The sequence below is a fragment of the Sinohyriopsis cumingii genome, chromosome 9 (assembly GCF_028554795.1).
Source record: "Sinohyriopsis cumingii isolate HCF-2022 chromosome 9, ASM2855479v2, whole genome shotgun sequence".
Taxonomy (NCBI): Eukaryota; Metazoa; Mollusca; class Bivalvia; order Unionida; family Unionidae; genus Sinohyriopsis; species Sinohyriopsis cumingii.
Window position 1 is genome coordinate 85,066,665 of NC_142969.1, and position 72,089 is coordinate 85,138,753.

At 34.7% G+C, this 72,089-nt stretch overlaps 1 protein-coding gene across 2 annotated transcripts; it reads left to right on the forward strand.

Annotated features, from left to right (window-relative positions):
* The first annotated feature begins 6,441 nt into the window (after nucleotides 1–6,441).
* LOC149792160 (dual oxidase-like) lies at nucleotides 6,442–45,320 on the forward strand. Of its 2 annotated transcripts, XM_089969357.1 has the most exons (31): nucleotides 6,442–6,472; nucleotides 7,011–7,198; nucleotides 9,481–9,688; nucleotides 12,657–12,823; nucleotides 13,659–13,719; nucleotides 15,045–15,141; nucleotides 15,790–15,865; nucleotides 16,594–16,596; nucleotides 19,271–19,370; nucleotides 20,443–20,615; nucleotides 22,393–22,568; nucleotides 26,222–26,337; nucleotides 26,368–26,379; nucleotides 28,392–28,529; nucleotides 28,849–28,959; nucleotides 29,714–29,937; nucleotides 30,698–30,883; nucleotides 31,575–31,664; nucleotides 32,936–33,071; nucleotides 33,548–33,641; nucleotides 34,213–34,465; nucleotides 35,138–35,405; nucleotides 36,936–37,166; nucleotides 37,922–38,012; nucleotides 39,349–39,398; nucleotides 39,817–40,098; nucleotides 40,642–40,871; nucleotides 41,443–41,607; nucleotides 42,027–42,182; nucleotides 43,268–43,399; nucleotides 44,446–45,320. In XM_089969357.1, the coding sequence occupies exons 1-31, from the start codon at nucleotides 6,457–6,459 to the stop codon at nucleotides 44,566–44,568; spliced, it is 4,353 nt and encodes a 1,450-aa protein (XP_089825483.1). In that variant the 5' UTR covers nucleotides 6,442–6,456; the 3' UTR covers nucleotides 44,569–45,320. The 2 variants fall into 2 exon arrangements, with proteins under 2 accessions (XP_089825483.1, XP_089825482.1); XM_089969356.1 differs by lacking the exons at nucleotides 16,594–16,596; nucleotides 26,368–26,379 and having other exon boundaries at nucleotides 34,213–34,443; nucleotides 35,131–35,405.
* Nucleotides 45,321–72,089: the final 26,769 nt, after the last annotated feature.

The window sequence follows — 72,089 nt, forward strand, 5'->3', positions numbered from 1 at the left end:
TAGTTTGGTCGGGCAGAATACCTGCTTGACAATCTCAATGGCGCCTCAAACACAATCACTTTACGCATGCGTACCTCATAACTTCAAGCGGGAAAAATCCTTTACTGAAGAATACTTCCGTGTACTTGCATTACAGAAAGAAATCATGTCACCAAGATGGGAAATTTTTTCCGTAAGTTTATTTTGTATCCGCAGTGCGATATAAAAAAGCAGGCATTTATAACTTTAAATGTATTTTAATAATGCCGGGATTTACTTAAAATGAATTTGCAGATGGTTTTATTTCTTACAGCGATCCAAACGTAATAGTGTCAATGATGAGAATTCCACATGTCGTAATATTCAAGACATTTTTAGAAATACAATTTTCAGTTTAAAATAAATAAAGCTTTCTAACCACGTTGTTTTGACAAAATAATGGCTAATTAGTTTTTATTTTACACATTTATTCACAAATAACGTTGACAGTTCATAAAGGCAACGTGAAGTACCATTGTCAGTCTGGTATATTAAAACCCTAAACCTAAAAAATAAAAATGATATACTTTAATACATGAATTATTAGTTTTGTTTCTTTTATATATTTAGTCATAAATTTGACAACAAACAAATCTATTTACAGTCGTAAACACTAATGTGTCATATTTAAAGTTGATGATCAAGATTGTGCCCAATTATGTACATAGTTGCATATCAGAAATAACAATTAACTCCACTAGCTGACAATATAAAGTTGGCCGATTTGGCATGTAAATTAAGCTCAGTCGACACAGGTACTTGTGAAGTCATTAAATGTGCATGCTAATAGTTAATCCATATGTTCACCTGGACAGCAAGCCTATATACACAGAACTGCAGCTTTACGGCCAATACTGTTCATAAAATTCGCATGGGTGAGGGTAGGGCGGAGACGTGTTGGTGTATTTTATGTGTGCCTACGTGTTAATGACACTTATTCTATCATATGTACTTACTCCGAAATTCGATTTGTGGAAAATTCTGTGTAATTCAAACTTATGACTAAACTATGGTTAGACTTAAACAACACTCTGTCTGTATGCATGTGGGAACGTAGATATACGTACGTACGTACGTACATATGTATGTATGTATGTATGTATGTATAAATGGGCGTGGGAGGATGTTTGTATGATTCTGTCCATGGCTTCTTGTTAATCATAAGGTACAAAGTCGATCTAAATGGATTGGGAGTGTTGCGACGCTGGACATACGTACGTTCTCGTGATTAAACGCACATGTTGTTTCAGAAGTTCGATATTCTTTCATAAGTAAGCTACGGTCACCAAATCTGAAATTCAAAGCCGACACAATAACTGAACACCTTAAAAGATAATTTCACTCAAGACCTGTTTCAAGTCATCGTTTGTCCCCGTTGATAAAATCCCCATCTGTTTTTCAAAACTAAACTTGAAACATAGTTCCAAGGAGGTACTAATAACTTTAGTAAGTGTCCCAATTATTAAGCTATATTCATAAAATAAGATGTCATTCTTTTCAGTGGTAGTGTAGCATACGGAGAGCTTGACTCGAATATATGTCATTTACACCAGTCCGCTGGTTTGGACGTGGAAAATCAAGTTAACACAACCAAAAGTAATTCAAAGCAACATCTAAGCGAGATTTACATAGTATGAAAATATTTATGTAGAAATAATTAAAGTATGAACGAATCTGAAATCTCCCGTGATTGCGTATTGACCGTAACATCTTCAAATAACACTATTTATTACAAACAGGCAAAAATGGGAAGATAAAGGTACATTAATCTACATTTCATGCATTCAATCAGGATACCATTCAAGCCTGTGTTTTTGTAGAGATGGAGGGGACATTTAAAAATAAATCCCCATACTCAGTTACAATAGCTATGCAAGCGGATACGGCCATTACCTTTGCAAAATGCGAGAGATATGGCTTTGCTTTGCATGGTATAGACAAAGAGCCAATCCCCTGTCTTAATTTCGGTTGTACTATGACCGATCTAACGTAGGTCAAATATTGGCATTGTTTTATACTGGTTTGATAAATTTAGGAGGTTGAGTTGTTTATGTCAACTGTTTTGAATAAAATAAACCCGATTAATATTTATCTTGGTTTGATTTCAGGTACCCCATTCATCGTAACGGCTTAGAATGATCTAACATGTATGTAACGTGGATAATCACTATCTTTCTCTTCATTCAAACATTTGTGTGTACAGGTAAGTTATCATTAAAAAACTAGTATACTTTTATTGTATCAAGTAAGCAAGACACAATATATATAAATTATTTGATAAAATTAATATTCCTTTTTACACATAACACCATTGTATATGTCAGTTCTCTTTATTTTTGTTGTTGTCATCGCATCACCATTGTTATTGTTATACTATTTTATTATTATTGTTGTTGTTGTTGCTGTTGTTGTTATTGTTGTTGCTTAATTATTTATAGCTTTGAATTTGTTATTCCCTTTGTTATTAATAATGATACACAAGCAGCTGATTTAAGACTGGAAAAACAAGAATATATTGTCATCATTCATTGCGTCTGACTAATCGTCATCACTATTAACATCATCATCATCATCTTCGTTATTATTATTATTATTATTATTATTATTATTAATTTTAGGTACTGTTGCCGGATATGGATCACAGAGGTATGATGGCTATTACAATAACTTACACAAACCGATACTGGGAAGTTCAAGTACGTATGTTTGTTTGTCTCTCATTATCTCTCTTCATCTTGCGTGTGTGTCTTTCTGTGCGCCACCATTTTTTTTATTGTCTGACCCTTCTTAATATTTTCTTTTCTACGCTCTTTTGCATGTCTCAACCTTACAATCAATCACAAAACTTAACGTCCAGTGCAAAATTATAGAAAAAAGCATTTCATAGTTACACATAACAATTTTTAAGTATGGCATGGCTTGTCTTTTCTGCAACCACCAGGCCCATTCCCTTGGCCCCTCCCACAACACACAGCTTTGAAACCTGTCATACCCATCTCCTTGATGAATGTTTCAAACTCCAAGACTAATGCAGTATTGTAGCAAGAACACGCCCCCCACCCCCCATCTCAAAGCTTTTTTATGTTGTTCCCCCCAATTATATTGTTTGATGGGAAGTTTTGGCAGCCATTGGGCCTGTCCCCTCCCCCACAGTTGCAATGGTCGCTTGACTGAGCGATTACTGGGCTATTGAAGTTATCTAGCTTCTGGAACTATCGATCTGAAACACCGATTACAAATACTTATCGATCTTGGTTTTAGAACTATCGATTCGGTACGCCGATAATACCTATTAATTAACTGAATTATATGAAGTAGCGGTTACCTACTATACTACCACTGGTGTCGACATCGCCGTCGACAGAGACAAAAGTATAATCATATATACACTCACAGAATGGCAACCATTTTTTTATATCTCTGTCATAGAGAAGTTTCGAATAAGTTTCATAGTACCCAACCCTTAAAAGAGGGCTCTGATGGGGTTAACATTGTACATAGCTGTATATTCTTGGTCACGTATTGAGTTTTGGTATCATTTTTACGTCTGATAAAAACTGGCGTAATAAAATTTGGCGAGTAGACGCATCATGGTTCGTACGTCACACTCATCATAGAATGGGTCACTGTGTCCTACATATCACGGTTAACTAATTATGTTCATTTCCGTGGCATTTTTCATGCCAAAATTATGAAATTGATGATGATATATGCATCTATGTTACTATCACACTCGTACAACAAAACAGGCTTATTGTGACCTATATTTCATTTTTTGAAACTCTTTTTGGTTAAGCTTTTGACCTTAGTGTATGACATGAATTTTGGCATGTTTTGTCTATGATAGCCTACCTAGAGTCATGACCTTTTCTGAAAATCCTTTCTGACCTCTGTAGTTGGGAGTAGGAATACATGTTAATTAAATAGAACACTTGATATAATAATGTATGTGCATTATATAGTGTGTTATGTTGCCATCAGCAGGTGAAATATGTATTGCACATGCGTACAAGTGTATGAATTGTATGAACAAACTGCATCCTGAATACCTTTGGTGTAGCGGTTTAGGGCTATCGGTAATTCGAACAGGCTTCATTGAATGGGTAGGTGTGGCATAGCCAAGTATCATATGTAGAATAAGTGGAAAATTCTATTAATATTAAAGAAAATTCTGAAACGTGTGTGAAACACGAACAGTTCCAATGTTTACACTTCAATCACTTTTCCTTCCTCGATTTACCACATAGTTTGTATTCCCTCGATTTACCACATAGTTTGTATTCCCTCGATTTACCACAGAGTTTGTAAATATTAATCCGTCGAGTATGAAAACTTCCGATATTATCAGTTCTTATTGTTTAGTACCAGTGTAAACACAATGAAAATATATTGAAATGTCTGTGAATTTTAAGTACTCATTATATTTCTTCGTAAGTGGTACATCTGTTGATTTTGCTTGCAACTGTTAGAAGTATTGTAGGATGCGTTTCCGCTAGTGTGTGAGAAGGCACATGCCACATTGTATGTTACGATCGTGTCTAATCGAGAGTTGTAAACTAAGTGTAGCGTAACATAGCCAGCGACGATGGATTAGACAATTATACATAGATATGTCTTCGTGTTCTTCAACAGTGGAATATACGGTGTGTCAAATAGGTCAAATGTAGGGAAAGAGTTTAAACTTCTATTTACTTATGTACATACAGATGGTGTTTTATTGACGTTTCATGCATTTGTGTTAAATATTGATATATGTTTGTTTTGTGCGTGACATTTGAAGATTGGATCCGTCGGTTTGTATTGAACTAGACTCTAGTCGTTAAGGCGGCTATTTAATGCCGCTGATGATCAACATAATCGCAAGTAAATGTAATTCAAAACGAACTGTGTGTATCAAGAGATGAGAAAGCGTAACTGTATCGTATTGCCAAAACTAGGTTTTCACCATCGTTTTGCCAAGACTAGGTTTTCAGGATCGTATTACCAAAACTAGGTTTTTACCATCGATTTGCCAAGACTAGGTTTTCCCCATCATGTTGCCAAGACTAGGTTTTCAGGATCGTATTGCCAAAACTAGGTTTTCACCATCGTTTTGCCAAGACTAGGTTTTCACCATCGTTTTGGCAAGGCTAGGTTTTCACCATCGTTTTGCCAAGACTAGGTTTTCAGGATCGTGTTGCCAAAACTAGGTTTTCACCATCGTTTTGCCAAGACTAGGTTTTCACCATCGTGTTGCCAAGACTAGGTTTTCACCATCATGTTGCCAAGACTAGGCGTTCACCATTACAGCTGATGAATACAACGCTCATATAGAGAGGAAATGATACAACTGAAGGAAACCTTCCCTCAGCTAGGAATTATTATAGAGAGATGATGATAAAACCTATTGAGACAAGTCTTTAAGTGAGACCAAGATATTGATTAGAGAGGAAATTATAAAACCGAATGAGACTTGTGTTCAGTAAGGAATTATTAAAGAGAGCAGATGATTCAACCGTGTGTGTGTGTGTGTGTGTGTGTGTGCGCGCGCGCGCGCGTGTGTGAGTGTGGTTTTGATTTTTAACGTAGCTTTAACAATTTTTTTCAGTCATATCACTATAATGTCTTCAGTGTGACATTTTATTCTGATGTTTTGCACTGGGACATCATGCCGCAGACTTGTAGCATGATGTCCCACCCAGCCACAGTATCCTTTTACCAGACCGACCAGTCCTAACACTACCTCTTAATGCTGAGCGCCAAGTGAGGCAGCTGTTAATACCATTCTTAGAAGTCTTTGGTATGACTCAGCCGTGGTTCGAACCCGCGACCTCCCTCATTTGAGACGGACTCTCTAACCACTAGGCCACCGGAGAGTTTACGATACAACCGAATGAGACTGGTTTTCAGTAAGGAATTATTAGAGGGAAAACTGATATTTGGTGCCGCTTTTTAAGTCTTAACTCCACGACTTTTCTGAATGAGTCTTAAAATTTCTCATTTGGTTTCCATATAATACACAATATGTGGGAATGAATCATCAGAACGAAACGAATCTTTTTAACAGCAACAATTAAAATGTAGAAAAAGTCATTATATTTGATTTACAGAAAGAACAAACTAAGACAAACAAGCCCTACTGGTGTTCGAACTGTTTTTTGAATGGGTCGGTGGATAGGAGATGGTATTAAGAGGTGTGGTGTTGGCGTGTTATTCTGATGTGGTAAAGGACTAATAAATGAGATAATCTTGTGATTAAGTTTGTTATCGATCTGACGGTGAACTCCTATTTTTTTTCCATATTCAGGACGACCGCTTGAGCAGAATTGCAGTACATACTATGAGGATTATACTTACCAGCCGGCAGGAAGTGATCGACCCAGTGCTAGACTCATCAGTGAAGAATTATTTTATCAACCTCCTTCCAGCAGTGTTCCTTCATCTCGAAACTTTACTGCTATGTTTGCATTTTTCAGTAAGATCGCCTTTAACGCCATGTTTTAGATACTGCTATGTTTGCATTTTTCAGTAAGATTGCCTGTAGCACCAGGTTTTTAATACAGAATATGTATGATACATTTTTGAAATGTGTTTTTAAAAAATATTGATTTTATGTGAAGAGAGAATATAACAGGCATTAAAAAACATTTCGATTTGATTTCAGAAAACAATATTTACTTTTTAATACACTAGATGCCAGTATAATCCAGTGTCATCTCAGTCAGATACCAAAAACAGAGAACAGACGAGTAATTTTCCGAACCAGGAAAGTTGTCATATTTCTTTGATTCGGTTTAGACATGCTAGCTGAAGATGCTTGTATATAATAAGTAAATATTAAATGCTGTGAGTTTTCGTGTGTAAATGAGATACTGAATGAATCGTTCCTTTCTGATAAATTTGTCAAAAATAAGGTTTGTCAATATATTTTATTTAAATTTATAACGTTTGAAGCCTACATTACTCAAACTCTATTGGTTCTATTTGCAAACATTTTGTCTTTTTATTTTTAGGTCAACTAGTTGCCTTGGAAATGATCGACACTGACGACACCACGTGTCCGGTGGAACTAATAAAAATAGTGGTTCCAAAGTGTGATAAAGAATTTGATCCGGAATGCAGCGGTGGCAAATATCTTCCGTATGAGAGAGTGGTGTACGATAAGCACACTGGGCAGTCTCCTAATATACCAAGAAGACAGGTCGGGATATATGAAAAAAATCTGTGTGTGTGTGTGTGTTGCAACAGGTCAAAATTACCCAAGTCAAAACGCACCCAGACCGAAACGTACCCAAGTAAATAACGTCCCCAAATTAAAACGACCCACACTCGCTTTAAATGACATAATGTTAGTGTATTGTCTTTCATATTGCAATGAGCGGCCTGATGAACAATTGAAATCGGCAGATGCTATGGAACTATCTTATGTTCTATCTCCAACACACATTAAGCTTAGTTCCAACACACATTACGTGAGCTCCAACACACATTATGTTCTGGCTCCAACACCCATTATGTTTTAGCTCCAACACAAATAACGTTCTAGCTCTAACACACATTACGTTCTAGCTCTAACACACATTAAGCTTTAGCTCCAACACACATTACGTTCTAGCTCCAACACACATTATGCTTTAGCTCCAACACACATTACGTTCTAGCTGCAACACACATTATGTTCTTAGCTCCAACACACATTATGTTCTAGCTCCAACACACATTAAGCTTTAGCTCCAACACGCATTAAGCTTTAGTTCCAACACACATTATGTTCTAGCACCAACACACATTATGTTCTTAGCTCCAACACACATTATGTTCCAGCTCCAACACACATTAAGCTTTAGCTCCAACACACATTAAGCTTTAGCTCCAACACACATTAAGCTTTAGCTCCAACACACATTAAGTTCTAGCTCCAACACACATTACGTTCTAGCTCCAACACACATTATGTTCTAGCTCCAACACATTATGTTCTAGCTCCAACATACATTAAGCTTTAGCTCCAACACACATTAAGCTTTACCTCCAACACACATTAAGCTTTAGCTCCAACACACATTACATTCTAGCTCCAACACACATTCAGAAATACACATTTGACTTAAGAAGTATCGGTTCAATATATTTATGCTGTGTTCTTAAGTGGAGAAAATTCTAACAACTGATCCGAACCATGATCGATAATTGCTTCAATAGCGTCTTTATTTGTGTTGCGTTCCATTTTGTATTTTATTTTATTTCCACTGCGTTTTTTTATCCATTCCTTATTTTATTCATACCAGCTTAACTCATCAGCAACACTTTTCTTATTTTGTTAATAACTAATAATTATAAAGAGTATTATAAAATATTTAGCTGCATTAAAATCGGTGTCTTCCTATACACTGGTAGATTAATCAAATCAGCTGAACTTGAATGCTATCCACCCAAATCCAACGTAACGTTCGACAGAGGTGCTAATTAGCATAGAAAAGTTCACTGGCCAACAATTTTCTTGCATCACGTTTTGAATTTGGGTACGTTTCGCTTTTGGTACGTTGTGACTAAACCGTGAGTTTGTGCATGTGCGTGTGTGTGTGTGTGTGTGTGTGTGTGTGTGTGTGTGTGAGAGAGAGAGAGATAGAGAGAAAAATAAAAACTTTGTATCGTTCGGTTTCCCTCAATATATCTGTTTTAGATATTCCTTTAATGTCGTGTATCTCGGCCATGTTTTTAGGCTGAAGTCATAACTAAACCATGAATTCCATTTACTTCATTATTTAACACGTCTTGTACTTCATACTATTTTGCACACATGTTATGATGGCATGGACAGAAGTAGTATTTCCTCATCTGATAAATGAAATGTAGCTCTATTCAAATCCTCTTCCGTATATCGCTGAGAGAGAGAGAGAGAGAGATTTAAACTCACTTGACAAACATGCACCTATTTTGTGTTCCAACATGTATAGCATGCATTCTTCTTACTTCTGTAATTACTCTTAAGTCGAGATAACTTTCGTGACCACGCCGGTGTCCAAAGAAGTTAGGGCGTACCTCGGATGCGGGAGGTCGCGGGTTCGAAGCAAGGCCGAGTCATACCAAAAACTTATGAAAATGGTACTAGCAGCTGCCTCGCTTCTTGCTCAGCATTAAGCAGTTAGTGTTAGGACTAGTCGTCCTTGTGTCAGGATAATGTGACTGGGTGCGGCATGATGCCCCAGTGTTAGTTATCACTATAAACTGCCATACTGCAGACATTCCAGTCAATATGACTGAACAATTGCTAGAGCTAGGTTACAATAATAAAGAACACACACACACACACACACACACACACACACATGCAATGTTTACAATTCATACAACAGCAAAATAAAGCAGATAGCATGTTTAATGTAACATCATTTTACACTTCATCTAGTTGTCTTTGCGAATCATATATTTTCATCACTATACGGTACATTTATGTAAGTACCTTTTAATTACATGTTATAGCTCAACTCTGCTACGAGTTATATAGACGCAAGCTTTGTGTATGGTGCCAGCATGGTACGAGCCACGTATCTTCAGGCAGGTAGCTCTCCATTCCTTGCCTCTGGAGATGTCTGGAACAAATATCCAGCAAAGAACGACATACTTCTTCCCTTTGTTGCCAACCCTAACCCCGTAGAGCACGTGATGCAAGACCACACTAGCCTTTGGAGTAAGTAAATTGAACCATGTTAGAAACAAATCATTGGAGTAAGTAAAATTGAACCTTGTTAGAAACAAATCACTGGAGTAAGTAAATTGAACCACGTGAGAAACAAATTATTGGAGTAAGTAAATTGCACCATGTTAGAAACAAATCACTGGAGTAAGTAAATTGAACCACGTGAGAAACAAATTATTGGAGTAAGTAAATTGCACCATGTTAGAAACAAATCATTGGAGTAAGTAAATCGAACCACGTGAGAAACAAATTATTGGAGTAAGTAAATTGAACCATGTTAGAAACAAATCATTGGAGTAAGTAAATTACACCATATTAGAAACAAATTATTGGAGTAAATAAATTGAACCATGTCAGAAACAAATCATTGGAGTAAGTACATTGCACCATGTTAGAAACAAATCATTGGAATAAGTAAATTGAACCATGTTAGAAACAAATCAGGGTCAGTACAAGGTTAAGACCAAATTAATAAACTCTACGTTAATCAAATACCTATATTCGTACATGGTTTAAAAATAGTTTTATTAGCTGATCTTTATTAAGTAGATATAAGCTATTGTGTTACTGCCAGTCGTTGGCGTCAGAGTCCGTACAGATGAAGTATAGACATATGTCACACTCATTGAATTTCAAACGTTCAGTTCTCTTATCTCGAACGTATGTCAATGCGGCTATGATGTTACGCTCCAGTGCCTTGGTTTTAGTTCATTTGCAAGATATATTCACCTAACCAGATGCTTGAAGATACCTCTATCTCGCTTTGTTATAATACCACACCTGTACCACAAAATAATGTCATTGTGCCATACATTTCAGTCTAATTATGATAAGTTTTGCGTTTAGCACACGAGCTGCTATGGTTTTGCATTTTTGCACCACACACACACACACACACACACACACACACACACACACATATATATATATATATATATATATATATATATATATATATATATATATATATATATATATATATATATATATATATATAACGTGACCTTTATTTCAAGCTTTACTTGCTTTGTCGCAATATCTGTTATGCCATTATCAACAGAATGTATGCATGTGTATTAATATCATACTCTTACTAGTAAAGAATGCTACTATGATCCAAATTTAACTGAAATGTTTGGACTTAATTAAAAAATATACTGGTTTCGTTTTAGTATATATATATGTTCCATTATATTTACTAAAGAGAGGCTTGTATAGTGTTAGACCCTCCATACTGAAGTAGGTCACTGTCATATTTCATACGATATGTCCTGGGTTTCAGTTGCAGCCATGCATAATTCCAAAATAATGGAGCTGGGTAGCAAGAAACAGAAGGTCATTGTGACCTACCTTTGACAGTTTGCTGGGTCGTGTTATGTTTTTGCATTTGGCTCATGACCACATTAGTGTTTTATATTATGTACAAAACATAGAATAATGGGTATTAAACAGCTCCTTAAACGTGGGTCACAGCCACTCAGTTTACAGTTCACGGACTTTGGTTCATTTTTATGTTTTTATTCTTGATGCCTTTAATCATTAACTTAGATGTTTGTTTCATCTGTTAGTTACTGTCTTACATAAAATCATGAAACTGTGATGATCAATACTCATCATTTCACGCTTCACTAACTTGGATTTTAATTTTTTATATGCTTGTTTTCCTAAGCACATTTCAGCTACAATCAAGACGTTGATTATGATATGCATCTCTGATATTACAACACTCTTACAACAAAAAGGGTTCATCGTGACCAATATTTCATCTTTAACTTGCTCTGATAATTTTTTCATCGACCCCATGTCTACGCAAGGTTTTGGCTAGAAACGTGAAATTCGATAAGTAGATACCAGTTTATAAGTTGATCATCCTTGTTGCAAATATGGTCTATGTGACATGTGTTTCATGCTCAGTGATATTCGAATTTTGTGTTGGAAACTTATTTTTTGGGTTGAATATAAAGAAGTTTGGTAATTGGATCTATCTGTATTGTGCCACACTCTTAAAACCACATCATGCAATGGGCCCTTCAGTGTATGCCTTGCAAACAATGAGTTCCGTTTCTTTGTATATGACCACAATGGTAAATCATTGCAAGGCCTTCGTACAACCTAGCCAACTAACCAAATGCAGTTGGAAGTAGAAACACGTGTTTATGTAATAGTATATTTGCCATATTTATGACTATAAATTATATATTGTGGTATGTTATAACAGCCGGCTAATTGCGATTGTGAGTATAGAAACTAACGAGTGGACTGCATGTTGCACGCTTTTAAGGTTTGGCCTCATCTGTTCTGTATAGGTTAAGTATGCTGCATGGACTTCATCCTGATAGCCGTCACCGCAAGATTATTCTCAGCGTGTGCCTCCGACCCAATCAAATTTTGCGTCTTGGATCGTACCACGTGCTTACCTCTTCAGACAAGTCTTGATAAGAACAACGATTTAAACAAAACTAATACAAAACCATTTATTAGTTTCTTATTAGCTGATTACCTTAACTATCTTATAAGAGGAACTTAGTTCTTGTTTCATTTGTTTTTTATGCTCTGTCATAATAGGTATGTAAGTAGGTGAGTCGGTGAGTAGTTTCACACTGTCAGCACAATATTGGGTTAAAGGCTATAACAGTTTCAAGTATTGAATCTTAAAATGATTAAAAGTTCCAGTTAAATGACTGTAGAAACAAATTTAGATAAAAAGGAAGCCAAGATCGAAGTAGTTTGAACAATAGTCTGGATAATATTCAAATTCATTACTGGAGACAGGGAAAACTAGCTGTGTAATTATTGATTACAGTTCATTACTGGAGACAGGGAAAACTAGCTGTGTAATTATTGATTACAGTCGGGTTTATATATTATATCGTTGGATTGTGAGTTACTTAAATTGCTTCTTCTGTACACTATAAAGCGTATCAGAATACCGTAAGGACGATATTTACTTTTTTGTTAGAATTTGGAGATAAACACGTACAGGAGAATCCCGCCCTCGTTTCGCTTGCTGTGCTGTTCTTCCGTTGGCATAACAACCTGGCCAGGAAATTCCAGAAGCAGAATCCAGATTGGACGTCTGACGAGGTTTTCACTAAGACGAGGCATTGGGTCAAGGCATCTTTGCAGGTCCGTCATATGCTACAAATTTGTATTGTCTAATATAAAGACGACTACGCAGCTTTATCGCAAGGTAGATGATGAAGCAGAACTGTTGTACCAAATTTATGTAATGCAAAGGAATATTCCAGAGAGATAGTGATATCTCAAATATTTACAAACCTGCACATATTCTATTACCATTTACATTTTTAAATACAAAATGTCCCTAAAACAACGTGAACAAACATATCGTAAATCGACTATTTTGTGAATTTTTGGGTTTATATATGTCAAACAATGTAGCATCGATTCACTTCACAGATTCGACAGTGATAATTTTCTTTAATTTTATAACCCTACGTGTGTTTTGCTCTATAGACATTTTCTGATATGACACTTTCGCTAACTCAGCTGATATAAACAGCACCCCACCAAAATAATCTTGGAAAACGTCTGATAACGTATTACAATAAATTGCATTCCTCCAAGAAAACGCTATGCGGTGTCTAATTATGTACTAAAACAAACAGCACCCATCCCAATAAACACTGTACAATGTCTGATATGCATTAAAATAAATAGCACCCCCCCCCCAAGTAAACCATGTACAATGTCTGATTATGTACTAAAATAAATAACACCCATCCCAATAAACATTGTACAATGTCTGACATGCATTAAAATAAATAGCACCCCCCCCGAAGTAAACCATGTACAATGTCTGATTATGTACTAAAATAAATAGCACCCCTCTAAATAACCTTGTACAATGTCTGATTATATACTGAAATAAATAGCACCCCTTTAAATAACCATGTACAATGTCTGATTATGTACCTTTTCTGCTTTTCTTTTCTTGTAGAACATAATATATTACGAGTGGCTGCCACTATTCATGAAGAAGAGCTTGCCCCGTTACTCAGGTTGGTGTAATAATTTTTATTAGATTCCCAGGTTGGTGAAACGTTTCTATTATATTTCCAGGTTGGTGTATTAGGTTTCATTAGATTCCCTGGTTGGTATAAAATTTTCTATTAGATTCTCAGGCTGGTGTAATATTTTCTATTAGATTCTCAGGGTGGTGTAATATTTTCTATTCGATTCCCAGGTTGGTGTAATCATTTCTATTAGATTCCCAGGTTGGTGTAATGTTTTCTACTATATTCCCAGGTTGGTGTAATATTTTCTATTAGATTCCCAGGATGGTGTAATATTTTATATTAGATTCCCAGGTTGGTGTATTATTTTATATTAGATTCCCAGGTTGGTGTAATAGTTTCTTTTAGACACACCCCCCCATGTTAGTGTAATATTTTCTACAAGAACCCTCAGTCCAGAGTCTTATTTTCTATTAGATCTCTCACATTCGTGTAATATTTTCTATTACGTCCAATATTGTTATAGACTAATTGTATTAACTGATGGGTGTATGGGTGGTGGTGGTGGGGTACATTAAGATACATCCGTACATGAAAGGCGTCTTAGTGCGAGACAATGAAGTATCACGTTATTTTATGATTTGATAATATGGATTAATTTATGCGTTTTTTATATTCTTAACACACTGTCTAACGTGTTCTTTTGTTGGAAATAAAAGGATCTTAAATAAATGGAATGAAAAACACGGCACATCCCGTGCATGTTTAAATCATTGTTTTCAAAATCACGGGGGGTTGGGGGTGGGGTGGGTTGGCCGAGTGGTCTAAACTGCTCTCTGTTACGGATCACTGCCATTTCACCTGTCTGCGTGGGTTCGAGTCTCGGATTCAGCCAATGTGGGCATGTGAGAAAGCTTGCCAGTAGCTTCTCTTGGGTTGGTGGTTCTTTCTGGGGTTTTCCCGGGTTCTTCCTCCACCATTAATACTGGCCGCCATGTATAGCCTATCGTGTGCTGGAAAATGGCGTTAAATCCTACAACAACAAGAACAATCAACATCACTAATGGAATGCTATATTTACTAATCAGATTTGCAATAAATTATTTCTCTATCTCTCTTCTCTATACATCCTTTTGTGATTAGACGTTAATCGCGTCAAATGTCACTGTGTAAATTTATCAAACTATTTAAAATTACTATTTAAGTGCTTCTTTTGCCATAAAGCTAGAGAAAACAAGGATGAAAAGAGATGAAAAGAGAAGAAAAGAGAAAAGCAATAACAAACTATCATTTCACAAAACGCTACATTCTTCCAACCTTTTTTAACTTATTTTCTATTGTCTAATTTATTTCCTTTTGTTTCTCTCCAGGATATAAACCCTATATTAACCCCGACGTTACTTATTTGTTTGATGCTGTGGCACTTCGATATTTCATTACTATGATACCATCGGGAATTTACCAAAGGTAGGTTTACAAAAGTGCTTCTTGATAATAGACATTGATTCCCATTATGCACTAATCAGAAGTTGATGTAACTACGATGGGGCTTTTAAACGTATCTATCTCGAGAAGTGTACTAAAACTATGTAATTGTGATGATCTGTATACGTGAACACACACACACACATACACACAAAGCACGCGCACATATTCATGTATATGACAATGTTCTGTTTAAAGAAATCAAAACTACTTATTTAGAAACCTGCTTCAGTGTAAACGTCCATGCGAATGTTTGGTTTGAAGTTTCAAAGAACATCGAGACTTGTAGCTTATTTATTGACGAAACAATATCCGATCCAGGCTTGTCTGATGGTTGGACTTAAACACATACCCTTTAAGCCTTGAATCTAGCACAATAACCCCCGATCCAACGTAACATAGCTGCATGTAAAAGACAACCTGTTTGTAACAGCCATATATCTCATTATTTTCAGCATCCTTTCATAAGAGATGTTTTAGTGGTTTAATGCCAGTTAGTTATATATATATATATATATATATATATATATATATATATATATATATATATATATATATATATATATATATATCCTGATCTCACACACACACACACACACACACACACACTTATTTATTTATTTATTGCAGAACAGATAGGTGCGTGCCAGTGAGGGACAAAGACGATGAACATATTCGGATGTGTAACTCGTACTGGAAAGCGCAGGTAAAACTGATGCTTATATACATAATATGTGCTTATAATCTGCTTTTAAAAACGTGTGATAAGTGCTATCGATTTCTGAATGCAATCTGGCGGCCATTAAATAACTACATAATTAACGACAACGAAATGCACCCTTACCCATTTATTGGTTCTTCCATTTGTTACAGAGAAAATAAATTACGTGTATACTTGTATGGTTAGTTACAAGGTGGATCACAAAACCTATATCCATTGATGAATTAACTGAAATATCTTTGTAACAAGCCCATGTAGCAGCGGCCATCATGGTTTGAGGTGTACTTTGTAGTGTCAGCTGATGAAATTCTCAAGCTAAGTGCTATTCAAATGCTGGATGGAAATTTAGGCGTGATAAACACATTTCTGTGCGTGATAAATTCATATGAAGTCATATTCAGAAGATTGTATGAGTGTTTAATGATGTGTACTTTTGAATTTGATGACAGTACAGTTGCTACCACATGAACGGTGAACACACCTAACACAAAACTTGAACAATTGCATACCGAGTTTAGGACGAATTACGAACTCTACATCTCTAATCCAATGCATCATTTAAATTCACTTTGTTTTAGTTGTATATAATCAGTGACATTAAAAATATAGTTGATTTAAGAGTGAGAAAAGCTACCCTTTCTACCCATCATATTAAAACTTTAGCGCCCCTAGGTCTATTGCATTACCATATGATACAGATGTGTAGAGTACAGGATGTATTATAGAAGCACATTATGTATTGTACGATACAGATATGTAGAACACATTATGCATTGTATGATACAGATGTGTAGAAAACAGTATGTTTTGTATGCTAGAGATGTGTAGAAAACAGTATGTTTTGTCTGATACAGATGTGTAGAGCAGTGTGCATTGTATGATACAGATGCGTAACACAGTATGTATTGTACGATACAGATGTGTAGAACACAGTATGCATTGTATGATACAGATGTGTAGAACACAGTATGTTATGTATGATACAGATGTGTAGAGCACATTATGCATTGTATGATACAGATGTGTAGAGCACAATGTGCATTGTATGATACAGATGTGTAGAGCACAGTGTGCATTGTATGATATAGATGTGTAGAACACAGTATGTTTTGTATGACACAGATGTGTAGAGCACAGTGTGCATTATATGATACAAATGTATAGAATACAGTGTTTTCTTATGATATGAATGCGAAGAGCACAGTATGTGTATTATACAACCAGTAACGGCCTCAGCAAACGCAGAACCAGAGTTTGATCATTTTGGCGGGCTCCCTGTATTTACTTGTGGGACCTCCTGTAAACACGACATTTGGAAATAATCGTTTAAACAAGTTTAATATGATATTGAACTTACCGTTTCTTTATAGATATATGTTTAAAAAATACTAACGCTCGGGGCCCCTGTGAGCGCAGATCGGTCCAATCGGCCTTGGGCTGGCCCAGAATACGACAAAAGTTTGTAGAGCAATATCTTCATACTGTGCCAAAGATATGTATAGCACAGTATACATTATGTACTACAGATGCGTCATCATATGGTAGCTAGAACCGTATAGTAGCGAGAATTGCTATCATCGTTATCATCGTCATTATTGTCATCATCATTATGTAGATTGTGTTATAGGTTACACTATACATGTTTAGGTTTTATCATGCTTTTCACATTGGTAGCTTTTGTCACACGAAACTTTTGTTTGAGTGAACTTACACGTTTTTGAATGGATTTGGTCATTTGTTAATTTGAATGTATTTGGTCATTTGTTAATTTGAATGTATTTGGTCATTTGTTAATTTGAATGGTGTTGATCGGATTATTTCATTGACTCATGCTGTATATCTTTCTCACACTTGCTTGCTATATTTTGACAGAAACGTAGAATACCTATCAGAAACCCTTTTAATAGCTGTAATATCGATTATTTAATTTTATGTGTGTGTATGTATCGATTTGAATTAAGACCATTAATTCACGGGGTGGGTGGGTGTAGTTCCCATCACAATAAATTAGTGATTCCTGTACCTACTCCAGAGTCAACAATCGCCAGGGTGACATATTTTGGTAAAACTTTATAACAAGATTAATGTCAGACATTTAAATATTAATTAAAATTAATTAGAAACATACAAATATTAGTGTTAATCAAATGATGATGAAATACTAAGCACTCAGACCGATAAACAGATGTGCATAGGCAGTCTGCAAACATAAATGTGAGCAATGTTTCCTGCATGCAGATGTGAAGGTACAACAACTTACAATAATGCGTTATAGTTCTTAACTAATTAAATTGCTGAAAATTCCTATACCTGATCAAGTTATACGGTATTTGCATGTAAATTTGTTTTTGAAATTTAACTGAATTCAAGTTCAGTGATTTGTATACCAAGAGAATGTTTTGATAAATCTAGTTGTAGACCCTTTAAAATGCGTAATGCATTCTTATATCCTGTACCACTGAAGGCAGTAAAGACTATGGCCTTTGACGTCACTTACTCTCAGATTCAGAGTGGTTACTGAGGGCACAAGTGACAATTGTATGCACAAATCTGATGCTTTAAAACAATCATAATTCGAACACACCAGTAATGTAAAAGAATTCATATTTTTCTATAGATATTATCAAATATAACACAATGATATTATTGACTTGATTAGTCAATGGAAACGAACAACTAAAAAAAATATTTATGCAGCTTAGCCACAATGTCATATATGTACATTTTCTCGCCCGAAGTCATGTTTGACACATAGGGATGCTCAGAGTAAATATAATCCCTTTCCGTCTGATAGTTTTGAAGAAACAGTCTACTAAACAGCTTGATGCAGTTAGGTACCTTCAACCCACAAGTCTACTGCTATCGATGGCTAGCTCTGATTCCTTTTCGGCAACTGATATTTCACTATGCAGATACTGTGAAGTACCTGTAGGAGGTGTAAGTGTCTCACATCAATTTCAAGTACAGCACTACCACAAGACACCTAATTCACAAATGGTATTAATTATTAAACAATAATAGCTGAAAAAGTTACACATTTCCTTAAGGTTAGAAATCGGAAAAGGGGCCTGTTGCGAAATTATTCTTGCTACTCGAGCAGGCACGTTACTGCCTCAACCGATTTATGTGAAAATAAATAGTTTCTATGATTTGTCTTTCTGCTCTTCGCATAATAGTTTTAATATTTAAATGCTAAGGCGCTATGATAAAACTGAAAACACTGTTAGTTATGTAAAAGCCACGGGTTACATTTATAGCCTACATGCTACGTTAGCATATTGGTTTGTGCTAGTGCGTGACTATATTGACCAAATAGGTGCTGAGGTGAGGTCAAATTATAATCAGGACGTTGGTGAAATTCACTGGATATAATTATTCTTGTATAAACAGGTGTTGATTCAGAGACAGGAAGGAGTAGAAGAAATTCTCATGGGCCTCGCCACTCAGCTGGCAGAAGAAGAAGATACCATGATAATCGAGGATCTCCAAAGTAAGTTTTGCAGAAACCAATTTCGTTTTCCGTGGTGGCTAGGAATGTCGCAGAGGAATGGAGGAACCTGCTGGCTGATATTTTCATCTGAGCCTGAATATTTTGCTTTTGTTCCAAAAACGTTTTTATAAAAATCCAAACCGTATAAAGTCCGAATCTGATTCTAAGGGGCTAGTGGACCTATAGTTAGTACATAACGGAGCAGAAACATATTTTGGGACAAACAGAAGTCCAAACAGTTCGATAAAATGATAGATTCCTGGTACATTTATTCAATGTGGTACACTCCATATTTTTTCGAGCCTAGAAAATCAAATCATTCGGTGATAAATAATAATTCCACGTGTTTTTATAGCCTAGATAATCCAGTCTTTCGGAGATAACAAACACTAATTCCACAGGTAAGCGAAAGATCAAGGTGCATTGTATTCTATTCAGTAATTAACGTTCACCAAATAATGTGTTTATGTTCTGATATTTCTCAATTTTCTTTCATCCATCCTTGCAAATGTTTTGTATTACTAGAGGACGATTTTTGTTATTGATAAACGAATAGTGCTTCCTTGTTACTGTATGGGATAAATGAAGAACCATCCTTAACATTTGTTATATTAATAGACGATGATTTTGGTTTATTAGCACAAAAACAGTGGTTTGTTTCTGTAGGGATTAAATGAGGACGACGATTGTCTTGATTTGTACTTTTTGTAGGAAATAAATTAAGCGCAAGAACAAATAACTTCAAACACAAAACAATACAAATATTTACTTAGGTTTAAAGAGGAAAACCTGCAGAATATTTTTTAAGATTTGTTGTAGGATAAAAGTTATTACATGGCAAACATTTCGCGATGAATCGACTGACATTGCCCGATTTTGTTAGTGTAGCGGTACAATATAGTAACGGACTCTAACGACATGATAGTAAGTATAAAACTCAACTCAATAAAAATAGTTCTTACCTGTCAGTGATATTAAACCGTAACAATAGAATTTAAATGATATATATATAAGAATGGCAATAAGATGTGCGATATTTACAAAAAAGTGTTATGTTTATTTTCTTTAACAGGAAAATTTTACGGCCCTCTTCATTCTTCTCGCCATGACCTTGTGGCCTCCACGATAATGCGAGGGCGAGACTACGGTCTACCAGACTACTACACAACACGGAATCACTTTGGTTTACCCCCATTGCATGCGTGGGAGGACGTTAACCCATGGCTTATGAAGAAAGATCCACAAGTAAGTATCAAAGAGCTTTCTGTAGGACTTGGCTTGGAACATATTATTTTTGTCGGTGTATTATATATTTATTGCATACCCCTGACAAGTCTTGACATAAATTACGTTTCAAAGTTTCGATTGATGTCGACGTGCGCCTAAGTCTCTGTTTAATTAACACTGTTCTACGATGGTAATAGAAAAATTAATTGCTAGAATCTGAACAATAAATGGCATTTGTCTATAATTGAATTCCGCTAGTTGATGGCGCCACTTTGAATACTGTCTAGATCGTACCTGGTAGTCCGCCGTGGTGTGTCCGGAGAAGAAGCTTATATAAATTGCTTCGTCACAATAGAAGTTTTCATTTAATGATGTGTTGTTAAGCACGGAACCTAACTAAACATTACAATGGAGAATGTTTGGCGCCATACATTTTGAACCAGCATGAATAAATCTGATTGACACTTATAAGTAATTTAGTCTTTCAGTCTGCAGTTGTGATTATCGTCGTTGTTTATATCTTATTTGATACAAGCAAAGCCAGTTACAGTAACATATTTCATTATTAATATACCTCCGATTTTCTATATTTCCTTGTCACAAAATATACCAGGTACAAAATATAATTTTTCACAGTGGAAAACAAATACAAAGAGACGTATTGCACACTAGGAATGGACGGTACCTGGTCTCGCCATCTGAACCCAGCCTGGTATTGCAGAATTCCCAAATAACCTGCCTAGCTAGCATTTAAGATAAAAGCTGATCTTGTTGGGTTGAAATCCCATCCCCCGGCGGTAATAATATAAATAATGATAAAAAAATAATGTTAAAAAGTTGATTTAGGGTTGACAAAAATAGAGGTGTGAGACGAGGTTAGGAAACCGGACAAAATGGGAGTGGAGAAGCCCTACCCGGCCGGCTAGTTCCCTGCTGGGTACCAGGACCAGGTAGATGGCAAAAATTCCCTTTCCGTCTGTCCCTACTGCACGTTAAACAAAACTACTGTCACCAAATTGATAGTCTGTATCATATCTTGAGTTTTACTTCATATAGGAAAAACAAATGACTTTCATCGGTACCATTCTGTGTTTGAAAAGGTAAGAAGTATTTTTTGTAAACCTTAAAGTCGCTTAAAGTAGACATTATGTTAATCCATGCGATGAAATGATTTTAATTTTGTTTCTCAAATACAAAATATTACAGCCATGTTATGTCTGTGGCATGATGTCCCAGTGCTAGACATCACTATAAACTGCCACATTGCAGACATTGTAGCTGTATGACTGAAAAATTGTTAAAGCTACGCTAAAAATCAAAATGACACACACACACACACACACACACACACACACATAGCCATGTTATGAATACCTAAGTTTAATTCATTCTCTTGACTAATCCATATAAAACCAAAATTTGATATGCTCTCAATCATTCTGTATTTATAATTTCTAGATCATAGGTTTATTTTCTAAATAACAAAGCGGTTGTTATTGTTGTTGTTGTGTGGTTTAACGCCATTTTTCAGCACACGATATGTTACGCATGGCGGCCAGTATTAATGGTGGAGGAAGAACCCGGGAAAACCCCGGGAAGAACCCAAGAGAAGCTACTGGCAAGCTTTCTCACATACCCACATTGGTCGAATCCTATACTCGACAGGAGAGATGGCAGTGATCCGTAACGGAGAGCGCTTTAGGCCACTCGGCCACTCGGAGCCCCGCAACAAAGCGTTAGATGCATATGTGATGACTAATGATACATTTAATATATTAAACTTCTTTTGTTTTAGATAATCACGAAGTTAAAGAACGTGTACGGAAGTTTTGACAAAGTGGATGCATTCGTAGGAGCCATGTTTGAGACAACCCCCGATGGTCCAGGAGAACTGATCTCTGCCATTTTGTACGATCAGTTCATCCGTGTCCGGGATGGTGATCGGTTCTGGTTCGAAAATACAGAGAATGGGTATGATTGTAATCCCTTTAGTTGATCATATATACATAAAATGGAGACCAGAATTGGGAAGGAATATTTCCAGATCTAGCCCCGATTTCGTGATTGGTAATCGACTTTAGCAATATAATTATTCTTTTTATAAGTGATCCAACAGGAACGAATATATATTCAGATATTTCATCCTTGAATAATTTGGAAAATCTAGGTCTATGCAGTTTACAAGGACCAGTTGTTAGTACAGGCAGGAGGAATGAGATCTGCAAAAACATTGCGTTAGAACAGGTTCGGGTTTTGTATTTTTGGGGTTTGGATCTGACGCAGGTATATTCGACATGTACTTAGCTCAGAATTTCTTAAAGTTTATGTGGAATCAGCTTTAAATTCGTATCTCAGTATTAATCCCCAAAATCATCGGACTGATTCAAAACAGTTTTGACGAAATAATCCTATCCAGCTTGGTAAATAATCATGTTACAAAATGTGAGGTGAGCTTGTATACCCTCCGAGGCAGCATTATTTAGTAATTCTCGTATATATCCATTCGTCTATCAGAAAATTGTGAACGCAGCAATTCCAGCAGGTCATGATTGATTGCCATTAATAATTCAAATATTTATCAACGGAAGTTGCAATTATGAACAAAACCGTTTGATCCCACTAGTTTTTGTTTCAGTTATTACCCTTTTTGTTAGGATAAATCTCGTTGGCACAGTTACTAACGCAATTCTGATATTTTGCCGTGAAACATTGTAATATTATGGTCATTACTTGAAGTTGACTGCATCAGCAATTATTCCATGAGTTTTCTAAGAATTGCAGCCTTTATAACTTTCCGGGATTTTGTGAATGCAATTATTCTGTCCGTTTTGAGTGTATTGCAGTGAAAACGATGACACATCATGGTCAATTCACTGCTGTAATACCTTTTCTGATTGGCTGATAGTAAACTCAAGCTCAGCCATAATTTCAAGAGATTCATTTGCAGATAGATGTGGTTAGGAAGATCGAAATCTTAATGTGAAATTCTGTTCCATTTCATGTTTATTTGAAGCGAGTATGGTAATATACTTTTTTTTAATGAATCCGTATGTAAGAAACTAAACGAAAGAACTAATGAAATGTCTTCAATACCAAGTTTAATCATAAAATTACAGTGCAATACATCACAAAGATGTACCTGTTTTCCGCAGCAAAATAGAATGTGACACAGTAAAATAAATCATAAATACACGTATGTTTTCTACAAGAAAGTAATATTAATGTGGCAAGTATCAAACGTCTTATGGATGTGTCCATTTTCAAACTATAATGTAGCAATGTCTAACACATCAGAAGGATGTGTTTAGTTTTACACACACATTAACCGCTCCGGTGGCCTAGTGGGTAGAGTCCGCCTCGGATACGGGAGCTCGTGCGTTCGATCCTCGACCGAGTCATACCAAAGACTTATCAAAATGGTACAAACAGCTGGCTCCATGGCGCTCAGCATTAAGAGGTTAGTGTTACGATTGGCCGGTCTGTTGTCAGGATAATGTGACTGGGTGGGACATCATGCTACATGTCAGCGATGATGCCCCAGTGCTAGACATCACTATAAACTGCCACACTAGCAGACATCGTAGCGATATGACTGAAATGTTTTTAAAGCTACGTTAAAAATCAAAACCACACATACACACACACACCACATTAGATTGCAAGGCAATCTAATACATCATAAATCTGTGTATGTTTTCCACAATACATTATAATATAAAACAGTCTAAGATGTTTGTTTTCCACAATAATGAACTAGAATGTAGCAGTCAAAATACGCCATAAGAGTTTGTATGTTTTCCACAATAAACGTAGGATTTATGTTTTCCTTAATAAGCACAGGGTTTGTATGTTTTCCACAATAAACTAGAATGTGGCACAGTCTTGTGCACTGTATGGTTTAACTGGAACATCGCTAGGCCATTTCCATCAGTCCGTGAAATAGGCCCGAGGTAGACCCAACAAGTAGCTATCCACATTTTTTTGTGACGGTGGACACCAACGGTGTCGGGCCGTATTCCATGCCGAAGTCTTTAACCTCCCCATCAGTTCTGACTATGGACCATCGCTAGCAATTAATAAATTTATTTCGATTGACCTTGGTATGTAGATGGGATGGTAACTAAAATTCCTTTTTTTAACCCATGGCGTTAAATCCTTCCGATCACTTTTTTTTAGTAATAATCCCTGTCAGAACAGAACACCTATTTATACATCTATTTTTGACCGTAGTTTTAAATTGCTGACGTATGCGAGCGTCCGATAGTCAGAACTGATGGGGAGGTTAAAACAGCGGATAGCTTCAGTATGGAATACGGACCGACAACTTTAGTCTCCGCTGTCCCCCAAAAAAGAGACCTACTTGTTGGTCTAGAATTGAGATAAGTAGCCGTCATTTAGAATTATACCCTGAATTAATTTCGTTCTCATAGAACAATATGGCAGCTGAAGGAGACAAAACTACAATCGGAACAGTCCCGGCATTTGCCGTGGGTAACAAGTGTTGAACTCCGCCAGAGGCGAACCACCAAACACTTCCATCTATCTGAATTCTTACAACTATTCAGTGGTTATTTCACGACCTGATGGAAATGGCCGAGCGATGTACGATTACATAAGAAAGTGTATATTGTCCAAAATAAACATCAACATGATGTGGATATTTTCCACAATAAACTGGAATGTTGCACATGCAAAGCTAACAATTGAAACGACAGCTTACTATTGATCCTAAAGGACTTATGTATATACCTTTACAGTTTTCTGAAGAAACAAAATAATCAGACAGCTCCGGTGGCCTAGTGGTTAGAGCGTCCGCCTCGGATGCGGGAGGTCGTGGGTTCTATCCCCGGCCGAGTAATCCCAAACACTTACAAACATGGTACTAACAGCTGCCTCGCTTGGCGCCCAGCATTAGGAGGTTAGTGTTAGGACTGGTCGGCTTGGTGTCAGGATGATGTGACTGGATGGGACATCATGCTACATGTCTGTGGCATGATGCCCCAGTGCTACACATTACTATAAACTGCCACACTGCAGACATCGTAGCGATATGATTGAAAAAATTGTTAAAGCTACGTTAAAAATCCAAATCACACACACACACACACACACACACACACACATTAATCAAACAAAATAACACAAAGGTTCACTTATTTTTAACGTTTGATTGAATGTCAGATTGCATTAAAGGTATAGCAGAATTAGGTAAATTCCTGAACAATTGGCCATTCTGTACACCATTGTACATCATTATACACCATTGTACACCATTGTATATCATCATACACCATTGTATATCATTATACACCATTGTACGTCATTAAACACCATTGTACGCCATTGTACATCATTATACATCATTGTAAGCAATCGTCTGGAAGGTATTGTTGGTAAAAGTGCTACATTTGTATAACTTTATTTTATTTTATTTGTCAATACCATCGTAGAAAATTGGAAGAGTTGATTGTACTGAAATGGACCAGAGTTGGAAGGTACCTCTCATGAATGTGAAGTGGAATAAAAAGATAATTTATATTTGGCAAAAAAAAATGGCATGATTGGTTTAGGAAAAATGGGAAAAAATAATTTGAGACCTAAACGCTGGAACTGCAATCTTTCAGGTTATTCACTGAGGCCGACATTAAAGAGATTAGAGAAATTCGATTTTACGACATCATCGTGAATTCCACCAACATCGACTTCGACCAGATACAACGTGACGTTTTCAAAGCAACAGGTAAAAGTAATCTTGTAAAAAGATTTTTAGAAAGTAACTTGAGTTGGTTATCTTACAAGCGAAAGTCACTATAATTATTCAAGAGTTTGACATTGTTTTGTTCTGAGTTTATCGTGGTATAAACTGTTAGTTGCCGAATCACACGGAAAATAATGCACGAAGGGCGTTGTTTAAGATGTGTGAGTTAGCAAATGACAATTTATACCACGATAAACTCAGAAAAAAACAATGTTAAACTCTTATAATTGCAATTATTTGTTTTTTTGTTATTTTGTTTTTAAAAGACATTTCCTATCAGTTTTAGAGCTGATTCAAGAGTATAAATTCTTGTTGTGACATCTGCTACATGGATATTTATAGAACAGGGAATTCGTCATCCGCAGTGTAATAGCTATGTGAGTATCAAAGAAAACATTCTACCAATGGTAGGCAATCTAAGGTTTTGAACCTTCCATAGCATGGTCCTAATCATTTGTCTAAACTACATACGAATGACTCTGTGATTTAATGACTCTTGGATTTATTGCTATCATTAGTTCCTTGTGACCTGTTAATTATTATTGTCCGGACACGCGAGTAACCAAAGTTTTGCGTCTTTAAATATATTTTTGTGTTGATTAACAGTTAAAGTTACCAACAGGGGCTACTTACAAATGAAATTATTACTATCAGTAAATGGTTATTGTCATTGGGGTCCGATAGTCAAACAATGCAAGACATCGAAACTGAAAGTTAAAATGGAGGGGGGGGGTAGCGGATCTTCCACCCACCCACATCGTACCCAACAAGGTTGGCGTCTTACACTGTAAAACTGTGAATCCAATTGTTACAATCTTAGTCTTTTAAATGCCCACCCGACTTCCAATCGCTATACATTTACCTATATTTTTAAATTCAATTGTAACGAGCTGCATTGAATGTGCTGTAGCCCCAACGTTCTTGGCAGATTTTGAGTTTCCCAGCTTTGCTTTCTCAAATCACGTCAGATAAAGAATTTTTTATATTGAGAAAAATAGTAAAGATGTGTTATATGATTATGTCAAATCAGTTTATTCAATTTTCTAAATAAAATATAAACCCACCGTCGTTATTTTCGTTTTAAAGGCGTGAAGTGTGCATACCATCCATGTCAATGTTACGTTAGTTATATTGCACGTGACTCAACTTTTAGAAGTTAGTGTAAAAACGTATCTGTACAATTTACCTAGAAATAAGCGGAGTTAGGCTTGATCGCATGATAATGTTCTGACCAAATGGAAATCGTCCCTTCATTTATCAACTGATGCAACTGCAATTATTTATTAATAGATATACCAGGTCTAGTTCATTGATATATCAAATTCATTAATAAATATATATATTTCAACTGTGGTCAAAGTCATACCCATTGGGAAATATCCACAGCTCAGGACAACTCGTAGGCCAAAGTCGTTCATCAAAATATATATATATATATATATATATATATATATATATATATATATATATATATATACACACGTGTGTGTGTGTGCATATATATATGTGTGTGTGTATATATATGTATGTATATATGTCTGTGTATATATATGTATGTATATATGTGTGTGGATATATATGTATGTATATATGTGTGTATATATATGTATATATGTGTATATATATATATATGTATGTATATATGTGTTCATATATGTATGGATATATAGGTGTATATATATATATATACATATATGTATGTATATATATATGTATGTGTGTATTTCTCTGTAGATATGTGTGCATACACACACACACACACACACACATATATATATATATATATGTGTGTGTGTGTGTGTGTGTGTTTGTGTGTGTGCATAAGTAGGATTTAAAATGTATATAGTAATCTAAGTATTTACGTTTCTACTTCTTATATTCAATTGTCTTTTTTAAAACATTTGACATTATTATGATACTTATTGCAGTTGACATGCACTTCTCAGTGGACCGTTATTTTTGGAGAAAATAGTTTTGCATCATATTTACATTTACGCAATAGAATACAAATTTGCTCTGTTTGACTCCTGTTTCAGATAGTCCATGTAAACGCGTGGTGTACCTCAATTCCAGTGATCTCTCTATTTGCACGAAACATAAGGGTTATGACTACTTCGCCGGAAGTGAAATTACCTACATCATCGTTTGGGTATGCTTCGGCTTGATTCCGTTTGGTAAGTGCCCTGTTCAATTATCATAAAAGTATACCTGACGATTCTAATCATTGTGGGCAATTTATAACTATGGTCTTTATCTCGGGTATTGTGCATTACTCGCTGAGTAGTTTGTACGGTACTATACTGTTGATATGTACTTGGCTTTTTTCTCTAGTTCTTTCTCTCTCTCTCATGTTTCTAATTTTTTATTTCATCCAAGTGCAATATGGCTCATGTGAGGAAAGCAAAAACTAAATAAAATAATTGGTCGTGTTACTGCAACAAAATCAATGGAAAATCTACGTTTGAAAAGATATTACATCTATTTCTGTTTCAGTGTGTATACTGTTTGCCTACATCATCAGCAAGTGCAGGTCACGGAATTACAGAAAACAACAACGCAATGTTCTCCAGAATGTCAAAGATACGGTCTTTGATATTCAACCCGGTATAGAGCGAGAGAGAGAGAGAGAGAGAGAGAGAGATGGAGGTGCACACGTTTAAGTTTTTTAACGACTTTTTAACAAAATAATTGGAATTACTGCTTATCATTGATCACAATAATAATAATGATCATTAGAAAAAAAAATTTGGAGTTTCATATGATTGTAGTTTTACTATATGTATAAACATGCTTATGAAATATCTGCAAAATATGATACAGACGATATTGTAGTTGGAGACGATAGTTGTTTCCATGTACATTTTTATGAGCACCCTAAATCGAGATTTGACCGGAAACGGGCCTCATGTCTTGGTTCAGTTAAAGCTATTTGAATCTTAATCAACCATTCTATACTTTCGACCTTTATCAACCATTCTATACTTTCGACCTTTATCAACCATTCTATACTTTCGACCTTTATCAACCATTCTATACTTTCGACCTTTATCAACCATTCTATACTTTCGACCTTTATCAAACCGTCATAACGTTTTGGTTTCTCGCTGACCCATTTATGGAAGTCAGTTGGTGTTGCAATTATTTCCTACACATTTCTCATTTAATATTATAATTTGAACAAACGAAAACGTGTCTTTGGGATTCATCAAACTAAATTAATGGGTAAACTTACTTTGAAATTTTTAAGTGGTACGTTGTTATGCAAAATGTCTCCAGACTGAGATCGATTCATTTTATTAATCAAGTTATTAATTAATTGATTGTTTAAATGGATTCATTTATTTATGACATCTTTAAGGAACGTTAATCAACTTCAAGGCAATGGAATGGGTTGGAGAGAATGAAAATACACGCGCCATTGTCGTCAGCATCAAAACAAACTGCCAGTTAGATGTCCTTAATCCAAGAGGCAAGAAGTTGCGAAGCATCAATATATCGAGCTTCACATCCCTTGAAACCATTCTAAGTTCAAACAAGGGGCAGACAACTGTCATGATCAAGCTTCCAAAAGAGTATGATTTGGTAGGTTTCCTCAGGAATGTTACACATGCACGCTCCTACGGTATGTATAAACACCCAAAAATGCGTGCAGACACACAGACGCACACACATGTCCACCATAGCAAGTACCCTTACTATCAATTCTCTTGCAATTTCTTTGAGACAATGCCTGTATTCCGCATCAAAATCCATTTGAACTGTGAAATGTTTTGAGAAAGTAAGCAGTATGTCGAATGTTTTCTCGTGAATTTCGACACAGTTCTTTCACTTTTAAAGTTTTCCTCATATTTTACCACAATTAGTTCATCATAATGAATGTGTTTTTCAATGCTCATCTTCGATGTAATGTCCTTGAGCTTTTTCATATATTGTATCGGTAAGAGTTTTAAATGTATCATTTACTCCCGAATGCGACCTGAAGGTTAATTTTCATGTTATACCCAATCAATTTATTGCGACAATAAAACAACCACGAGAATTTCATTACAAGTTAAGAAGTAATGAACAAAGAGAACAAATGTTAATGTCTTATTATGGGCAGAAAATTAAACTAAAATGCATCGAATATGTCTTAAGAGCGGAAGCAATAAATCGAGTCACCACCACCCCAACGCCCAACAACAACCCTCCCCGCACCACCCTCATCCTGACCGAACAAAATAAAAACGCTCGAAAGGAAGTCGTCAATAATAAACCAGATTTTATGTTGGAAATTTTACATTCAAACATTTATGTTTGAGACTAGGACATTTAAATAAAAAGCTTTTGTTTTTATTTGCAGGTCCTTCAGTTTCCTACAGAGTCACAGCGTAGGTATTTCGTGGACTACTTGAAAGAATCCATGTCGGGGTATGATCGGCAATTGCAAACAACGGAAATGAAACTGGGGCACATATATTCATCCGCGTTCACTCAGAAGAAGCGTAATGCGGTTCTAGAGAGATTTTTCAAGACGGTGTTTTCTGAGGTATTTAATTTACTTTGTTACCGTTTTCTATTTACGTAAGGGTCACGCAAATTATTGATTCTAGAATTGAAATCAGAACCACACAAGAATCCGTTACGTTTAGATGATTGGTAATACTATCCTGAGCCTGAATCAATATTCAGTTGTAGTATAGTTAGCTGTCATCATAGGTGCCTGATCCAGTGAGTACTTTGTAATTCCAATGAATAATTAGAAAAATGAATCCTCTCAAATAAAAACAACTACATGACTGAATCTCCTAGAGATATGTTACTATTAAAAATTAATAATTATGTTGATTACATCCCTTAAATAAAAAAATAAGTCAAAATATCAGAACCGGGATAAAGGTAAAAAATGAATTTCCACTATTTTCTAAGTTGTAAAAATGTCGTTTCTGAAACATTAACAAAGAACTTGATTAACAAGGAATAGCTATATTCATGCATGTATGTGTATGTATGTATGTATGTATGTATGTATGTATGTATGTATGTATGTATGTATGTATGTATGTGTGTGTGTGAGTGTATGTGTGTGCACGCATTTATATATGTATGCATGTATGTATGTATGTATGTAGGTACGCAATTTTATATATATATATATTTGTCTGTATGAATATAGATAGATAGATCCAAATAGTTTGGGAACAGTAAAGATCTTCAGTTTTCGTTATATATTCTGCTAGGCTTTTCAGATGGATTATGATCCACAGCTTGATAAAGAAGACACTATGACTAGGAAGACGAAAGACATATTGGAGATAGAGCTAACCAAGGTGCGTATACATCTTTTTCAAGTTAAATAAAATTATGTTATCCTCAATATATTTAGAGATTTCCTGCAGAGTCCTCTAATATAGTATCCCAGTTTATCAGAACTTCCTTTTTCAACGTATGGTTCAGGATTAAAGTTGACCTTTGCGTTAAATGATGGTTCTAAGTTAAAATATTTAACTATTTTCATTTCATGAAGTATGACAGAGTGCATGACATCTGGATATTTTATTCACCTTTGTATAGTTCATTCATTCACAGTAATCGAACTTAAATACATTTTGCAAGAACACAATAGCAGGACATGGGTCGCAATGACTAAGATAACCAAGTATACTCGCATCTGTAAAATCTGGGTGTTTTCTTTGATTCTTGTGTCACATATTTAGGTATTATATTTGTATTATATAATCTCACCCAGATTGTATAAAAATGATAATGCTAATTAATGTTGAATGGATACATGTTACGTATAAACTGTATAAGGTTTTACATTTAAAACAGCACACTTTCTCTTAGAAAAGGTTCGTGAGCAGGTATTTTATCTATCGTACTGGATCGACTGCTTCGGTGGCTTAAGTGGTTTAAGCGTCAGCGTACGATCCTGGCTTCAAACCTTGTCCAAGCCATAGCAAACAATTTTTTTTTACATGCTTCTTCGCTTGGTGCTCAGCATGAAGAGGTTAGTATTAAGACTGGCTGGCCTGGATAATGTGACTGGGCGGGACATGATGTTACATGTCTGTTGTGGTGCATGTTTGTTGGACATCACTATAAACTGCCACACTGCAGGCATCATGGCAATGACTAAAATTGTTAAAACTACATTAATAATAAAAAACTAATGGATCATATACTTGTTTGATACGAAATTGCTTTGTAGTCCATTAATTGACTCGTACGTATAATATGGGGATTTATCGATTGCCAGTGTTCTACACAGACCTTTACTCTTCCACTGGCAAGGTCCGACTTGCTATTACTAGGATGTAGTCAATTGTTTTCAGACTTGAATCGAGTAACGAGTATACCAATTATTCTGTAGATGATGCAGATTTCGTGCTGACTTTCTCTAATTCTCTCTCGTTTGAGTATCTCACGTTTGTACGAGATCTAGGTATTCGGTATGTTCTTTAGGGATAATTGGATTTTCAAAATTTTCATGTGTGTTAGTGAAATATAACTTATTAGCAGAGACAGCTAAGGTAGAGTTTTGTTCAGTTAGAAGATTTTGTTTATAATTAATTCACACTTTATTTGATTTTCTTCCTAGGAGGAATTTGCTGATGCCATGGCTGTAAAACCCAACTCTGAATTTGTTGAAAACATGTTCCTGTTGATGGACACAGACTGCAATGGATACATCTCTTTTGGGGAATTTCTCAATGCTGTTGTGCTTTTATCGAAAGGTGTCTCCACACTTTAGCAATTCCTCTAGCTAGATTCAGGAAGCCATGGGTTCTAGGGGGCTACTAATCTTCGGTTAAATTGCTCCTTACAAACACGAGCAAATTACTATCTTTGTCATTATTAATACACATACTTTGGGTTAGACACTCATGAGAATCTGCGTATAAAAGGCCTGATCTGACTTTTGTTATATTGTATCGTTTAATGTCTTCATTAAACACAAATTCATTTTTCACGCAAATATGTTTAAAGTAAGATGAGAAATTTTAATTAAGGGTGAAAACATTGCCGATGAGCTCGATATCTTTAATGGACTCATGTGCTTGAGGATTACCTGTTACTATTATTTAAAGATAAAATATAGTATGTACACTACTGGTATGTTTCGTAATTATTGAAGTTAATGTACGTCCTTCTGGTGGACATCGTTCTGACCAGGAACAAAATACTCAAATCATCTTTTTAATTTAAACAGGTAGCTACCAGGACAAGCTTCAGACATTGTTTAGAATGTTTGATCTGGAACGCAAAGGATGTTTGAAGAAAGACGAGTTAATCAGATTCTTCAGGTAAAAATAATCATCATGTTTTCACCGTCTACCTCTGTATATCCCCTATTCTTCTTCACTTTGCATAGTTGGTGGTGGTTATAAAACTGGCTGAATTGCCAATGCCAACGAGCAGAACAGTAGATAACAAATGAGTATGTACCATAATTATAAGAAATTCACTGGAATTTTACATTTTGCTCTAATGGGCAGTATCGGAACTAATATCATCGTTATGGAACATATGTTTGTTAATCAAAGTTTAAGGAGAGTAGTACAAAAAAGTTGTTCACTTCCCGAAAGTGCAAATCATTGAGATGAAAAAGGTCAAGAGCGACCGATGTCATGACGTAACGCAGATTATTATGAGGTCGAAAACATACAAAATCTGACGGTAAATCTACTGAGAAACTTGTGATAAATATGCTGCGCTATTATGAAAACAAAGAGCATCTTAGAAAATACATATTATGGCAACGAAACAACCGGGCTGCATGAATGTCTAAGCTGCATTTTTAAATCGTGTTAAATCTCCTTTCGTATTGTAATATCAGTAAACACTGTACTTAACCTACTTCTTTGCCTTTTTAAGCTCTCTTCTCGAAATGGCCAGCAGTAATTTAGGAAAACAGGAAGTGATTGACTTGGTTGAGTCAATATGTACCCACAGTGGACTGGCAGACCAAACAATAATTCATTTTGATGATTTTTGCAAGTTATTGTCACCCCAAATGGACAAGCTGTGGAATGCGGTAATCGAGTGGAAAGGCTGCATGGACTGCTATCCTAGCCAAGAAAGAAATAAAGGGTTAGATTTTAAAGGGTTAGATTTTAATTTTTTAAATGTAAGATTAATTTTGAACGATTGCTTTTTTAATCAGTTATATAGATAATGAATGGAAAAAGTAAGATACAAAGTTTCATACAGTTAGTATGAATACTGTTGTATAAGGAGTCACCGACATTGCACTGTAGCGTACCTTCAGTGACATTCTCATACATCATGTGTTGTATCTTTCTGTATTTTAATTTATAATTGTATAATATCACACGTGTTGTTTTTCAATTATTAAATGGAGACATGTGCATATTAATTTTTTCTTTCTGATTTTCTAAACACTACTACCCTAATTTACGTAATTGGTTTTTAATTTTAGCCGTAAAAATTATAGTTTTGACCATGGTTCTTACAGATAACTGTTCCGTATATAAACTAATGAATATGTTACACGTTTTGTGATATTCTAACATGGTCTTGGAAATGGCCAAATTGTCGACGATGAGTATAGTTTTAATGTACAACCTGTACGTTACTATTTCTATACAGTTGTTAGTCTAAAATATATCAAAGGAAATGATACAAACATAGATATAAACTTTTGAACCTTTAAAAAACATACATAATGTTAGTGATGAGAATTCGTGATGCATTTATCTTTTTTCTTTTGTTGTTGTAGCTACAGAGTCTTAAAGTTACCATTTTCATTTTTCATTATGGTGCTGATTTTAGAAAAAAGGCTCCAGCAGAAAATAGCGTTCTCCATCGAAACCAGAAACTAGGTCCTACAGAACTTCTGTCCAGCCCCGAAAGCAGTGGAAGTATTGGAAGCCAGTCTAATATTTTGGGAAAGGCGAAGAAATGTATTGTGATTCGTGAAAAATATACTCCACTTAAAGCCAGGATGAAAAAGATAAAGCATTTTTTCGAGAACAATAGGCAGCATATATTTTATCTACTGCTGTTCTACGGAATATGTGTCGGGCTGTTTCTGGAAATATTCTATCGTATGCACTACAAGTATATTAGCTATGTCTTGTCTCTCTGACACTTGTAGCCATGTGAAATTTCAAAAAGTCCAGGAAATAAATACTTGAAAAAATCATTCTCGTACATTTTTCAGATTAATATTATTTGCATAGTTTATGTAAAAGCTATTCATTAGATATCTTAAAATCACGGAACCTAAAACAAGTATTCACATCATTGGTAATCCATAAAATGGGCATGTCATCTTTTTACATACCAACAAGGTTATGCTGTCTGTTCTTTATTTCAGTTTCTACACTCTACAGTCAACAAACGTTTTAAATAGCATTAATTTGGGTAAAGAAATAAAACTTGCAAAATTTGGATTCATGGGTTAAAGGACATGGTGACTGAGGCTGAAAGAATAAAAACGAATTCCACTTCATAGACCCAGACAAAATGACATATGTTTAGGTGTGATAGATGTCTATTGATTTGGGGTCAAAAGGTCAAAATTCGTGGTCACTGTAACTGAAAAATGAACGATTTTTGTTTTTGCATGCAATTTTACTACTGATATTGTAAAGTTATTAGTACACTTTAATTTAATTTAATATTAGACGGCTCATCAACATAGGTAGGCTATTTCATTTAGTTCAGAGGCAAATGAAGTAGAGTACCTTGACCAAAGAAGCACTATGGTAAAGTTACACTGATCCGAGGGAAGGATTTGGACCCAAACCCTTTCAATTGCGAGTCCGGTACTCTAACGACTGAGTTATCTATAACCCTACCTTTGATTGGAAGTAAATCAGATTTGAATTTAGGTCAAAGGTCAAAATCAATGTGATTGAAGAAATAAATAATTCTGTGTCGTAACTTTAGTTCAGGTCTAAAAAAAGCATACTAATTTAGACATGTCAATGTCAAAGGTCACATGTTAAAAGCATTGTAACTATTTGAAAAAGGACTTTTCACAAAAGCATTTGTTATCGTTTAATTTTTTTTAAGCAGAATATTGTTAAAGACTTTCACTAACCCAGTAACCAAGAAACAAGTAGATTTTCCGATATAAACGTCTCGGTTATTGTATGTCTTTTTAACTAATTATGCAAATCTAGTTTCCTTCTTAATCAAATGCCACGTTCATTGAGACCCATTAATCAGTAATATGAATCAACCATGTCCTTCAAATGTCTAAATAGATATATATTTTATATAGACCTGGTGTATAATCTACCATTTCTGGTACATAGATTTTGGGGAATTATTTCTTTTCCATTATCTTTTGGCATTTATTTCTTATTAGCTTGTATTATGCACGGAAAAGTGTCTTAGTTTGACGATTACACGATCTTTTATTTACCTTATCGAAACATCTTGCTGATTGCAGCGGTTTTAAATTGTAAATTAAGAGAAGTGAACTAATTGTGTACCAACAGTACCTGTCATTTTGAATTTGTTTTAATGCCAGGCATATATCTTATTGTATTTTCTTTTGGGTTTGATGTAGCTATCTGCTTAAGCCTTTCCTATAAAAAACCGACGAACTTTGTTCTTTTCAATAGGTTATGCGGTGGAAAGAGAACACAGTGGACTGAGGGCTCTGATGAGTTACGGTATTAGCTTTACTCGTGGTGCCGCAGCCGTGATGAATTTCACATTTTCCTTACTGTTGCTGACAATGTGTCGAAATACTATAACATTCTTAAGGGGAACGTTCTTTAACCTCTACATGCCATTTGACTCTCATGTTGCCTTTCACAAGATTGTGGCGTGGACAGCTTTGTTTTTCACAGGTAATGACATAGTGCACATGCATAATATCACGTGTACATAGTCTGTATGGATACACATAACTGTAAATATGCACCTGTGAGATCTCAGGGCGAATCTCGCATTTACCCATGGAAGGTCATCTTATAACATAAAGACATAAATGTTTTACTTGGCATAGAAGCAACTAAGAACAAGTATTGTTATAACTCAAGCAGAAGGAAGGTAAGGAGTTGTAATTGTAGTAATGTTACACAAAAGCGATCAAATACCTAGCGAATCAAACACCTGCGTGAGCGTGATCTTGACAGTCCATGACTTCCCTATTTACAGGGGCCTCACAACAAAAGTTATTGCCTATTGCAAGGTTTTTAACTACAGAACTTTTTCCATTTCAATGAATGAACATACGCCACGAACCTCTAATATCAATCTTGCATCGTTTTCCTTGATTCACACTTGTAAGATTCCACAGGAAGCCTTTCCCTTCTGGATATTAGTACATGTTGTCATGCAATACAAAGCACGACCTAAACACACAATACAATCTGACGTATTCTTATCTCAAATTACTAAGTATGTATCATTAAAATATTTAAAGAATGCCATATGTTACAACGTTTCGGAGGGTCCGTTTTACGAACCTAATCCGTGTTATAAACTCTCGTGAATGCTGTACTTTATGATGCCTGCTCCTAGCAAGTTTTTCAGACATGATGTATATTCCATGCTTTCTTGGGGATAAAACAGAGGAAAATATTTACATATTACGTTTCAGGTATGCACGTGCTTGGGTACAGTTTCAACTTTTACCATCTTGCCACGCAACCTACCAAGTACTTATGCGTCTTCGACTCTATTGTCTTCAGGTAGGTATAGACAAGTTCTTTCTTACAATATAATTTTTTAGTATATTTGTCTTTTATCGCCTCCCCAAAAATTCAGACAAGAAGCAGAACATCTACATGGTTCAGTCAATGGGAATGCTACTCAGCCTAGAAACAATTTTGTTTAAGTTGGGTTTTTGTGGTTCGTCTCCAGTAAATTGTAGCATTAAATATATGGCACATTCGGTCGCCGGTGTTCAGATTGAAATCTGTTAGGAACGAAATATAATTTGGATGCATATCAGTGTTTCTTGCCAGATAAAGCACAATATAAAGTACACGTGTGTGTGCTGGATTCATAACGTAACTTTAAAACAAATTGTCATGTCGCTACGATGTCTGCAGTGTGGCAATTTAAAGTGGTGTACCACTGAGGCAGCATGCCGCAGACATGTATCATCATGTCCCACCCAGTCAAATTATTCTGACTGCAGGCAGACCAGTCCTAACACTAACCTCTGATTGATGAGGCAGCTGCTAGTACCATTTTTTGTCCTTTATATTACTCCGCCATGGTTTGAATCTGCGACATGTTGTACTCTAGAAGAACACTCTAACCTCTCAGGCCACCTAATGAAGATAAAAGTCCAATATCAGTTTGATTAACACACTGCGTTTGAAAGGAATAAGGATTTTCCAATTGATGGATTTGACTTGTAATAATGAATTAACATGTATCTTCAGCATCAGTCATATATATTTACATGATTAGTAACATTTACCACTGTCACCACAAGTTCCAGTGTTAAGATAAACATTCTTAACACAAAAGCAAAACAAACTTAAATTTGCATCATAATTCAGATTTTATGAATATATATTTATTATATTTTGCGTGCATTTTATAAACATGTATCGTAATATGGATGTATACCAATGCACGCTGAAAACATCTATATTTAGAGTACAGGGATAAACATTGTTCGGTTAACAGATTGATTAACCGATTGCTAGACTAACTATACCAGTGATTACATTGCATGATTAACCATTGATCAAACCGATTGCTTGATTAAATATACTATTGATTAAATGGATTAATTTGCTGACCTTATTGTCGATTAAACTGATTGCTTGATTAAGTATATCATTGTTTAAATAGATTATTTGGTCAAGTATACCATTGATCAAATGGATTATCTGGTTAACTATACCACTGATTAAATGGACTAGTTGGTCAAGTATACCATTGAATAAACAGATTGCTTAATTAGCTATATCATTGGTTAAATGGATTATGTGATTAACTATACAATTGATTAAACGGATTACAAGTTCGAACAGAAAGACTTGTTAAATGTATCTTTATTTTCTTCAGGGCCGATTTTCTGCCGTCGTTTGGGTTTTGGTTGTTTGGAAACCTGGCAGGTAAGCATCCACTATAACTGTTTCAGCCAAAGTATTAAACCATTTAAATTCCACATCCCCGAAAAATTAAAATGTCTACATTGGGAAAAGCTTTAGGAATTTATTACACGTTCACTTTTTGCTCATTCTTGAGACAGGAAACACAAAAGTCATTACATTCAACTCAGTTTTAAAAAGAAATATAAAGACTAATGTCATATTAAGCATTGCAGTTTGTTTTATCTCGTTGTCAAGGATATGTCTGATTCGAGCATATTATTTGTTATGTCTGTATTTCTGAATTAAATTACAATAGAGCACGCATCCGAAAGCTTCACAACAATGTAGCAAGTAAGATTTATCATCGTATGATTTAATTAGTGCTACAGCAGCAAAGTTGCTTGCATAAATGTTTCATATATATTCTACGTGTTTCCAGGTTTTACAGGAGTATTGCTAGTGATTATCGTATATACAATCTACGTATTTGCAACACAAACTGCAAGGCGGTACATTTTCAACGCATTCTGGGCCACACACAAGCTGATCATTGTGTTATATATCCTGACGTTCCTCCATGGATCATACGCTATTGTTCAAAAGCCGACATTTCATGTATACTTTGTGGGACCTGCCATCTTGTTTAGCATTGACAAAATGATAAGCCTTAGCCGAAAACGGATGGAAATTTGTGTCCTACAGGCGGAGAACATGGCATCTGGTAAGAGCTTGAACATTCTTTAGTTTGGTGAGTTAGCTGAATACTGAATTGCAGATAAATTCATTCTGAAACAAACATACCTCACCTTAGTGGAATATTGTTCTGGACGATGCGGCATACTTTCTGACATTTTCTGCATGTTACCGGATAGTAATGCTGTCTAGCTAGTTTCGCATTAAAAGAAAAGATTCTACTCTTCTGTGTTTGCATTTGTCACTTCTGGAGTCTTGAACGATATTAGTAAGTATCAGTAAATTAAATCATTGACCTGGCAAAGATCCCTTTTAGATATATTTCCAAATATTGATGGAATTTTACCCTTGCACAGAGCTGTATTTTGAGATAAAAATACCGGAACAGTAACATTCCAAAGCCCTTCTTGCATTAAAGACAAGCTCCTATACATCGATCCAGGGTTGGGTTTTCTGTATATGAATACAAAGGTTATATGAATACAAAAGTAGACAACTTCATTTAATCTACTGGTCGTAACTCATTTTAGCATTTGTCAATTATTTAATGCATTCTTTCATTGTGCTGCAGATGTTACCTTCATTGAATTTAAAAGGCCGTCTCATTTTGAGTACAAGTCTGGTCAGTGGGTTCGGATCGCCTGTCTTGCCCAAGGTAGAAATGAGTATCACCCGTTCACATTGACTTCAGCCCCTCACGAAGATAGCTTATCCATCCATATCCGGGCTCTTGGACCCTGGACGTGGAACTTACGTAATAATTTTGATCCAGAAAATCTTAAGGATGGACCCTTACCCAAGGTAACTAAATGAATTTGCAGCACAATATATCGCTTCATCAGCTCTTTGTCCGCCTTTCTGTCTGTGTATGTCTGTCTTACTCACAGACACAGGCAGTCACAGCACACCCACACAGATATGCACTCACAGACGCACACATATTTTATATGATGTCATTATTTGCGATGACTTGTTTCACCAAGAAAAACACGACAGTTAATTACTATTGTCAGCTATTTGCTAGCCTCAACTGCATATCTTTTGGCCTTTCATCTGGATCCTCCCTTAATGCCAGTGCATTACGATAAAACTTGGCCCCATGAGTTATCGTGTTAAGTCATTGACTTATGATGACGTGTTCGTCAGATGTATTAAGCGGAGTGTCAAAAGAAATAGCAATTTGGTAACTTTCAGGATACTTTTGTGTTTAAAATGTTAGAAAAGCTTATTCTCGAAGTAGCAAAATCAGCATAATTTAGGATTCCTATATTTAAAATGCAGACGTTTGTTAGGAATTATAATCGTATTCCATTTCTAGCGACATAAAAAAGATACAGGAAATGTACATTATTTCATTTCCTACCTTCTCCAGCTGTATCTGGACGGACCGTACGGAGCTGGGCAACAGGACTGGTACCAGTATGAAGTGTCTGTCCTAGTAGGGGCAGGTATTGGTGTGACCCCTTATGCCTCCATCTTGAAAGATTTCATCCACATGGCCACAATCAAGAGCACATATAAGATTCGTTGTCAGAAGGTAGCTTTGTACATTGCAGCTTTTTATATATTTCAGATTAGAAATGAAAACAGTAAGACAGAAACCGATTTGGTCGATTTCAGAATAAAGGGTCTCAAACGGGTCTTTGCGTTCAGTCTGCACCAGCAAAATGTTGTATTTTCATAAATATCAATACTTTGACATATGTTCACATTTTCAGAAAGCCTTTGGGATAAGGAGTGCATATTTCTTGATGTCAAATCCTGTCTCAATGAAACGTTATTGAATGCCAAGTTTCACCAAATTTGCACTAGTTTTATTGCTATCAACAAACTTGTAAACTTGCAGACTATCACACTATGGTGACCTCTAGACATCAAATTATTTTGAAAGAGAGTAACTGCCTAAGCCATTGCCATTCCTTCGATCAGAATTATATATTGTGCCTTTGATTTCAGTTGTACTTTATCTGGATCACCGGAAGCCAGCGCCATTTTGAATGGTTGCTCGATATTTTGCGGGAAGTGGAATCGATAGACGAGAAGGCAGTAGTGTCAATCGATATATTCATAACACAGTTCTTCCAAAATTTTGATCTACGGACCACTATGCTGGTTAGTTTTGACACTATCATTAATTGTTCATTTGTGTAATAAACCAAGGGTATGCGCTATTCGTATTACGTCTCCAATCATAGCATTGTTAGATTTTAGGATTAACCGCTCCGGTGGCCTACTGGTTAGAGCGTCCGCCTCAGAAGCGGGAGATCGTGGCCTAGTGTTAGGACTGGTCGGCCTGGTGTCAGGATAATGTGACTGGGTGGGACATCATGCTACATATCTGCAGCATGATGCACCAGTGCTAGACATCACTATAAACTGCAACACTGCAGACATAGTAGCAATATGACTAAAAAATTGTTAGAGCTACGTTAAAAATCCTGATCCTAATGATTTTATGATTATCTATTGATTAATGAAAGGTCGGTATTGGGAAGATATTCTTCAGCTCTAGGAACTAGTCAATGTCTGGTAGCAGTATCCATAATACTTTGACAGAATGGGATAGGCTCGTAAAAGTGACCCTCCTTAATTTCGTAACATATGGAATTATCTGTATTTGTTTAGGTATACGTGTTTAGTCAGTTGAGATAGGAATACTTATTAGCATAGGGTGTTGTGTCGTGTTGTATCATGCGCAACCTGAAGTACTAATATTCGGATTAGAAAGGTTTACTTTTAAACCATACACATTTGAAACAAGAAACAACAATGCAAGTGTGAACTTCGGATTTCATGATGCGTGTCCTAAGATGCTTAGACGAACTAATATGTAGTATTAGTTGAAAGTGACTGCTGTATTGAGGTCCTTGAAAATAGGGGAAAATACGTTTCCAAAGTGATCTTAGGTGGACTTCATTTAGGTAGAATCAGTCTAATTAAATATTTTATTCACCACTAAACTTTGCACATACCGATAAACTTTCACTTTTTTTTAATATATTGCCAGACAATTAACAACTGTTAATACATTCTTGAAAATCAATAAACTGCCTAAAATCACTTATCTACAAAATAGAATGCCATCAAATACAGACGTTTCTCTTTTTATTTGGAACAATTAACGATGTAAGGCTATATATATATTCGGATACATCAGCAACTTACTGCTACTACTGGTAATATTGTTTTATGTTCAGTACATATGCGAGGAACATTTCCAGAAGTTGTCTGGTGGAAGAAGTGTATTCACTGGGCTGAAGGCAGCAACTCACTTTGGACGTCCACAACTTAATAGTATGTTCGGAGCTCTTCACAAGGTACATCCACAGGTAAGTAAATCTGTTATCCACATCCAAAGGCGTGCTTGTTGGTGCGTGCAGACACAAACATGCCAACACGTATGTCAGCTTAATCGCTTTCGTACATAGATAACTATGCAAATGTGCGCGCGTTGTAGCCTTGCAAATTTAGATCCACCGCAAAATATTTTCTTTAAATTTTAGATGAAAACGTTTGATAATTATTCGTTTAGAACAATAATAACGTAGGAATGATGATACTATAAGGATGATGCTAAATAATATAAAGGTGATAATTAATAACATAAGGTAATATAAGGATGGTAATAATATAAGGATTTGGATTAATAATAAAAAATAATAAAAAATGCATACTAATGTAAAGATGATAATAAATAATATAATTATGTTAATTAATTAAATGAATATGATAATAATATAAAGATGATAATAAAAATATAAGGATGGTAATAATATAAGGATGTTAATTATGTAAAGGTGATAATAACATAATGATGATCAGTGTTAGGTGATAATAATTGAAAGATGACAACTAATAGTATAAGGGTAATAAGTATGTTAAGTGTAATAACATCAGCAGTTAATTAGTAATAACATTACCTTGATAAAAGGGGCCCCGAGTGGCCGAGTGGTTTAAAGTGCTCACCGTTCCGGATCACTGCCATCTCACCTCTGTTTTAGTGGGTTCGAGTCCAAGGCTGGGCTAGCGTGGGTACGTGGGAAAGCCTGTCAGTAGCTTCTCGTGGGTCGCTGGTTCTTCCCTGGGTTTTTCAGGGTTCTTCTTCCACCAGTTATACTGGCCACCATGTGTAGCCTATCTTGTGCTGAAAAATGGCGTTAAACCCAGGAACAACAACAACCACCTTGATAATAATGTTAGGATGATGTTTAACAAAATAATGATAATTAAGTTTATAAGGATTGGATATGAAAACAAAATTGATGTCAACTATATTCGTTTATACCATAAACGATTGGTCTCCATGTATAATTTCCACACAAAAAAGACTTGTCTTATGTGAAATATAAGTTTGTCTTGCATTTATATTTTACAGGTGCGAAAGGTGGGTGTTTTTAGCTGTGGACCGCCAGGTGTCACGAAAAGCGTGGAGAGAGCATGCGAGGAGACCAGCCGAAATACTAGAGCCTTGTTTAAACACCATTTTGAGAACTTTTGATTCTCTCCATCATTTTACAATAAAGAAGGCTGTCGTTGTAATAAAATGAAAAGATTTACTCGTAGTTTTTTTACAGCATGTTATTGATATGTTTGGATATCATTTGTGGTATTAAGACCGATTTGAACGTGTATAGATATCGTTGGTAATAAGAAGGCTGTTTTTGATGTTTGAATATAATTTATGTTATGAAGACCGTTTGTATATCATTTGTGTTATGAAGACCGATGTGAACGTGTATGGATATCGCTGGTAATAGGAAGACTGATTTGATAATGTTTGGATATAATGTATATTATGAAGACCGATAGGATAATGTGTGGATATAATTTGTGTTATGAAGACGGATTGGATACTGTTTGGATATCATTTGTGTTATGGAGACTGGTTGGATAATGTTTCAATATAATTTGTGTTATGGAGACTGGTTTAACATTGTATTTGTAGCTTAGGTATCTGCCAGAGATTTGAGTTGAACTTGAACACGGAAAAGTCTGTGTTTTATTAACACGTAGAATGACATGGTATAAAAATGGCATACATCACCGAACAGCGCCGCTCAAAGCAGCCTATAACAATGCAATTATGTACGAAATAAAAACCATTGATTGTTTTGAAGGTAGTTCCTATCATATTTGAGATGTAGTATATATCTAAGTGTACAAGATGTGCTATTGATGATGTAGGAGCGAGTTTCGCATAACATTCTTTCAAATTCTGTGCATAATAAAATATGTAAAATGAAGGTAAATAAAATGTGTATATGTTCATTTACTTAAATCAGTGCTATTCATTACGAGTTTTGTATGAAATAGTACTGGTCAATCCTGTATATTATTATATACTTCTGATTGATATAATGTAAAATAGATTATGTTCTAAAGTAGAGATCTGATATATTGCATTAAGTCTTATTGTTTTGTAGCAATTATTTGTGCCTTTCCGTTTTATTTGAGGTTCATTGTTTAACTTTGCAGTGTTTTTCGTACTTGACTTGTGACATTTCATTCATACTTTACATTGTGACATGTCTTTCAAACCTCACATTGTGACATGTCTTTTATACCTGACATTGTGATATGTCTTTCATACTTGACATTGTGATTTTCTATTATACTTTATATTGTGATATTCTATCATACTTTACATTGTGACATGTCTTTCATGCTTTACATTGTGGCATGTCTCTCATATTTAACAATGTGACAGATCTTTCATAGTTTACAAGTTTTTTTTGTTTTTGTTTCATGCAAGTTTTGTATTAATTAAATAGTCACATACTGATTTATTAAATTTCCAAATCTTCAGTAGAATATCATGACTCCTGAATAATTAGTTCATAATAAACATATTTCAAAATTATATTTTCAAGATATTTTCTACATATTAAAATTCCATAATGATTCTATGATGTTTTTTCTTATTTTCACATGCTTTTCCGTTATTATTCGTTATCAATTGGTAGTATCTAACCTTTTATGCTTGAATGTTGATTGTCATTTCTCAAGAAAATTTATTATAACATTTATTATAACATTTGAGTCTTTACTGAAATCTGGAAGAATCACGATACTACGCACACAAGAGAATTTTAATCGGAGGAAATGGGTAGATTTAACGAAAAGAAACATGCATTTAACCAATCACTTAAATGACATAGTATTTTGATGATAACGACCTACAGGTACAACGACATTTTGACACATCCGAGTTCTCCACTTTGGATGACTCACCTGCAATGTCTATGTAGGCGAGTAATCTAAGATATCTGTTGCACAACTATGTGTATTCTAGTAAAATATGTTGAACAAGCACACTTTTAAACATTCCACTGATTGTGCTGATAACTGTATATTTAAACCATTTAACTCAATTAGATATTCATTAAATTCAACTTTTTCCCCTGTACTGGGTTTACATGAACTTGCAGAACTGTTTTCATCTGGACCATCGTATAGTTGTCGGTGTTTGTTGTCATTGTACATGTTTGGACCACCGTATCGGTGTCAGTATTTAGTGTAATTGTATACATTTAGACCATTGCATTGTTGTTGGTCTTGAGTGCTATTGTATATATTTGGACATCGTATCGTCGGTCATTAGTGTAATTGTATAGATGGCGCTCTAAAGTTATTTCTTTTCTAAGGAAAATAATTTTACTGGTTTTCCTCACTGGTTATGTTGGCTATCATACATATGTTAGGTATCGTTCAAAGAACGTTTCGCTTGATGTATGATTGAAGTGTGTAATATGGAATTTACATTATACAGCTTGGTCTTCAGATGTCCACGTCAGCAGCAGAACAGAACACTTTTTAGACACGTCCATTTGCGAAAATAAAGCTTCTTACGAAAAAGAAATATGAAATTACAAGGTCATTAACGTCAAACCGAAGCCTCTAATCGACCGAGATTTTCTCTAATTGGGTTAGCTAATTTTGTTATTTTATCTTTGTCGCTAGTGTTTTCAAATTTGTATGCGTGTTAGTGTACCCATCCGGACACTCCTTGTTGGTCGTCACCCTCTATGCAGCTGTAGCGTGTGAATAATTAAATCATTATTATATCAATAATGTAATCTCACTCATCTAAACTAGCTCGAGCGCGACTACAGGCAATTAAGAAATATCTCCCCGTCCGTAATTCTGTAAAGCAACAAGTACAAAAGCGTAGGGAGTCTAAGGTGGAATTTACAGAGGGTATATAACATTTAGATGAACAGGTTACGAAGGCTACCAAATGTCCTCTTCCCACGTTGGAGAAAACCGCTAAAGGAACTGGAAAAATAGCAAAAGGAATAACAAAAATGAAAAAGATTCTACGAAAGATTCCAGATGAAACAGCTGCTGCTCAAACAATGCAAGAAATTCTTGAAGGTATTGACCAAGCTTGTGCTGAAATAGGTGATATAAAGGATCATATACCAGAACCAGAACAAGCAAAAGAGAGAACTGAACTAAATGATACATTTACCGAAGAAAGTATAACCACCATAAAAACGTAATGGCGTCGAAGAATTATCTTCGTTTACCATGCGCAGTTTTGACCGAAGGAAAGAAATTTGGAACCCGAGTACGTTATTGTTACTGTAAATCGTGATAACTAGTATAAATTTATATTTCGCTTACACTACGGAGTTGATCGGATCCAAAGTAATGCTCCAAGATACATTGCATTTAGTGATGGAATAATCATCTTGCATTGTTACAACAACGAGAACTACAATTACAACAACAATTATAATTAAAAAAATAAAAATCACAGCAACAATTACAAAAGACAAAAACAACCACAATAACGACAAAAACAACCAGTCCAAACAACAAGTGAGAAAGAAGGGCAAGATGCAAGTTATACCACCGGCGCCGCTAGAACGAATGTTTCTACTCGAAGAAGTGGTCTTGTCACTCCTTGTCCGTTCTGGTTCTCCGAATATGACTAATAATAAAATTACTCGTCTTGGAGAACCATAATCAAGCGATGACGCTGCAACAAAAAAATACGTCGATAATTGCGACATTCCGATGATGAACTTCTTAATGACAATCAATGATGGAATGGCTACATTTAGATCTGAATATTCTAATCATGTATACTCGTTTATAAATTTTCTCAAGAAAATAAACGGAATCGTTGAAGATTTCTTTGAAAAACCAACATTTATAGGTATTAAACTCTCTGACATCAAAAAGATCAGACATTCTAGTATATACAAAATGGTTGTGAAACGTTACGATATTATCATTTTTGATAACTTTAATATCTAACGAAAATACATTTTTTCTTCAGAATTTATTAAATTTTATTTTCGTAAAAGCAATTACTATAATATTATCAAGATATTACTAGATAGAAATAATTACAATGTATCTATTTTGTAATGCTCATTTGAATTCAATATACACAGTAAATAACCAATGTTGGAACATGAATCTTGCGGATTCTCCTACGTGGACAGGTTCACTATGAAACATGTTTAAAAAATCACTGATATAACTTCTCTGTATTTCAATAAAGTTTCTTGTGGCTTTTTTAGAAAGTGCTTACCATTTCAAAAGAAAATTTGATTTGACAAAATTGACAAAATTGCATATTTATATTAACAGGATTAACAGGATTAATTATCCCTCATTTGACATCATTAGAGAAAGGTGTCTCTTCAAACGTACTTATTCACGTATACAATTCGCATTAAACCTATAAACATTGTAACTGAAAACAATATGGTATGTATTTGTGCCTAGAATGAATTTATTTAAGTAAACATAAATGCATATTAAAATTGTATTAAGATTCAATGAATGGTTTTAAGGATATTGCCACGCAATTGCAAACATTCTTTACTATTAAAATTGCCATGACGAAGGATATATTTGTGATGTTACTAATCGCGCTTGGTCTATCCAACAATACATTCAGTTAGATAATCTGGACTATTAAAATCGCGATTACGAAGGATATGATTGCAATGTTACTAAGTCGCGTTCGGTCTATCCACCGAATATATTCGTGTTTACTATCTGGACTATTCAAATCGCGATTACGAAGGATATATTTGCGATGTTACTAAGTCGCGTTTGGTCTATCCACCGAATACATTCGTGTTTATTCTCTGGACTATTAAATTCGCGATGACAAGGATATGATTGCATTGTTACAAAGTCGCGTTTGGTCTATCCACCGAATACATTTGCGTTGATTTTCTGGACTATTGAAAATGCCCTGAAGAAGGGTATGATTGCGATGTTACTAAGGTGAGTTTGGTCTATCCACTACATACATTCGTTTTCTGATTGTTGCTATTGCCATAAAACTCTTTGAAAATTCCCATGGGACGGATATTTTAAACAATATTAAATAATGAAGATCATGATTAGGCTATGGAGAAGCGCAAGAAGAAACCCTGTATGTGAACACAGCGCTTTAACTTAGGTAAAGCAAATATAAATAACTTAACATACATCTATGACAAGTTCTGCAAACATGTACATTCCCGTAAGGAAATTAGAGGTTTGTTTGAGAAATTAGTAAAGTTTTAGACCGGGTGTGACATAAAGGACTCATTCACATATTTGAAGCTACTAGTATCACACAAAGCCTTTCAAATTGGTTATCTAGCTGTCTCGAAAGCAGAAAACAAGTAGTGATAACTCCAGATGTGTTTTCAGAGTGAAGGTTTGCTAGAGTTGTTGTGCACAAACGATACGTCTTAAACCCTTCAATTTTTCTGATATACATACATGACAAAATCTAGGAATACACACGAATATGAGTTTATTTGCTTGTGATACAAGTTTCTTTCTAATCTTAGATAATTCTATCGTAATCTCTCATATCCCCAGTTCTGACTTGGAAACATTTCCCAGTGGGGACCTAGTTGGTTTGTGTCTTTAAACCTTTCTAAATCTGAATCTCTGATAATTGGTAGGAAAATTAATAATCCCTTACATCCACCACAAAATCTGCTCAACCGAAGAGTTAAGGACGTTGACAGGTATATATATTGGAGTTTTCTTTCAGGTGACTGTTAATGACACACACATAAACTATATAATGGAAAAGGCATGGTCAAAAATTAATGTAGCCTTAATTCCAACTTGACCGGAAATATTGAGAATTACCTTTTTATATTTTATACAACCCATTCTGGAATATGGTTACTTGGTTTGGGAGAAATGAACATTGCTCGGGAACAGGGAACTCGAAAAAATACAAAATGAGGCGGTCAGAATCATGACTAGTGCAACACAATTAGTAAATATTAAATCGCTACACCAATAAATAAGAATGAAAGGTCTTGAATCCAGACGAGAAAAAATATAAAAAGAATAGAACAAACAAAAAAATACCCCCATAAACTTACACTTTTGTATAAAATTACAACTGGTTCACCCCTCCGTATCTCACATGTGTTTTTCCACTAGCTTTTATCGGCATTACTTGCTATGATTTAAGTAATGTAAAAATGTTACCATCAGTATAGGCTCAAGCAAGTCTTTCTTACAACTCATTCCTTCTTTATACCATTCGAAAATGGGATATGTTATCTATCGCGATTTGTCAAATATACGTGTAAAGCACATTAAATACTTGCGATACTTATATTCCAGGACATATTTATTGCGTAGAAGGAAATTTTAAATTCCACTGCTCTACAGTGTTTTTAGAAGTCGTCTGCTTCAGAAATACAATGTGCTATTTATTATAGATTTTGATGTGCTGAATTGAAATATGACAACTAAAATAACTGATTGGTTACTGGTTCCAAAATATTTAGGTTTTCATATTTTGCGTCTGTGAAACTGTGTAGATAGCAGAGTTTTAATCATATATTTTAAACCTAGGTCTTTTAATGTGTTTATGGTTGTTTTAATTGCTAAATTTCACCTGTGCTGTTTAAGTAACACTTGAAAAAACAGCAGAAGGGTTATATAAATAAAATTTATTATGAAACAAAAGGCAAAAAACTGTTATGTAAATATAAGTACATAGTTTAGTCCTTATCAGTGTCTACTCGGCTCTTCTTGGCTTGTCTCTTGTATTCATTAAGTGAAGCATCACATGTAACTGCCCAGCAAAGGCTGCAAGCATTGATGGGCTCCATTCCCATTTCTTAATTGTTGCAATGTTCTAGTGAAATCTCTCGCCGTGCTCGTCGCTCATTGCTCCACAGTTCGGTGGAAAAATCTAGATGAGAGTGCACAAAATGTATATATAGTGACCTGTTGCAACCAAGGCATTTGAATGTCTTGAGGAGCTTTTCCGCCAACTCCCTGTAGTTGTCTCCCTTGCTGTTTCTGAGAACATTTGTTGCCACTAACTGGAAAGCTTTCCATGCCGTCGTTTCCTTGCCACGCAGTACACGGTCACATGCATCATCTCGAAGAAGTTCACGAATGAGAGGACCAACAAAGACACCTTGCTTTATCTTAACTTCACTTAACCATTGAAACTTTACACGTTCACACTTGAAAGTTGCTTGTGTTTTGTCCATGGCCTTGACAAAGTTCTTCATCATAACCAGCTTGATGTGCAAGGGTGGTAACATAATCTTCATTGATTCCAGAAGTGGTAGAGACTGAACACTTTTCCTCTAGGGCTCCAATGTTTATCAAAGTGGCCAGCCTCTCTCGATGTAGTGGGAATTTCTCGCACGACTATCCCGTTCGCAGAGAAAACAGCAATACTTCGGTTATCCGGTCTGCGGGCAAAGGCAAAGAGTAATAACCTTCAAATAGCCATAAAACTGCCAGTGATGACGGTCATTGTTTATACACCTCAAAATATTTTCATAGGTTTTCTTTTTTATTTTATTTATTTATTTATTTTCTATCTTCCCATTCGCTTCTCCATATATTCTAAACTTCCTACACAATATTGGACACTTCGTTATTTGCAATTCCTTATTTTAATTTATTTATTTTCTTTTTCCTCTGCCTTCACGTACTCCATGGTTGTTCATCCTCTTGCTTTATAGACCTTTCCTAAATGCTAATGTCTAGTCAAAAGAAACATCAATTTGACTATTAACAATTTTTTTGTTTTTATAAAACTTAAGAAAATTGAATGTCATCAGCCATATATTCATATATATATATATATATATATATATATATATATATATATATATATATATATATATATATATATATACACTTTTTGTATGGTAAAGGAATAAGATTATAAGCCATTGACTTTCGTTCTCCTTAGCTGTTGATATTGTACATCATATAATTACCAATTACTTATTTATGAAATAAAATATGTTTGAACTTAATATTAATTTCTTTAAGGCCGAAGTTGGTGTTCTTTCACATCAGAATATTAGAAGTGCATGACTCTTGACCACAAACGATATAGCTGAGTGATCAAATCTCAACCACAGGAGTTTTGTTCTATTAATAAACTTTGTTTTATCCGATTCCTAGTTCCTGTATATCATTACTTCGCATATGTGAGATATATAAATGTAAAATGACTTACAGTCTTCTTGTCTAGCAAATCGTTACTGTTTGACTAAGGACTATTGATTCTAACCTTGAACCTTAAGGGGTTGAAGACGCGTGTGTATTTTAAAACAGTCGAATCATCATATTACCCATACCAATTAATTTAAAACATATCCTGCCGTGAGGAGATTCAGTAAACAAACAACACTCTGGGTATTTGTCTCGATACCGTCAGGCGACGTTTTGGATTCATATGTCTTTATTCAAAAATGTACAACATTACCATATACGAGTTTTAGAAGAGTAGTTTCAGTACTGTGGCAAGGGCGATATGCATATTGTACATTGCTAAAAAGACTGTTTGAATTCAGATGAGGTACATGCTGGGGTAGAACAACCTTTTCTAAGATTTTTGATATGAATGAGAGATTAGAAAATGGGTGGTAGTTCTTTAAATCGTTATGATCTAGTGTTGGTTTCTTTAGCAGAGGCTTTACAATGACAGTTTTGAAAAATGATGGGAATTCCCTAGATGTTTTGTTGTTCCTTTGTATGTTTAATTGAAATTGACCCTGAAATGTATGAAAATTGATACCGAACAAACATAATGGACCCTATTTTCTTGCCTCCTTGTATCATTACAAATGTAGCGTTAATTACAAAATAAGATATGTGTTATTTAAATGTGTGTAAATATTGTTAACTATTATACAGGTATAGATATAATGAATCATAAATATATTTTGATTCGTTGGAGACCAAAATACAAAGGCAATTGTTTCAATGATTATCACACGTGCTGCAACCTTGTCGATTTCATACATGGCTGAGAGTGGTAGGCTAAATCTTGGTCCTGCAAAATACGAAGACCGTTTCAATTTACTGGTATCTTGAGATATCTAATAGACATGGCTAATTATCATTTTATAAATTTTGATTAAGTAATAGTTTAGAATAATACTAATCATCATCCTTACAATCAAACAAACATTTTCATTAATAAACAGGTGCCATTTTTAAAGTTTGAATAAACACCAGCTAGTTTTAATAGTCATTCCAAAGTTTCGTGAAAGGAATGCTTTCTTTTGGTAATTGTTTGTTCGTTAAATGTGCACTACGACACGAAACGTTATATCGTGCAAAGTCAATATGCTTGACACCCCTTGCCAAAGAAACCCATGTAATTGCCTACCGGGACTGACCGTGTCTTAATTGGAACCTACATAAATAAAAATGTGAGACTGGGATGCTAAATGTTCTGCCTCAGTGACTTCTACTCAGCCCTCATCTAATTGTTAACTGTTTGCAGCACTGTAACACACCTTCCTTCATTTCATATTTTTTTGCCATATGATTTGTATATATATATATATAGAGAGAGAGAGAGAGAGAGAGAGAGAGAGCATCATAATCTGTTAAAATACATGATTACATATCACTGGTGTTATTTTCTAGGAATCACTTTGATATATATATATATATATATATATATATATATATATATATATATATATATATATATATATATGTATATATATATTTATATAACAACATCCGCTCATTTTGTTAACGAGCTGTTTATAATGTTATAAGCCAGTCTTTTTGAGAGAGAGAGAGAGAGAGAGAGAGAGAGAGAGAGAGCGCAGTGTAATCTTTATAGATACAGGGTTATATATCATTGTCATTCAATACGAATAACTTTTATGATATATATATATATATATATATATATATATATATATATATATATATATATATATATAAATATAAAGTTGTTTTGTTTTATTAATCTTTTATTTTCTTTCATTTCACTGCATGCTATTGTAATGTAGCATTGTTTGTTGTACCTGCCCTTGTCTAAAATTTAGCTCATTTGCTTGACCTGAATTGACATTTTCCTTTTATTCTGTGTAAACATATAATACATAGGTAGATTATTATCGATATGTATGGGTTTTAAATCAATATTATTAATAGAAGTAAATCTGTTTGTTTGGTTTAGGTCTAGGTAATGGAATTTCTCTAGTACATAATCCAAGTTCTGGTTTTGTATTTCTAGAAGGTTATTTGTTATTAAGGTAATGTTTTTTTTTGTATTAGAAAATGTTATATTGTGATCTTAGGTCAAGTGGAGAACTTGATATTTTCAGTCGTACTTTATGATCTAGCACTTTCATATTTTATTTTATGTTGTGTCCAGTATTTCCTTTTTTGGTCTGAAAATGTTATTTCTTCAAATTATTGACTTCAAGTGATTATGTTCAATGAAAATAAAAATTACTCTTTTAAAATTCATGGACAGAGATTTTCACTGGAATTTATAGTGTATTCAAAGCTGCAAATATATTTATATGATTCAACAAAAGACTTTTGACACATCAACACTGTACAAGATACAACTGACACATCATCGCCTTCATGTTCTTGACCTATTTTGAATTTTATTATCAGGACTTTAAATTACTAAGACTTGTGTCTATAATTCTTGGATTATTTTGGGATTTAATTTGCAATACCGTCAGTTATTTTGTGTCAGTTTTACTTTGTACTCTAGAAAAATAAATATTTATTGAATTTTACAAAGCTTTTTGCCTTTCACTCTTTTCTATTACTTATGGTAAGAACATAGACTCGCATATATATATACATATATATATATATATATATATATATATATATATATATATATATATATATATATATATATATACCCACACACCCAAACATAGCATAATTAGCGTAGTGATGCCGTGGTAAGTGTAAACACCGGATACACCGGATCCCCACCTCTGAAACGAATTATCCTATCCCTATCACCAAATGATGTTATCGTCTCGTTATAAAACATCATCTTGTCATTTAATTAACGAACTATTTATAACAATATAAGATAATTTCAGGAGAGAGAGAGAGAGAGAGAGATGATTACCCTTTTATGCCCATATTTAGTTCCTCTAGCTGCACTGAAATATTTAGACATGCATTTTCCCGTTTATGGAATCGTACACCTTATTAGGTAGCAAACATCTGCTGGAGCAGTCTTGCAAAATACGTGCAATGATGTATAGGTTCAACGCACATGCGCTCATTCAGCTAACCAATCACGCTAAGCTGAGTCGTTTGAGACGAAATGGCTTCCCAAAGATGGTTGGCATAGTCTGTGTCATTTATTTTTGCTTCCGCGAACAGCCTTCAACTACAGTTGGTGCTGGGGATAGTAGAACTTGTTTCAGATTTGGAGATTGAGTGTTTGCGAATCTCACGGCATCACTACGCTTATTCAATGCAGTCATTATAATTTCTACTACACCCATATCTTCATTCTTATACACGGAAAAAAAGATGGGAAAAGTATATGAAAATTAGTATAATCTAGACATAGTTGCATTCGAACTGAATAGAATAGACAGAATATCACTTCTAGCCACATAGGATTTGCAGGTTCTGGTGACTCGCGGTTGAAATCGTTCATTCTGATTTTTTTGTAATTGTCAGAGTGTGCTAAAAATATACAATGTCTATAAATAAGAAGATAATAAGACAAAGGATGGCTGAGTAACTTTTAAGAATGCTGCAATGCTTTATCATGGAGAGGAATAATTGGAAACGATTGTAATAACTGAATTAAAAGTCATTTAAATGACTTGTAATTACCTTTCCGGCAACGCACCTAATTTAACTTATATCTTAATGATGACAGTAGTTACTGTGTCAAAAGGTAGATGATTTTTGTGAATCGATTTGATTACAGAAAATACAAATGAATTAGACATTCTTTCATATAATGAATTGGCGTAAGTATTTATACCAGATCAAACTATTATGCAGCATGTCACCAGCAGTTATAAATTCTTTATCTAACTCGGCTAAATTTACAGATATAATATCTTTATTATCTTATTGAATGCTAATTGTGTATGCTGCCATTATTTTAAAATCGGGAAATTGGCTTACTAATGCAACGTCGCTTCCTCAAGCTTTTGACTTGCGTCATGGTACGGAAATGTATAAATCAATAGCAGACTAATTAAATAGTAGATAATCAAAATTAAACAAAGCCGTAATTAAGATTATTCGATTATGTTGGATGAGTCATGCAATCTTAAACCCTTGCTAAATGACAGATGTACTGTATGAAATGTATTACAAATTGTGGCTGCATCGCCAGTAAATAGAATTATGTTTATGTATCAGTTATTTATATTGCTGACAATTATTTTTGTTTCTGTGTTTTTATACATATTTCTTCTGTTTTTTCCAAAAATTCAAAATATACCTTTAGCAATAATAATTTTGGTTAATTTGAAACTTTACCTAATTTGGCTGTATAATCTAAGCAGCGTCATTATATTTATTATATTTATTATATTATATATATCTTATATTTTAAGGTTGGTTGATGGCACAATCTATTATGAGTTTGCGAAGTTGCTTTTCTCATCATAGCATAATTTATGAATGGATTAAATTTAGACCCCAAACCTAAACAGCAATCTATTCAGAATGTCTGAAATTTCACCACTGAGTACTCCAATACTGTACTTGTTTATTTTTGGATGCTAAAGATGTTGACCTTTCACCAGTGTCATAAAATATAATGTTCTTCATCATGTCCTTTTAATTTGCTGCTGTATCTGTGTTGTTTGTGTCCTATATACATTTTATACATTAATCATTTCATTAATTATATCACAGTAAATGTTGGATATATCAGCTTAAAAAGAGTTAGGTATTTTTGTTTGTCGTACTCACAAGAGCAGGCTTCTCTAATTTAGTAATATTTGATATTTCATTTTGTCTGTACATATTTTCATATTGGTCTTTTTGCCATAATATTCCATTAATTTGCAAAATAAACCTTTGTTGATAAACCTGAAGAAGAAGTCCTTTCTAGAACGTTAGCTGCGTTTTGTCCAAATTGTAAATCTTAAGTTGCTTTGGTCCCTATATATGAATATGATCACAGGTAAGGTTGCAGATTGTGAAAAAACAATTTTGTGTGCGTTTGGTAATATTAAGCCCAATTGTCGGTACAGTTAGGGATTTCAATAATGAATACTATGCTTGTGTTTATACTTAATGTGGATAACTCCACTTTTAAGACTGACATATTGATTTTGTATTTTTTTAACATTTATTTTATAGTGCAGATAAAACCAAGTTTATAGGGAACACGTTTCGTGAAGGGGTGGGTGGGGTAAGTGATCTGCAAAGTCATGCTAATGGTGTGGGATTTGATTTCTCCCTTTGATTACATGATGGCTTTCCACTTCATGTGTTCCACTTTTAAATTGCTTCAGATTCCTAGTTACACTTTGAGGTAAAATATGAATGAGTTTGTTTAGTTAGAGTGGCAATATATTTAACCCTATTGACAAGAGTTATCGACTTCCGGTCACAAATTCTACATCAAGGCAATCGTCAGCGAAAAATGTTTCATCTTCAGCTATTCATTGTTCCAATTTATTGTGCTTTATGCTGTACGGTCATTTCATGCCTACATCGGCAATTAGGTAGCTACTCTTAAATATTTAAAAATCAAAAGTTTATCATAGTTACATCGGGTCTAGGATCGTAATAAAACACTGTCTCTAAAGCATCGAGGCGCAACACAATCATTGGTAGATCAGCAAGGTTTGGACATGTACAAAATAATTGCAGAGTTCGTCAGCTGTGGGTATCTGAATGTATCTCTCTTATGTTGTTATCAAAATCACAGTTCTGAATCAACATCACTGTATTGTTATGTCCGAAGAATAGTTAGGAATAGTTCGTATTTCTATACGAATGGCTATTCGTATAGAATTTGACAGCAGGGTGTTCAATTTCAGAGTGTTAGACGGGTAGAATGCAAAGCCGTTCAAAGTTTATATATGACTAAACTTACGCACCTTATGAGCCTAGCTTCTGAACGTAATGCGTACATATCGGTTTAGTAAAACATGCATAATTTTGCATACCACTGAATTCTGTATAGACCGTTTTAACAATATTTTGCTACCATTTATGCTATGTACTCTTTCCTACACATACACACACAAAGTAATACCTCACAGCAAACACATATGTGCCCCTTAATGAGCTCACATTGCGCATCCGGATTTTATACCTCTCCTGGATCTTTCTTCACGTGCTGTTTATATTCATCATTATTGTAGAAATCACCCGGCTGAATGACGCACCGTCTGAAATGCGAAAAGATAATCAGTGTAGGGGGATGTTATATGAACAATTGGACCCAATACAGACTAGAACAATTATTATTACGCGCTGTTTTCGAATGAAACCCTATATAGAGTTTGACATTAGCCCACATAAATCAAATGATGAACGGTAATATGGAAAACGATATCACTACCACCCATCACTGACGTTGTGAAACTATATTCTTGCAAGAGAACACGCAAGTTTAAAGTGTCCTCATATTTAATATGATTGTGAGGTATTGTGAACAAAAGTAAACACACTGTAAAAGAATCAAGCACGCATAACTAGTAATCAGCGCAAACATTTACAGAAAAACACTTGTATCTACCAATCGATTGAGCTTTCCATTATAGTTTTAATGGCCACATCCATAAGTGTATCACGTAACATTCCGCCATTACGGTACTGTTATCACCCAGCGCTTTGTACTATTGAAGTTTTATACTCACATTTACTGTAAATGCCTTTTATTCGAAAAAATGTTTAGATGAACAGGATACTTATGAAAACAATATTTTATCGAATTTGTTGCTTTAAAAGATATTTTCATGTGTAATTTTATATAATTGGTTCTTTTTTTACCCAAATATTTTGGTGATATCGCATGAATGTAATATGAACACGCACTTAAATAACATGGTGAACAATACTAATGAAGCGAGCTTACTTTTGCTTTATCCATGCAGAGAGATTGCCAGTGCCATTTACATGAATGACTAAAGAGTAAGTATTAAAGTACATGAAAGACTGTGAATACATTGGTTGAACTTGTAGACGGCACTTTTATCTGGTGTTGCAATTTGTGGCTGGAAATGACAGGGACGGGCTTGATGGTAGTATTATGGTTGAAGAAGATGGTTTTGACAACATTGCATCTATAGTGACATTTAAGCTGATTGGGCACTGAAACATGTTCTCATTATTTACTAATGTGTATTAAATTTCAGATTAGGTTAACGTCATCCTTAAGATCGATCGAATCACATTGCAGAAAACTCTGTAAATTCATAAAAAGTAGAATTTTTTAACATTATCGTTCCTAACTGAGAAAGGGGAAATATAAAATAGATACGATAAAAGCTGGTATGGGAAATTTCCTCAATTCGAATTAACTTATTATATACCTATGAATGATCGAATATTACACTCAGCCGATCTCAAGTGTCATAGATCATCATCCAGTGTCTCACCAATTGTACGCTGATGACATTCAAATAGACAAATCTAGCCACCTAACTGAAGTTGATGCTATCATCCTAGGTTTAGAGAGGTGCATTTCGGATGTGAAATCATGGATGACGTGTAACAAGCTGCAGATGAATGATGATAAAACTGAGGCCATTCTGATCACAACACAAAGCCATTCTCATTCACATTCTTTACCTCAAAGAATAAATATCAGCAACACCAACATTAAATTCACACAATCAGTACGAAACCTAGGTGTTACTCTGGACAGTACTCGCACATTGCACCAACATGTCACGAACATATGCAAGGCTGCATATCTTGAGCTGAGACGCATCAGCTCCATTTGCAAATATCTTTCAGTTGATGTCACTAAAACACATGTGTATTCATTAGTACTTTCAAGACTGGGCTATTGTAACTCAAGTCAGTCTGGTACATCTCAATATCTACTCCAAAAACTTCAAAAACTTCAAAACACAGCTGTTCAGATCATACTTAGAGTACCACGAGCAAAATGTCCTATGATGGATGGATGGTACATGAAGGGTAAGAAGATGTGGCAGTTGTGGCAGTAGTGGGTGATTCATAAAACCTAATAATTCCTGTTAATCCAGTAACATATATAAAGAAAAATAATGGTTTAATATAAATGCTATTAAATTGAAACTGGGCTGTGGTCAGGTAACTATGTACAAGCTTTACGTATATATTTAACACCTATGATTGTATTTTTGTACGTTCCATGAAAGGTAACCTAGAACTTAACATCACCTATTATCATTAAGTGCTTTATTCTATGTTATAAGACATTTAAGTGATATTACTCAACACATATGATGCGTTCCTTTGGTATATAATTTGGGACTTATACAACGTCGTTATGTCAATATTTGTACACCTAGAAAGGATACGTTTTATTAGACACCTACGTGGCAAATGTATAATATGACCTAGATTTAGGTAAGGTTGTGGCAAATACAGTAGACAAAAAGTGTCAATACGGTTATGCACGACTGTAGAAAGGTCAAAGCTTGTCTATATCTGTATTGTTTAATAATCAGCTCTCCGGTATCTAGAACTTGTCTGGGAGCATTTAGAACTTCATCATCAACACGCCTTTACAGTGAAATAAATTAACCATCGTTTTCTTTCAGACGTACATACAAATATGAAATATTGAAAAATTGTTTCATTCTTCTCGTACAAATTCGGATAAATAATTGCTTTAATATGTACAATATCCATACCGGATGACACCCATCCATGCATGCATGTATGCTTGCATACATACATACACACACACACACATACATACATACATAAGAAAATACTTACATATCAATTAAAACATGGATACATAAATGATAAGTGCATTCATACTCATATACATAAGATTACATATTCGTACATTATGAGGTGCAAAGAAAGCGTTCGTTTATTCATAGGCTACCTCAAACTGTCGATGCATATTTACTTCAAGACTTGTGTCTTTTGCATATATATATATATATATATATATATATATATATATATATATATATATATATATATATATATACAAATAATGTAGCGAATAATAATCCTTTCTAGTGCATCGGATCCAGCAAGGGAGCACGTGTGTCAGGGATTGCCACAACTTCAATAGCATTTATATCTATGCACATTTATCACATAGTAAAAACGGCACGTGATTGTAAAACAATTTTGTTCTGAATTTTTAAGATAAAGATTTATTGCCTGTAGAAGTAATGTATCCAGTGTTCGACTTACAACTTTGCTAGAAAAAGTCCCTCTAGGCTCTTCTTTTAAAATTTTTGCAGCATAGATTTTTTTGTTTGTTTCACAGAAGTACGTTATAATAGTTTCCATAACTAAGCTGAAACGTGGCAGGAATAGAATTACATAATTAGATCTCACCTTCAAACTTTGACCTCAACCAATCCTATAATTTAGAGTCTAGCGGAGAAGAATGTCAGTATGTCGACAGTTGTCAGCCAGTCCAGAAAATGAAAAGAGCTGTCTACCTTTTCGCCGTTTGTCTCTTTGCCTACATTCGTTCAGGTGGGTACATACATACATACATCATACATACATACATACATACACACACACACGCACGCACGCACGCACGCACACACACACACACACACATATATATATATTTTTTTAATACAAATCATGTAGCGAATAACAATCCTTTCAAGTGCTTCGGATCCATCAGCTGATCACGTGTGTCCTTGATTGCTTAAGATAAATGCAGTAAACTGACAATGAACAGTGCGAGCTAGTATCTAACAAGCCTGAGCTTATTAGACTCTTTAATGAATCTTTAACAAAGGCAAATACAAAACATAGACAAGAAAAAGGAATAAAACAATAAAACGGTTCTGTGTGCAAATGTTACATAACTGTTTCTACAGAAATGAAACCTTTCAATTTATTCTGTTTCAACTAGTTTATTTCAACTTGTTGGTGATATTGGGCATTTGTTTTATTGACCTAGCAATTGATGAGCCATAAGATCTGTTATGTTATGTAAATTTATGTAAGCGCAAGTTATATCCCGGATATTACATTATTTTAGTAGTCAGTATAGGCTATTTAGCAAATTAGAGAATTATTTAAAAGAAAACGTGTCGGCTGCAATATGTAATTTTATTTGTGCATGGCTGCCTTTTTCTATTCTTCTTGATTTAAACCGCTTGGTTTCAATGTTCTTAGGCGGTGTATCAAGTAAGATTCCTATTCTTTTCTGGCTTGGGAACTCCAGTTGGTGTTGTGAGCAATTTCATTAAGTGTTATATCATTGAAAGTGTGTCCAAGGGATGAGAAGTGTTCGGCGACCGGACTTCTATACAGCTTCTATGTCACCCAATCAGATCTAGGAAGGTTGATCCTTTTGTGTAGCTTTTCAGTTTCTCCGACATACTGACGGCTGCATGTGATGAGATAAATTACATTATCTGTTAAGCTTTGCCCTGATAATTGCAAACTCTTTAGTCTAAATCACTTTAAAGCTCTTCTATTCAGACTCCAATAATTCAACGGAAGCATTCTCTAAGGAATTCATTTGCTGCGCTAGTTCGTTGGCCTCTTTTAGTTTGCATTTCTTTCTGTATGAAGCATATTAAATGGCTCCAATGGATTTTAAAAAAGCAATGAATCGCGACCGAAATAAGATATTGATTCCACACAATAACTGTAGTTCCCGATTATTAAGTTCTCCATGATTTACAGCTACCAAAATTTGCAGACACTTTGCACTTGGGTTAAGGAGAAACACCAAGCAGTCTTAATAACTAAAAAAAAATAAAATTACTCTCACTGAAATATGCATCATGGTTCCCGCTAAACAGCTTGTGTTCTGCATGATTAATGTTGTAATAAAACATTCTGGTTTCACTTTATGTCCTGAAGAAACTCGTTTCTTTAGTCAAGAGGTCGATGATCAAAACTGCTGCAGTTGAAAGACAATACTAAGAATTCTAGACATTATCGTTAATTTTTATGTGGATGGTTATTGATTAGGGGTAGAAAGTTCAAAGGTAAATCAGGAAAGTGCGTTCTGCGTAACAATGTCAGTTATTAAATATGAGAATTATAATGTATATGTCAGTTTTATCACCGGAGTCAGGATATCACCTTTGGAATAGCTTTCATTTCCCATCTATGGTAATGTACCCTAATGTATTTTACTCATAGTTATGCCTTTTTCATTTTTCTACTTCTTCTACTACCTGCATCAGTTTCGTAACTATCGGCCCTACATGCACATCAGGGTGAACAGATCTTAAAATATATCAACTATAGACTCTAGTGTATGTTTAGCAATCGATGAAAAGCCATCAATAAATGCATACAAAAGGAATTCCGCAAAGGAAAACGTATATTTAATGCATTTCCTTTGAAGATATAGTATATAACATGAGTGATTGACAGCGTCAGAGACTGAACATACTTGACCTATTTGAATGCGTTACTCAGAACTCATATAATATGTTAAACGTTTGATAACCTAAAACGAACGGTACAAATGTGTCAGAAAGGAAAATTTCTCATTCAGTGGTGTGATAATCTTTAATTAGTTGATTAGTATTTTTAGGTTATAGTCGAAAATTGGACACTGCGTCCTTTTTAGAGCTAGACTGCAAACTTGCCAAGGCAACATATCAATATATGTTGCAATGGATAACAAACTGAGTTACGAATATCATTACAAGTGCACTCACAATAAGTATTTTACTATTATTTAAAGATGTTCCGACCGCTCTATTGCTTTTGCACCATTAGCCATATTGGGTTTGTTTCTATTTATATTGGCTTGTATAAAGAAAGTGACTTCAGGCTACTGCATCAATCATGTTCATTTACTGTTTGATTAGATTATTTTGTTGATATTGCTTCCAAAAACATTTTCTCATCTCCGTTTTAGGAACACCCACAAGCTTTGAAACGGTATGGCTTAAGGATGTGACCACAAGGTTCGAGACCAACAAACGTACACTCACTGGCCTAGACCTCCCGAATAATTTGATCTTTCACCTTACACGCGGGTCAGAAATTCTGACCTTAGATTTGAAGAGGAATCATGACATTAATCCACACGCTGACGTATATTTCGCACGAAAGTTGAAAAACGGCCTACCCGTTCTGGTGAAATCACGAAATTATGAAAAGGAGGTAAGCTTTCAACTGATTACAAAAGGGCGTTTGCTTGAAATAGTGTGTGATATCTTAAATATAACTGTAATTGCAAATTTCTATATATGGGGATTTGCAACATTTAAAAAAGTCTATTAAAATAACACGTTATTCATTTTAAGAATTTGGGTTTCTCAAACAGATTCTTGCCACACTTGCATAATTTCCTCAACAAACTTGGTTATGAATTTCGAAGATTTTCTAAACTTAACTCTGGGCCCATATATACTTGCTATGTGCTTGTTAAATATATAATCGCGAAGCGGAGATAGAGTGACATTTAGAGCAAGATTATGTTAACTGCACGTGTGTTTTAGTACGTAGAATTAAAACTAAGAAAAGATAAATAAATCAAAAGTAATACGAAAATTACAAAGTAAAATAAAATCAAGTAATTATCTGTTTCAACTTTGTTAAAACAAGTTAAGAAAATTAGATATGCATTGTATTCCTCTAATGATATCTGATACATAATAACTCGTAACAAAAATACATTTGTCAAGATAACGTACATAAATTAGTTTTTAAAGGAAATAATCATCCGTAATATTTTAGCACAACTCAGTTTGTAAAATGTATTACAAGCAAGATACTGATATCAATATATAACTAATTACAATAATATTAATTGCATTAGAGGTCATAAATAAATATGTCTAAAAACCTTGTGGCAAATATACAAGCAATTATGTTACTTAATGAATATGTTAAAAAATGAGGTGAGCATTATGCAGAATGTTAAAGAGAATTTCAATCATTAATTCTGTAAATTCGATTTTAAATAATCAACACCAATTACTCAATTTTGAATAAGTAATGTAATAAGTTTTGCATAGTATATGACCAATAAAAAGAGTGGGCTTGAGTAAATTAGAGAAATAATTTTATAGATCTTTGAATGTGCATGAAATATATTCAAGATAGTGATACGATTAGCTGACATTAATTTAGGAATTGCATGTTGGACTCGTTGTAACATTTACTGTACCAATGCGTTGAAATAAAAGATGTATTTACAATGTCATTACCGAAGTAGTAGTTGCTGATTATACAACTCAAACCACATAAGGCAAGACGATTTGACGCTTCTTCCTTTATCATCACCAGCAAAACTACGCGTTGTTGTTCATACTGACTTTAAATCTCTCAGTGTACCATACTCTATTCATTCATGTTGTGTACCATGTAAATTGTGACAGTATTACATATCCAATAGATATTGCTAAAATATACGAAATAAAAATAATTACTTATTATATTAGGTATTTTGCTTTAATGCAATTGCTCACAACCCGAAAAGAATACAATTTACTCTGGATACACCACCTTAGAACGTTGAAAATAAGCCATTTAATCCAAGACGACAAGAACAAGACAACAAATCACAATAAAAATTGTCATCTTGTTGCAACCGAAAATCATATTTTAAATAATTCCATAAATTTGCATATTTGTCAACCATCCATCTCTAATTACTACTAAAACAATGAAACCTATGGGATATAATTTAAGTTAAACAGATAGCGATGTTACTTATTAATTTTTAAACCAATGTAAACCAGTATTCAGCATCATTAACAAATTGAAGCCACCTGGTAAAAATAAAAGCATTACAGATTGTATCTCTGTATAAATAATAATTTACAATTGTGCAACCTGTTCTTGTCTTTGATTTTTATTTATCTTCTCTCTGTTTTGTATTTGTCTTTGAAACATATTCATTTGGAGTAGAAGGCACTCAGGCATTTTATAAACTGGTTTTGCACTGTTCGTTGTCACACACACGCGCACAAACACGTATTACTGTCTGTCTGTATGTGCGTTCTTCCACCAAGCCTGGTTAAAGAACGGAAAGCCAATACCATCCACAACACAGTACTTATCTCATTAGAAGTTATATATTATTATACCAGTGCTACACATGGTGATGGAATACGGACATCGAAAATATAATCTGAAACAACAATTGTAAAAACGCCATATATAATTCTTGAACAGACTTACTGAGTTAGTTGTAAAAATCAATATTTTCTAGTTCGATGGCAAGAACAAACTCAATATAAACTGAGTATCCACGGGGACTAGCTCGGCTCACTTAAATATTAAATATCTAACTTTTGATACTTGTAACACATATTTATTAACAGGTTCCACTTATGTTATGGAAAACAATTAGTTACAAGGTAGGAAAACTATAAGTGTTCATAATGCAATCAGTAACAATCCAATTGAAGCATTTGTAAACTTAATAGAAAGAGAAATTCAGTAGCACTCTCAAATCATAAAAACAAATTACAAGAAGTGCCAAAACTTTAAATATACACATTTTACAGTACAGTCAAGGCTGAAACAATACTTGCCCATAGACAGATAAATGCAACAACATTTAATGAGTCAAATGCAGTGCAAATTATACAACATCCAGTATCATAGGAGATGAATGAAACTAAATAGTAAAATGATTTTCTATAAATAACATTGGCAGATTGAATAAATGGAAGGAAGACCAATGGAGGAACACTTATGTTATCCGGGTCTCACTTTCAGTGATGTATTTCTGTCCGATTGCAAATGCCTGTAACTCGAAATCGGACATACATAAATACAATGCATTGCCATGCTGCCAATAATCATAGTCCAATATCGAGAAGAATTTAAACAGTAGTTTCGACCATTATAAAACTAACAACTAATTACTAAGTTACAAAAATCTCATTTTCCTAAGATTAATTAGTTTTCTTAAATATATGATGGAAGCTTCCATTCTTTTGTGAAGGAAAAAAATAATAAATAATGCAAATGTAACAACAGGGATATTATTGATTTTACTTATCAATCTAAATTCTTAATGTTACGAGCCTATGCTCTTAAAATAAGAATAGAAAAGAGCAAAGACAACAAGTTTTGTAAAATTTAACAAAAAATTTATTTTCCTAGAATAATATTTGAAAAATCAAAAGACACTAACTGAATTGCGAATTAAATCAAAAGATAATCCAAGAATTAAAGACACCTGTCCTAGTAAGAAATAGTCCTGATTTAAACTCAGTTCATGTCCGGAAGAGATCCAAAATTGAAGGAAATGACGTGTCTGTTATGGCCTGCGTCGTACGGATGTGTCAACAGTCTCTTCTTGAATCACTAGCATATTATTCTAGGTTTGAATTCAGTATAAATTCTAGTGCATGTCTTTATCCAATAATTTTTCCAGAGAAAATAATCACTTGAATACAATAATTTGAAGAACATAAAAATAGGCCCATACCAGTCATAACATGATATAACTTAAAATGCTAGATGTTAAAGAATGACTGGTAAAGTCATAAGATATTATAGTTTTCTGTTCGACATAAGGTCACAATTATCATTTTCTAAAAATAACCTTTACCTAATGGAAAATGACATTCTAGAATAATCTAATGAATCTTGTTTATTTACAATGCAATATCATATATAATTCACTTCGAAATCTCAAAACCCTGACCCTGTTCAACATATTTACTCCTTCATTGTTTACCTCAATAGTAACCCTGATAATAAGCTCATACACATATAGAATAATGAAACTATTATTATGTAGACAACATGAAGCAACTTTCTTATCTTTTCTAGTTTGGTATTTATTCTCTGTAGTTTTGACAAAGGTATTGGATGGTTCCGAAAAATTAAATCGATTGGTTTCATACCAGTTGCAAACATTTACGTGTTTCTTTAAATAGGACATGGCCTACTACCAGGACAGGGAAAACTGGGCATACATGACCGTCAGCTGTGTCAAAAAATCAAATGAATCGTGTGACAGAATCATCGTAAGTATATTATGACATGAAGATAAACAGGAAGAGTGCTGCACCTGATGCTTCAATTACAAATGAGGATATCTTTCTTGTAGAGTATAAGATTCTCTTACCAAATTATTTAAAGTATTTCCGTGTAATAACACAAAAATAGGTGTAGTATTTGCAAAGTCTTAGAATTTAAACATCTAAGACGTATACGGTAGTTGCGAACACACCTAACCACTCTATTTTGTTAGACATGCCAACTGACGAACTATATAGTTCTCAGGTTCACAGTTTTATTTGCACATGATGAAGTCAAAGATATAGCTTAGTGGATGTTGCTCCAAACTTTTGCAATTTGCATTGTTTCCATTTGTTTTTATAGTTCGATTGCATGGGTTCTAATTCTTTAAGCACACATATATACACGCATAAACTGTTTCACGTTCTGTTGAAGGTAAAAGTCACTAATTACAATAACACATTTTATCTTTTAGTTCTATTTTTGATTATGCTGGTTAGGAATTCAAGTTTTATGCCGCCTCTCATTCAACATGTTGGTCGGACAAACATACACACTCATAGGTCGAACAAGACATGCTCGAGATATATTTAAATATCAAACTCGCTCATGGTGTGCTACCTTGTTGAAAATGGATGGTCTCTCAAACTGAAAGCTTCCATTTTCTCATCGGGATTACCATCCAAAATTCCCAATGCAAAAAATGTGTATTTTCTGGTGCAACAACCAGAATGTTTATATTATTAATGTGTTGAATCGTAAATTCGGAAAGATTTTGGTGTATTTGTTATGAAGTTGTTGTATTGGTTAAATATTCAGTCTCACAAGAACACTTCCAAACCTTAATCTGGCACAATGATTATAAATCAAAACTACTGATAAAACGGATTAGAAATCACTATTTCTTTCTACGTTCACTTATTATACAACAATGGGCATGTAATTGCTTAGTGATAGGGGTTGAAATATATGCTACAAAATGTGTGTGTGTGTATGTTTGTTTGATCCTTCACTGACAAGATATATGAAACTCGTTTATTATGTAAACCTCTGGATCGTCTTGTAGCGCAAGACGCATTGTAACAGATGTCCTCAAGTGCATGCTATTTTCTGGATCATATATTAATTTAATTTACGTTTTATTTCCTAATGTACCTGCTTAACTATTTTAGGTAAATGAAAATAAGGCATGTAAGCTATATTCATCAACATCACGTCTGTTAAACCGGCAGCACTGTATCAGTAGGAAATTTAACTCACTAATTTTTAACGTCTGTCCTGTACTCAGTGTATACATTGTTGGTTTTAAACCTTTAATAAAGCCAAATAAAATTTCGTAGAGTATTTAGAATAGTGATAATTTACATTTAATATACGTTTAAACGTTCATGACTTGTGTTGTGATTCAATTATAATGTTAGTCTAATGCATATTATTTTCTGGATCATATATTAATTCAATTTACGTTTTATTTCCTAATGTTTAACTATTTGAAAAAAAGCGTCTAAGCTATATCCATCAACATCACTTCTATTAAACCGGCAACACTGAATCAGCAGGAAATTTAACTCACTAATATTTAACGTCCGTCCTGCCATAAATATATACTTGGTTGGTATAAAACTTTATGCAAAGCCAAACAAAATTTATCAGACAATTTGGAATGGTGATAATTTACAACTAAACTTTTGCACGATAATACTTTGTGGTGTGATTCAATTAGAATGTCAGTCTCTTTTTTATCTGTAGAGTTATTATCATAGTACATACTTGTGTTATGGTCGAGGTTAAATCTGGAATGTGTGTAATTCTGGAGACATTGTTATCTGATATCGTGTAATACCATTATCATAGCTAATATTCTATTAGCTGATATTACAATAAACACGATATACAGATGTAGGGATGTACAATTGGTGGGTACGATCTAACACAATTTGGGCCGATATTTAAACTTATATGACGTTACCTATCATCATCATCATCATCAGTCTCATGACCTAGTGTGGTCGTTGAGGAACTGTGCTGCTGAACATCTGACCAGTTCCCTCCACTTGTCTCGATCATGTGCCAATGCATGTGTCTCCACAAAACCTTTCCTGGTCCATTCTGTGATGTTGTCAGTCCATTATTTTCTCTGTCTACCTCTCCTTCTGCCACCCTGGACGCTGCCCTGCAGGACTGTTGTGGATAGACTGTTGGCTCTAGTGACATGGCCATACCATTTCAGCTTTCTCTTTTTAGCGGTGGTGAGGAAGTCCTCATATTGGCCTACCTCGCGCCTGATGGTGTTACGCACTTCTTCATTTGTGATGTGGTCCATGTAAGAGATGCCAAGAATGGTTCTGTAGCATCTCATTTCAAGTGACTGGATTCTTCGTTGCAATTCTGCTGTCAGGGTCCATGTCTCACATGAGTACAAAAAGACTGAGATGACTAGAGCTATCAATAGTCTGATTTTAGTTTTCAGAAAGATATTCTTGTCTCTCCAGGTATGTCTTAGCTTTGACACAGCTGCCATTGTTTGTGCTGCTCTTGACAAAATTTCTGCTCTTGATCCCTCTTCAGTGATTATGGAACCAAGATATTTGAACTGGCTCACTGTTTCCAGTTCATGTCCTCTGACTTTAATCTTCGCTGAGATTTGTTTGCCACTATTTGTCATCAGTTTTGTCTTCTCAGCGCTTATCTCCATGTCAAATCTGGAAGATGTTTCATCCAGGTTCTTCACTAAGGTGGATAGCTCGTCTTCACTGCCTGCCAGCCCATCAATGTCGTCTGCAAAGCGGAGGTTGGTGATGTTACGCCCTCCAATGCTGACTGTCCCGCAATGGTTTTCCAGGGCTTCGCTCATGATGCGCTCTAAGTAGATGTTCAAAAGCGTGGGTGACAGGAGGCAGCCTTGACGCACTCCAACTGTTGTCTGGAACCACTCCCACACAGCACCTTGGGCAATTACTGCACTGGTAGCCTTGGCGTACAGCTGCTTGATGGTATTGGTTAACTTTTGACCCATGTTATACTTTTTCATTGTGGCCCACAATGCCTCAGGCCACACTCTGTCATCATGCATTTGTTTAATCAAATAAATTTAAAGTTTCAAATGTCATGACTATACTATAGCGTTAAATATAATGTTGAAATATTGCTGTTTTATTCAGATTTATGATTAAGTTTATTTTGAAATAATATTTTGAAGTGTATCTATAATTTCAGTTTCAAAACCTTTTGATTATTTCAGTTGCTCCTACTTGCACAGAACTGAATTGATATGGTGAATCATATACACCCTCATGACTTTTATTAATATCACCAAGACTTTATATTTTTCTGACATTATCCGGCGAACTCTCAGTTTGGCTTTATTACTTAATTGGCGTTTTGGTTTAAATGATTTGAATATTATCATTAATCAGGCCATGATTTATTTTGCTCCGAGCAACACTCGTATGTTGACGAGTAAAAGTAAACATTTCGTTTCAGTTCAGTTGACTAAATATTATATTATATTATATTATTTCGCTAAATTCATGTCAGCATTGGATTCATAGCCTATTTTAGTCCTTTTCCTGCTTTTGTTCTGTAAATAAAATGTCACATTCTCTGGTTGCTACTATGTTCTCAACAACGTCTATTCTACTTCTTTGAAATAGCAGAAACAAAGTCTGA

Coding starts and splice junctions, on each gene's coding strand:
- LOC149792160 (XM_089969357.1), top strand. Junction 7,199..9,480: donor CTAATATACCAAGAAGACAG/GTCGGGATATAT, acceptor TACATGTTATAG/CTCAACTCTGCTACGAGTTA. Junction 9,689..12,656: donor AGACCACACTAGCCTTTGGA/GTAAGTAAATTG, acceptor CTTTTTTGTTAG/AATTTGGAGATAAACACGTA.